Source organism: Trichomycterus rosablanca, chromosome 13 (assembly GCF_030014385.1).
Source record: "Trichomycterus rosablanca isolate fTriRos1 chromosome 13, fTriRos1.hap1, whole genome shotgun sequence".
Lineage (NCBI taxonomy): Eukaryota > Metazoa > Chordata > Actinopteri > Siluriformes > Trichomycteridae > Trichomycterus > Trichomycterus rosablanca.
This window is the reverse complement of record NC_086000.1, coordinates 4,714,401-4,786,489: the sequence shown is the minus strand read 5'-3', so window position 1 is coordinate 4,786,489 and position 72,089 is coordinate 4,714,401. Positions and strand designations below refer to the sequence as shown.

Here is a 72,089-nt window from a genome sequence, read left to right as displayed (position 1 = left end):
ACTAATGTTTATGTTTACATTGATGTGGAACTTGAGTGGCTAGTCAATTACTGTTGGGATTTAGGGTTTGAATCCTCACTGGTGCTGTCAGCCGGTCGGGCATCCACATACAGACATGATTCGGAATGTGTGTGAAGAGTAGTGGGGAATGCCCAAGGCACCGCGATGGATCGGCATTGCGTTACTACATTGCAGCAAAACGAGACCCACCTCAACCCTGACCAGGATACAGTAGTAGTAGTAATAGTAATGAAAAAGTGGGATTGTCTAGGTCTCAGGTCATGACCATTTAAAAACCCTTGATTCAGTATTCACTGGATTCATGAACTCCCCTGCACACACACACACACACACACACGTACCAAAACAGTTCAACTTCTTCTCTCACATGTGACGATGTGTCAAAGTCATTTACCGGTAATGAGCTCGTGACGGCCCAGTTTTTATTTTTGCGTGGGATTTAATTAATGGCCCAGAGCCTTTCCATTGTGCTTTGAGCAAATGACCAATAAATCAAAGCGAGAGATTTGTCAGCGCAGGAACATCTGTTTTCTACAAGCGTTAAAACACGGGCGGTGGCGGCCCCGGCCCCGACCGCGTCCACGCGCCGACCGTAGGAGTCCCGCGCTCCGAAGCTTCTTCATTTGCTGCTCCACTGAAGGCGAACAGGGAGCTTTCTAATGGGCTCGCGATGTTAATAAAAGGACGAGAGCAAGCGCAGCTCACCTCTGATTTCAGGGCTCTCTCTTTTTTTGCTTTCGGGTGCCACCGTCCTTAGTCCATGGTTAGTTAGCCAGGGGCGCTCGTAGCGCAACGTCAGCACTTTTACCGGATGATTAATGCAACCAAATGAATTCGTACGTCGCTCGTATTCACCCGAGTCGCTGTGGATGTGTTGAGCGTTCGGGACGGAGTTGGAGGGGTTCCGTGCGCTAGATGTTGATTGAACTAGAAACTAAAGCATTTAAACTGTATGGCCAAAAATATCTGGACACCCCATTTGTAAAGGGCTTTGCTCAAGGTAACTGCTCAGCTGTTTTGGTGACTCCAGTTGCTAAAAAAAGAGTCTTGTCCAGCTGTAGCCTAGTAATTAAGGTGCTGGTCCAGTAATAAGAAGGTTGCAGGTTCAAGCACCACCGCTACAAGGTTGCCACTGTTGGGCCCTTGAGCAAGGCCCTTAATCCTCAATTGCTTAGATTGTATACTGTCATTCCTATATATACACCTCTGTCTGTGCATATATGTACTGTATATATGTGTGTATATACTTACCATATAGAAGCACTTTGTAGTTCTACAATTACTGACTGTAGTCCATCTGTTTCTCTGCATGCTTTGTTAACCTGCTTTCACTCTGTTCTTCAATGGTCAGGACCCCCACAGAGCAGGTATTATTTAGGTGGTGGATCATTCTCAGAACTGCAGTGACACTGACATGGTGGTGGTGTGTTAGTGTGTGTTGTGCTGGTATGAGTGGATCAGACACAGCAGCGCTGCTGGAGTTTTTAAACACCTCACTGTCACTGCTGGACTGAGAATAGTCCACCAACCAAAAATATCAAGCCAACAGCGCCCCGTGAGCAGTGTCCTGTGACCACTGATTAAGGTCTAGAAGATGACCAACTCAACCAGCAGCAATAGATGAGCGATCGTCTCTGACTTTACATCTACAAGGTGAAGCAACCAGGTAGGAGTGTCTAATAGAGTGGACAGTGAGTGGACACAGTATTTAAAAACTCCAGCAGCGCTGCTGTATCTGATCCACTCATACCAGCACAACACACACTAACACACCACCACCATGTCAGTGTCACTGCAGTGCTGAGAATGATCCACCACCTAAATAATACCTGCTCTGTGGTGGTCCTGTGGGGCTCCTGACCATTGAAGAACAGCATGAAAGGGGGCTAACAAAGCATGCAGAGAAACAGATGGACTACAGTCAGTAGTTGTAGAACTACAAAGTGCTCCTATATGGTCAGTGGAGCTGATAAAATGGACAGTGAGTGTAGAAACAAGGAGGTGGTTTTAATGTTATGGCTGATTGGTGTAGATCACTTTAATAATCCCAAAGGGGAAAGTCAGGTTTAGAACATTGGAGGAGAATTGGAACACAGAATGCGAGCAAGGCCTGAACTTTTAATTGCTTTTTTGATAAATGAATGGGCACAAATTCCCACAGATGCTAGAAAATCCTGTAAGAAGTTGCTTATAGATCCAAAGGTGGCGTGTGTGTAGGGGGGGGCTTATCATTATTATATGCCCAACATGTCATAATCAGGCGTCCACATACTTTTAGACAGAGCATTAATTCATAGATAAAACAGCCTCAAACAGAGGTGCGATGTAAAATGTAATGAGGTGCCATAGACTGTTGGAAATGGTTATTCCGAATGCCCTGGCTGTGCTTTCCATCTCCCTCGGAGGGGGAATAAAACGGGTCACTGAAATAAGACATTAAAATGTGCCCGAGCGCCGTGGGTCTCTCTTGGCTAGCTCCTAAAACGCTGCGATACTCCAGTTAGCGTATTTCAACAGCAAGTGACAAACTCCAGCATTTTAGCATTTCATAACTTCACTAACTGCTCTAACTTTTACTGCAGGGCCGTGTGGGGTAATGCCACCCCCCCCCTTCCCCCCCGCTCAGGGGAAAAAAAGAAACCACTCCTCAGCCATTCATCAGCTTTTCCAGGGAGCAGACATCGGTTCCACTCTCTGGTTTAATTGTTAATGCTAATTGCTATTTATTGGCCGAGATGCAAACGATAGGCCAGCCAAAGTGAAATTTTATGATGAGTGAACTCCCCCTTACGCACAAATTGAAAAAGTGAAACAAGAGGAAGATGAAATGAGGCGAGGAAGGTCTTAATGGCGCTTTTTTTAATAGCGGAGGCAAAATTAAGACTGATTTACGCCGCCCCCGATCCTCCGTTTTCCCTCCCGGACGTCAGCCTTATTTGGCAGGAAAAATGGAAAACTAATTGTCGGGCTCTTTTTGTTTTGACGCGATGCGTCAGACGCTTATTTATCGAGCGAAATTAATTGTCGTTTAAACTTTACTCAAACGGAACACGCTCCATCGGCGTAATCGAGTCCGACGCTCCGCTTTGTCGTTTTCAGTTTGCTCTCGGAAGGAAGGAGGCAGTTCGGACTCTCGAACGGCGTCCTCGTTCCACGAGTTAAGCGACTCGCTTAGGCGTGTAGAAGAACGTTACCCGGGTACACGACCCTTTAGAAGTCAAATGAACGGCAGCACGTAAATCTAGACCTGGTTATACACTCACTCACTCGCTCACTCACTTTCTTACCCGCTTATCCAATCAGGGTGCAGCTTTTCAATGGGCGCAAGGCACACAGTAACACCCTGGACGGGGCGCCAGTCCATCACACATTCACCTATAGGGCAATTCAGTGTCTCCGGAGGAAACCGGAGCTCCAGGAGGAAACCCACGCAGACACGGGGAGAACATGTAAACTCTGCACAGAATAGACCCGGACCCAGGACCTTCTTGCCGTGAGGCGACAGTGCTACCCACTAGTTGTTCATGTCTTAATGGAGCTTGCTCTTGCTGGAACAGGAAAGGGCCTTCCCTAAACTAGCTGAAGAGTCAGAAGCATGTGATTTCCTTTATATAATTGATTTATTGTACTTGGTAGCAACCGTCGTGTCAGCAGCACATGAATTCAATACTTTCTCTATATAGTGTAGCCTGTGTGGCCCAAAAACACTTAGAAATTGGTTGCCAGATCCTCAATAAACAAATATTTTCCACTGCTATGTATATTTCTGATTATACAATGCAAATGTTTATTTTTTAACAACAAATATCTGCTGCTTTGTTTCTTCAAAACATGTATTAATGTCACATCTCTTCACAAAATGAACACGTCCCGCTGTCAGCTCCTAATCACGGTGATTAAAAGATGCAATTTCCAGTTGCCCCAGGCTCCGGCCTCTAGGGGAACCAGTTCGGAGACAGGAGGCCGCTCACCAGGTCCCCGACAAGCGAACGCAGCAGAGCGCCGCGTTCCTACACGCGCGAAACCAAGGCCACTTTCAGACTGTCACCTTTTACCTGCGCACCTATTCCAGCGATTGAAACCCTCGGAACGCCGCTGCCAGGCGTCTGCTCGGCCAATTAAAATTCAATTCGATCGAGCCATGAGCGCGATGTTCGTGTGTCTATGGGAATTTGTGCCAGTTTGGTTCTGTTTGTATTTACTAAATACAGATTTGGCAACCCTTTGGTGGCTGTGACAGCTTTTCACATCCACAAGATTTTCAAGAGTGTGTCTATGGGAATTTGTGCCAGTTTGGTTCTATTTGTATTTACTAAATATGGATTTGGCAACCCTTTTGCGTCTGTGACCGCTTTCCACATCCACAAGATTTTCAAGAGTGTCTCTATGGGAATTTGTGCCAGTTTGTTTCAGATTGTTTTTGCTAAATACAGATTTGGCAACCCTTTGGTGGCTGTGACAGCTTTTTACATCTAGGTGAACGAATTGGACGCAGGAGGCCGCTCACCAGGTCCCCGACACGCGAACGTAGCAGAGCGCCGCGGTCCTACACGCACGAAACCAAGGCCACTTTCAGACTGTCGCCTTTTATCCACGCACCTATTCCAGCGATTGAAACCCTCGGAGCGCCACTGCCAGGCGTCCGCTCGGCCAATTAAAATTCAATCCAAACGTGCCGTGAGCGTCCGGGAGAGAGCACGAGCGGACGGGCGCGGCACCACGTGATCTGCGGAGGTTAATGCAGTTAGAGTTATTTCACAGTCCATTAAGGAGCTTATGTTGACCCACTGACCTCCAAGCCAACAACGCCGAATCCATTATCATCACAATGGAAGAGCTGCCGCTCCGCCTGACGCGACAATAGGTCCGGGAAATCCCAAGTTAGCACTTAGCGACGATGAAAAGGCAGAGGCTCACAATCTCAATCGGGGTGGAAGAATGGGGGGGGGGGGGGAACTCACCCTCACTTTTGTCTCCCTTGCTTCCTTTTTTACGCTTTCCAGGTTTGACTGTTAATATAACCAAACGGTAATTTGCATCGTTATGATTCCAAAGGTACAGAGAAGGACACCGGGAAAAGCGCTGACGCCTGAGTTTTCCGTGCCGTTCGATTCAATTACGCCGAGAGCGAATGCTAGCAAGAGGCGAACGTGACCCAGTGTGCGAACGTTACGGGACGCCGGTTTTAGCAGAGCGATCCGCACGTAAATGAAGTTATCAAATTCAGACATCTGTTTTCCACTTAGATCTTACGTTTATCGTTGGGTTCTGAGGTGTCAAAGGGATTTTTGGTCTCCAACTGTACACAGAAAGCTTCTTTTCATGACTGTGTCTATGGGAATTTGTGCCACAATATGGATATGGCAACCCTTTCCTTATATTTACTAAATACTGATTTGGCAACCCTTTCATCGTATTTACTAAATATGGATTTGGCAACCCTTTGGTAGCTGTGGCAGCTTCCCAAATTTACAAGATTTTCAAGAGTGTCTCTATGGGAATTTGTACCTGTTTGGTTCAGATTGTATTTACTAAATACAGATTTGGCAACCTTTTCATCGTATTTACTAAATATGGATTTGGCAACCTTTTGGTGGCTGTGACAGCTTCCCACAATTACAAGATTTTTAACAGTGTCTCTATGGGAATTTGTGCCAGTTTGGTTCAGATTGAATTTACAAAATATGGATTTGGCAACCCTTTGGCAGTTGTGACAGCTTTCCACATCCTTAAGATTTTCAAGTGTGTGTCTATGGGAATTTGTGCCAGTTTGGTTCAGATTGTATTTACTACATACAGATTTGGCAACCCTTTGGCAGTTGTGACAGCTTTCCACCTCTACAAGATTTTCAAGAGTGTGTCTATGGGAATTTGTGCCAGTTTGGTTCAGATTGTTTTTTACAAAATATGGATTTGGCAACCCTTTTGTAGCTGTAAGAGCTCAGATGACCCCATAGAACCTTTCCAACCCCCCGGAGCATCGTTCGCCACCCCTCTCCCTACCTGCCAACCCCCTGCTGGACTGCTCCACCCTCTCTCCCCTTCACCTCCTCACCGGTCGGTCTAGCATCTCTACCGAAACGTCACGGGACGCGTCCGGGCCGGGGGAGAGGGCGGAACGACACCTGGATTGATATCCCTCTCCGTCCCGTTCCCAGGCAATACGCCGCCTATCTGGGACTTATCAAGGTGATCGATGGGTGGGGTGTGCAGCAGGAGGGACCCCAACCTTAATCAAATGTGTACACCCTCAACAAATTGGACGGCGGTGTACTAACAAGTCGGGTACCCCCCACTACCTAAAAATAAACACAGATCACCCCCTGACGAGACAGAGAGCGGAAATATAGAGCAGAACAGAGGATGACAGTCACAAAATGACACAATGCACACCAATCAGGCATAACATTATGACCACCTTCCTAATATTGTGTTGGTCCCCCGTTTGCTGCCCCATACACAACAAACTGTGATGCACTGTGTATTCCGACACCTTCATCTCTTCTGGGAAGGCTTTCCACAAGGTTTAGGAGTGTGTTTATGGGAATTTTTGACCATTCTTCCAGAAGCGCATTTGTGAGGTCAGACACTGATGTTGGACGAGAAGGCCTGGCTCGCAGTCTCCGCTCTAATTCATCCCAAAGGTGTTCTATGGGGTTGAGGTCAGGACTCTGTGCAGGCCAGTCAAGTTCTTCCACACCAAACTCGCTCATCCACGTCTTTATGGAGCTTGCTTTGTCAAACTGTTCCCACAAAGTTGAGAGCATGAAATTGTCCAAAATCTCTTGGTATGCTGAAGCATTAAGAGTTCCTTTCACTGGAACTAAGGGCCCGAGCCCAACTCCTGAAAAACACCCCACACCATAATCCCCCCTCCACCAAACTTTACACTTGGCACAATGCAGTCAGACAAGTACCGTTCTCCTGGCAACCGCCAAACCCAGACTCGTCCATCGGATTGACAGACGGAGAAGCGTGAGAAGCGCTCGGTGATGTAACACTTAGATGCAGCTTCTTGGCCATGGAAACCCGTTCCATGAAGCTCTCTACTCACTGTTCTTGAGCTAATCTGAAGGCCACATGAAGTTTGAAGGTCTGTAGCGATTGACACTATGCCCCTCAGCATCCGCTGACCCCGATCTGTGAGTTGCTGTCGTTCCCAATCGCTTCCACTTTGTTATAATACCACTGACAGTCGACTGTGGAATATTTAGTAGTGAGGAAATTTCACGACTGGACTTGTTGCACAGGTGGCATCCTATCACGGTACCACGCTGGAATTCACTGAGCTCCTGAGAGCGACCCATTCTTTCACTAATGTTTGTAGAAGCAGTCTGCATGACTAGGTGCTTGGTTTTATACACCTGTGGCCATGGAAGTGATCGGAACACCTGAATTCAATGATTTGGATGGGTGAGTGAATACTTTTGGCAATATAGTGTATGTGTCCAGACTTTAGGGACCCCCTGTAGTGTGTACAATAGAGGCTTTCATTCATTCATTCATTCATTCATTTTGGGCTTTAATGTATATGTGCACATGTAAAGATGTGACTCTCATCCCCCCTCTGTGTTGGCAAGGTTGGCAATATGTAGGCATTAGGGAGCGTTACCGAGCCCTCAGCCTGCAGATGGGTTTAGGCTCAGCTTCCAGAGTCCCGGAGCACCTCACCGCACCGATGGGTATCTGAGGCTAGATTGATGGCTACCTCAAGCCTGGCCATTTCTGCAGAGAATGGCCGAGCTCCTTTACCTAATGATGCTCCATCCATCCTCCGCCCGAGGACGCAGCATAGGGGGCCTGACCCGCCTCTGATCACGCCTTTATTTGGCAGCCGGCACTGTGTTCACGGGGAACCCTCCGCTAAGCACATTAATATTACGTATAGATACCTTGTCAGGGATTTACATCCTGTGATCTCAAATCCAGGAGGGAGGGAATTGGGGTGGGGGGGTGGGGGGTTGGGGCGAAGAGGGTCGGTGCTGATTGATTGTGTAGGTAGTTGGAAACCAAGGGAAGGAAGAAAAAGTAGGAAAACGCAGGCGGGAATTTATCATGATGCCGATGATGTTCTGTCGGTCCAGTTTATTACAGAATAGGCAGAAGAATAGTAGCAGCATCATTTTATATGTGACACTTAACTTTGGGCTTGTAGCTATAACAGCCTCCACTCTTTTTCTAAGCCTTTTAGACTCTAAGTCATTGGTTGGGTCATATACACTGATCAGCCATAACATTAAACCCACCTCCTTGTTTCTACACTCACTGTCCATTTTATCAGCTCCACTTACCATATAGAAGCACTTTGTAGTTCTACAATTACTGACTGTAGTCCTTCTGTTTCTCTACATATCTTTTTAGCCTGCTTTCACCCTGTTCTTTAATGGTCAGGACCCCCACAGGACCACCACAGAGCAGGTGTTATTTAGGTGGTGGATCATTCTCAGCACTGCAGTGACACTGACATGGTGGTGGTGTGTTAGTGTGTGTTGTGCTGGTATGAGTGGATCAGACACAGCAGCGCTGCTGGAGTTTTTAAATACCGTGTCCACTCACTGTCCACTCTATTAGACACTCCTACCTAGTTGGTCCACCTTGTAGATGTAAAGTCAGAGACGATCGCTCATCTATTGCTGCTGTTTGAGTCGGTCATCTTCTAGACCTACATCAGTGGTCACAGGACGCTGCCCACGGGGCGCTGTTGGCTGGATGTTTTTGGTTGGTGGACTATTCTCAGTCCAGCAGCGCTGCTGTGTCTGATCCACTCATACCAGCACACCACACACTAACACACCACCACCATGTCAGTGTCACTGCAGTGCTGAGAATGATCCACCACCTAAATAATACCTGCTCTGTGGGGGTCCTGGGAGAATCCTGAGCTCACTGGACAGAGATGATAGATGGTGGTGTGTGTAAACCACAACGACTTAAAAGTCAAGTCGTGCAGTGTGAACTACCGTTCACTGGATGCGGACAATTCAGGTGCAGGTGTTCCTAATAAAGTGGCCGGTGAGTGTAGCTTATTTACAGTCCCTATAATTCGACTCAATCAGGCCTGGAGCAACACGCCAGAGCCCCCGCCATGGCTAACGGCCGCAGAACGACGTCGGACAGCCATATTTTCTCGCCGACGCGTTATCGCGACAGGAAATCGATACACCATGGACGTAATGAAGTAATAAGTGTTTTTCGCCCCCCGGAGCAATCACGTGCGGCTTTAGTCACAGCCCCGGAGCTTAGCTCTTTTTAGCTAACAACTTCATTTCCCAGAGTTTAGTTACACTCCACTAGGGCTTCACTTCAGAAACCCGGAGCTGGAAATTCCTCAAGCTAAGCGTCAGTCTAATCAGCCTGCCAGTCTTGATTAAAGAAATAGCACGGACTGACCCGTCCACTGAGTAATGGCCACGGTTCAATGTAGCGCGACTGGCTCGTTGTGCTTTTAATGGGAATTTATATTGATTTGCAGGACTTCGGTCCTTAGACTGATAATAATGTGGATTTTTTAATGAACGAAACAATACGTATTGGTCAGAATCCATCACGTGTCTGTAGAGCGCCGTATTACCGCTGTAGGACCCCATCAACCCTACGATCTTACAAATCCCAGAGCCTCAGTTCTATTGGGACATGAATTCCACAAGGTTTTGGTCCGTCTTGGGTTAGAGTTAGGATTGTTTTAGCACATCCCAATGGTGCCCTTCTGGATTCAGATCTGGTGACTGGTATATGAAGGCATATGAAGTAAACCAGATGGCTTTGACACCAGTTGTGTTTGGTTTACTGAGATATTCCAGCATAGTGGGATATTCCAAACTGGTCCCAATTACCCGGTTGTGTCTACAAACCCCTACCCTGTCAGATTAACGTAAGGAAAATCACACACTGCTCTCCATTATTCAGCATCAGGCTGCAATTGCAGTAATGAAGACTCCCTCCGACCATCCCCTCCAACAGACCTAGCCAATCATGCTTCTATAGTGCTGTGCGAAGAATAGGAAGAATCAAAAGGCATGAAAACATACCCCACGCCAGTTTAAACTGTTCACACAAGGCTTGCTGGTGCTGTTTAGGTGGAATTCAGACCCTACCATGGGAATTTGTTGCAGTTAGCAGTACCTTAGAAGAAACCCCTGTGGTCTCCTGCTCTTCAAACCTTGAAGTGAAGCGTTCTCACAGTCCGGTCAGCTCAAGCCGGTCTGGCTAACAAGGTTCTTGTTTTTGGTAGGCATCAAGGGTATTGGTAGGTATCAAATTCCGGAAATATCGGCAGCTTCTGGCAAAATCCATTTGGTAGCAAAACCTTTAGACGGTCAGTCACTTTTTAATGGTTCTGGTGTTTGGTCTGGTGCATATTCACCTTCCGATGCATTTTTCCCAGCGTCGTACCACCTCCTTAATGCCATCAGGAAATGTTTTTGGTTGAGCGTGTAGCCACTGATGCGCCGCTGCTTTCACATCATCATCACATGAAAATTTTCTTCCCCTTAAAGCTTCTTTGAGCGTCCAACAGAAATAGAAATGTGTGGAAACTTTTTGAAGATCCCTCGTAATAAAGTGGCCAGTGAGCATATCGTTCCAACTCTGTGGTCTAAACAGTCCTACGCTTTAGATGTCATTGACCCAACTCGATTGGTTCGCTCTATCGGATTGGGATTCGGGACTCACCTTGAGAAGCGTTCCTTGAGCTAAACCTAATATCAAACCGTGGGTGTGGATAAGGCGGCGGAGGAATCGATAGCTTTCGATGTCGAGAGACTTCTAAATACTCGTTTGTGAGGACAATGTCATTCCTTATTTATGAATTGATTTTCATTTTTGCCTCTCCAGACACAGCCCGCCCGGTTAATGGACGTCTCCAGCCTCTCGAGCGAACGTGATGAAGCTGCTGAATAAATGAAAGCGCTAATTGTCCTCGCTTAGCTCAGACACCTTAGGACTCTTTCGAAAAAGACGTTTCACCTCGGGATGGGCGTGTCTCGATGTCGTTGAGATGCACCGTTTGACCTGTAGCATACAGGAAGCCTACAAATAGCCTCAGCTGGCTGTGTCTAAAGGAAGGAAGGCTGGACGGTGTATTAACTCGTTGTAGTGCTGGTGGAATCTTTGGGTCTGTTCCAAAACCTAGTGAGCTGCCTTGCAGTCTAATGCCCAGCTAGGCAGCTGCCTAAGTAGCGAGGATTCTTTTGTTTTCTATTTATTTATGCATTTTCTCCTGATTTACCGTAGGTTTGAGTATGGGATATTGCTGCTCACTTGCCCTCCGACGCATGCACAGCCCTAGCGGTTCGCTTCTTCACGCCCGTTCTTCTGCACGGACGCCTCTATCCGCCCACTTAGTCCGGTCATTTCCCCACCCAGCAGACACTGTGGTCAATTTGTGACCAGTAGCAGAGCTAAGATTTAAATCGGGGTCTTCAGAATCTAGGCGCTGGTGTGCTAGCAGAAAATCCCGCCATAGACAAGCTATTCAGACCCGCTACTTAGACTGTGATTACATTACCGCAGTCCTTGCTTACTAAGCTAACACAGTTTGCCTCAGGCCATTCAAACCATTGGGTTAAAGTGGGCACAACCTGCCAGCATGCCAGCTAACACCCTCTGTGTACCGAAAATGGTTAAATTGTCACCGACAAACCCCAACTTGCAAATAAATGACACTCTGAATGCTGGGATTGCCTTCACCGCTAATAAAGCATCGGACATGCATTTGGGATGAATCGGAGCCTCTACTGTGAGGCAAGCCTTCTCGTAAAGCACTGACCTCTGGCTGTTTTCAATAAATAGGCACAAATTCCCACAGACAGCCTTCTACGAAGAGCAGCTGCTGGTAAAAATCCATATTAAAGAAGACGGCTTCGATAAATGATGTCCGTCTAGATGACAGTCAGTCGTCTGCATATTTTTGCTCTTGTCGGTCAGAACATCTCCAGCATCTTAGCCACCAGGAAAAAAGACCCCCTGCTTTGAGGTGCCAATTATACGTCGACTAGCGTTCACCTCGTTCGACCGCTGATCACGTCTACCAATGAGAAACCTTCCTGGCCTCACGTGACCCATCACCCTCGCCCGTTAATGAGGTCTCGGGTTCCAATGCGCGGCTGGTTGACGCCCCCAATAACAGGAAAAACAAAAGAAATACGGACAAAAAGACTCTGTTAGGCGACAGTGCTACCCACCGAGCCACGTCCCACCCTGTTCAACACAATGATTATTTTAACAAAGCAGAAAGGTTATGCAACACCTACAGTATATCACTCAGTGTAATTTCCCTTAAATGTAATGATCGTTTGCGCCACCTTTGGCTGTAACAAACACTTCCGATAGTTTACGATCGGACGAAACGACTCCGCATCACAGATTTTGTTTACTAGCGGGTAATTCATTCTCCACATATGTCGGGAACATCTGTCTCGACGACCTGCTATCGAATCAGCGAAACAACCGCTGTGCCGCTCCTCCTCCGGTCATTAGTGTAGTGCAACAATTCAGATTACTCTTTCTTTCCCAGCAATGACCAAAGCGCCTTCTTAGTTTATTTTTAAAGCACCGCCGTCCCTATTGACGTCAGCTTTAAGCGCCGCAGGGTCGCCACAGCTGATCTGGTCTGCATACCAGACTTGGACTAGTTTTTAAAGTAGGATTTTAAAGTGGTCTAGTCAAAATTCTGACCTTATATGAGCGGTTTAAGCCTTGATGTGAAGAAAATGATTGAGAACAATGTGAAAATCTGATCGTAACCTATCGGAAGCATTTGTTACAGCCAAAAGTGCCACAACCGGTCATTGTGTTTAAAGGAAATTACTTTGAGTGATATAGGTGTTGCATAACCTTTCTGCTTTGTTAAAGTAATCATTGAGTTTCTTCTTAGAAAGTGCATATCAGCCATAACATTAAAACCACCTCCTTGTTTCTACACTCACTGTCCATTTTATCAGCTCCACTTACCATATAGGAGCACTTTATAGTTCTACAATTACTGACTGTAGTCCATCTGTTTATCTACATCCTTTTTTAGCCTGCTTTTACCCTGTTCTTCAATGGTCAGGACCCCCACAGGACCACCACAGAGACACTGCTGGTATGAGTGGATCAGACACAGCATCACTGCTGGAGTTTTTAAACACTTCACCGTCCCTGCTGGACTGAGAATAGTCCACCAACCAAAAGTATCCAGCCAACAGCACCCCGTGGGCATGAAAGGGGGCTAACAAAGCATGCAGAGAAACAGATGGACTACAGTAAGTAATTGTAGAACTACAAAGTGCTTCTATATGGTAAGTGGAGCTGATAAAATGGACAGTGAGTGTAGAAACAAGGAGGTGGTTTTAATGTTATGGCTGATCGGTGTATATTAACTTGATGTGCCACCCAAACCTACAAAAAAAAAAAAACTAAAAATGACAAAAGCAGAACCCTCGTCTGAATATCTTGATGAGTTTGAAGCAGACAACCTTTGAAGACCAGGACCGTGGGATCATGACATCTTGACTTCTGTTCAGGCCGATAAATCTATTTATTAAAGGAAATGAACAGTCAGCATAAACATGATCGAATAAGCGTATGGAAAATTGTGTAAGAGAGTCCAAGAAGCACCGATAAAAGCTCCACTTCCAGCAGTCAACGCTCTCCTGACAGTGAGGCACCAGCCAATCACACCGACCACACAGTGACAGGGGTGCGACCTTTGCTACAGCGGGGCACGCTCACCCGTGGCATAAAGACTCATGAATTTCAGCTTATAGAGCTGAATTTTGAAAAGCTGATGTGAATATAGTCATGACTTTTCGGTGAATTGATGGGGATTGATGCTGACCTGGTCTCGTCTCCCGGTGTAGTCGTATCCAATCGCTTGATTTGTATTTTCACCTTTACTTCTGATCGAGGAGGGCTGTAAATACCCCCCAAACCCCCTTTCTGACACGTGTGCAGTAGTTGACCACTTCTTTTTACCTGCGTGCTTCAGGTTTGTATGGGGATCACACGCGTACTTATATGTTGTAGGCTGATGCTACAGCAGTTCCAATGGCCTGGATGGGCGGTCAACAGACACAACGGATGGTCTCCTACAAATAGTGGGACTGATAGGGAGTGTGAAGGAGTACAGAGGGCAAAAAGGGCAACATAATCTACCCATGAGTGGTGAAAAAATATGACCAAATACGATTTGTCTAGATCAGCAAGATAGACGAAAACGGTGCATTTGTTGTGCAAATTGGACATCAGATTACTACTAATACACTGATCAGCCATAACATTAAAACCACCTCCTTGTTTCTACACTCACTGTCCATTTTATCAGCTCCACTTACCATATAGAAGCACTTTGTAGTTATACAACTACTGACTGTAGTCCATCTGTTTCTCTACATGCTTTGTTAGCCCCCTTTCATGCTGTTCTTCAATGGTCAGGACCCCCACAGGACCACCACAGAGCAGGTATTATTTAGGTGGTGGATCATTCTCAGCACTGCAGTGACACTGACATGGTGGTGGTGTGTTAGTGTGTGTTGTGCTGGTATGAGTGGATCAGACACAGCAGCGCTGCTGGAGTTTTTAAATACCGTGTCCACTCACTGTCCACTCTATTAGACACTCCTACCTAGTTGGTCCACCTTGTAGATACAAAGTCAGAGACGATCGCTCATCTGTTGCTGCTGTTTGAGTTGGTCATCTTCTAGACCTTCATCAGTGGTCACAGGACGCTGCCCATGGGGCGCTGTTGGCTAAATATTTTTGGTCGGTGGACTATTCTCAGTCCAGCAGTGACGGTGAGGTGTTTAAAAACTCCATCAGCACTGCTGTGTCTGATCCACTCATACCAGCACAACACACACTAACACACCACCACCATGTCAGTGTCACTGCAGTGCTGAGAATGATCCACCACCTAAATAATACCTGCTCTGTGGTGGTCCTTTGGGGGTCCTGACCATTGAAGAACAGCATGAAAGAGGGCTAACAAAGCATGCAGAGAAACAGATGGACTATAGTCAGTAATTGTAGAACTACAGTGCCTAAGTGCCTTTATGTAGTAAGTGGAGCTGATAAAATGGACAGTGAGTGTAGAAACAAGGAGGTGGTTTTAATGTTATGGCTGATCAGTGTATGTTATAGTCTGATTCTAGCCCAACACCGTGGAGCCCCGGTTTATAGTCCCAGCAGTGCTGTTGGCCCTGATGGGCCATCAACAGACACAACGGGCCGTGTCCTACGAAGGGGGGGGGGGACTGATGGGGAGTGTGAAGGAGTACAAAGGGCAAAGAGGGCAAAGAATCCACTCGTGAGTGGTGAAAATATACGACCAAAGGCTTCACATGTTGTTCTTCACCGGTCTTGGTTTAGTTCATGTGGCGAAGATATTAAGTTGGGAAACGCCTCACTGTCTAATAATTGGATATATATGGACTTACCCCATCATGTATTTTGGACCTTTAATAGAAATAGAGTGCGTATTATAGTGCGTATTATACATATTACTATTATTATTTTTTAAAGGGGATTTTTGATACTTTTTGGCATTAAAACTGTATCAAACAGAAGTAATAAAACTGAGAACACACAGAAGTGACACCACCGTGAGTCATAACTGAATGACGGACAGGATCCTGAACTTGCCGGGACACGGCGTGTCGCCGGGTTAGCAGCCCGGGGCTTCCGAGGTCCTGTCGCTCCGAGGACCACTCCGGAAGAGGTCACGATAAGTTCTGTGACCGTCGAACCCGTGGCGCACTGCTTCCACGCCAGGCTTGAAAAGCACAACGAGGCGACAGCGTTCAAGGTGAAACGTCACAGGCTATATCGTCACCAGTTCCTGATCCTGATGGACTCCTGACAGACACAAGAGTGTCCATGTGATCAGCGACACACTTCAGCCCAGCTTTAAAGTGCTCGATCTGTCTACATAGACACATTTTATGTCATTCGCTCCCGATATAAAAGGAGCATTAAGAAAAGGTTTAGCTGTGTGTTAATTAGGTTGTGTTAAATAAGGTTTTGCATGTGTTAGAGCTGGGTGACTTTCTAGTAAGAGAGTGCAGGAGCTAGACCGGCTTGTCTGCAGTACAGATTGTTTGATATTGAAAACATGTCGTTGGTAAAACAAAACAAAGACATATTTTGAATGTGTTGTGGATTAAACTCTGGTATCGGACGAGTGTTTATTTATTTGTATTTTTTTGAAAGGCTGTGGGTATGGTCTCATGATTTCAGTGCTGTTTATTGCCGATTTTTTGTGACTTTACATTAAATGCACAATTTATTTACATATTTGAAAAATAATGAATAAAAAACAATCCCTTCCCATTAAGGACCTGTACAAAATCTGAGCTAATTATAAAACAATACCCCAAAAAATACAAAAATAAAATAAAATTAAAAAAATTCAATAAACATGTAAAAAAATAAATAAAAATAAAATATACAAAAATAAAATAAACATGTAAAAAATAATAAAAAAGAAAGAAAAATTAAATAAACATGCAAAAATAAAAAATAAATAAGAATTAAATAAATTAAATTAAACAAATATGTAAAAAAGAAAAAAAGAAAAAAGAAAATAACCATGTAAAAATAAAAAATAAAAGTAAAATTAAATAAATAAAGTTAAACAAACGTAAAAAAGAAAAATAAATACATAAAAACAAAATAAAAAATAAAATAAAATATGTAAAAAAGAAAAATAAATAAATATAAATAAAATAAATAAAAATAAAATAAACATGTAAAAAAGAAAAAATTTAAAATAAATAAATGTATGTAATGCACAACATGCAGCTCAATGCAAACTTTATAGTCAAGAGTAATGACATGGGATGGTAAAAGGAACTTTTTGTCTGTCCGCACTGTTTCTAATGAGATTGACCACGATGAGGTCGGTGCCGTGGGTATCTAGCGAGAGGTGCCGTAATGAGAATCAAGCTGCACAGCCAAGTAACGTCCCACAGAACGAACCACACAACAGGGGTCACACTCATTAATCCCTCAGACAATGACAAACACTTTCCCCTTTGTCCTCCCGTCCGCAGCGGTCATCTCCCCAAAAATAAAGCCCTCTCAGGCGGGCTACTATACACCGATGCCCGGTTTCCCAAATCTGTCTCACGTTGAATCAATTAAAGGGTTTCAAGGAGGGGGCGAACAGTTCCCTCTCTGTGATCTCATCTGTTGCCTAATGCGATCGTCCACTCTTGAGTCGCACCACACGGCGCATAATGAAGTAATAAGACTAATCTGGTTTCGCCGCTACCCCTCCGGAGTGACTCGGCAGTTATTGTATTAGATCCGTAATGAGATTCTGCACTACATCAACACGAAGGCGTGCTAAGGGGACGGAGGCCTTTGTCAGATCTAAAAAAATGTGTCCGTTTACGCCCAATCATTAGCTTTATATAAATTTGCCCTTCAGGAAAATGTCTCACTTGCCTTTGTCCTCTCAGCCAGGAAGAGACCTTGAGAGGAACCAGACTAAGCAAGGATCTCAGATCTCTGTGGGTGGCCTGGGAATGTATGTACACAACCCTCCTAATGATTCAAATTTAGGGGTTTCAGCCACACCCATTGCTAAGTGGTGGATCAAAATGTTGTTAAAATCCAGGGCGTCTAACTTTAAAGCGAGAGCACCCCAACTAGGCACCATTTAGATGAATCGGAACTGTATTTGTCCAGTACGTCCACTTTAATTCCAGTGGTTTTGGAATGGGACGTCCAAGCTCATGGTCATGCGTCCACATACGCAGTAGTGCGTGTTTCATGTTCGAATCTCTGCTTTGCTATCGACCTGGCCGGGCAGACCTAAGTAAGGGCTGGGATCATCAAGGAGCCTGCACAGGGCTTTCAGAGGTCAGTGTGGTCAGCAGCAACAGGGGAAGTTTCAGTCAGGGAATTGGTTCTAAAACTGCTCCTGGTGACTGTCCACAGTCAAGCAAGCTTCTCAGCTTTATAGGCTCCATAGGCTTAGGCTTACAAATGCTAAGATTGGCATAGTTACTTGGCAGGGGAGATAGATGATCAAGAGGGTCATCAGTCAGTGTGGTGGTTAGCACTGATCGTAAAACTCTGGACACCAAACGAGGGGTTTTGCACCCAGCCCAGTGTTCCAGAGTCGGTTTGAAAGGTACGGCGGATTGTACCGTGTCCCCTGGTAATTAGGACGGCTGCATCTGGAACCTGGGAGTTAATGTGTTCATTAGTCATGAGACGTTGAAGTTTGGAACAATTGTGGCCTAGTTGGGTAGAGGTTTGGGCTATCAATGGGAAGGTTGCGGGTTTGAATCCTGGCCCTCAAGCCCTTTAAACCTCTTAGCTGCAGGGGCATCATACAATCATACAATCGACCCGGCTGCTCCCATATTAGCATATATGACAAATAAAGCATGGGTGCCCACTAGAACATCAGCACTGAGATTCTGAACTTCTCGAGTTCCAATCTCAGCTCTGCTACCGGATGGCTGGGCGCCCCCTAGCAGGTCCAATTGCAGTGCCAGCAGCAGACAAAATTGACCCCTATTCTTTTGTGTGGGAAAAGACTGGACTAAAAAGGGGGCCGTGGCTTTGCTGCTGCATAAGGACCCTGGTTAGTTGCACGAGGTGCCTGTACAGTGGGGGAATGCGGAGATCAGTGAGTGACTCTCCATGTGCAAGACTGGCCTCACACACGAATCCCTCAAAGTACGTGTGAATCAGAAGGGGTCGGTGGACTGTGAACATGTTGGACATGGTCTTCGGACCAGATCGGGGTCCCCAGCAGGGGAAGGATAATTGGTGACACTAAATTGGAAGAAAAGGGAGAAAATGGATAAATAAGGGTCTCCAGACCCTTGAGCAGTGCCGCAACTACACTAGAATACTGCCTCACCATACTGCCATTATGACCGGATCTGACTACATTGCGGTATAAGACATGTCCATCAAACGCTGCTCTAAATACCACGCCAACGTACCACAATCTGAAAAGAACAATTGACTTTGTAGACTAATAAGGCGCCGTCTCTTTAAGAAGCCCTCTAGTTTATGAAGGCAATAGATCAAATCCTAAATAGAGCGTTCGCTCACGATGCTGCTTCCGCCATCACCGCTAACTACTCGCAGAAGATCCTCTAAAGCTAAATCGTTTTGCCATGCATCATTGAGCGTTCACTTGCCTCGCCAGCAGATGGGTCCTTGCGGTCCATCTGTCGGGAGGAAATATCTTCGACAAGCCCCCCCCCATCCTCATCCTTAGCCAGAGAGATGGCAGAGCGTTTGAATATTCAGCTTATCATAAGGATCTCTTATTCGGACAGGGGTCAGCTGATCGGTCGGCGTGCTGGTCAGCGCTGATGGTAAAACTCTGGACACCAAACGAGGGGTCTTGCACCCAGCCCAGTGTTCCAGAGTCGATTTTAAAGGTCCACTGGTAATTGGAAGGTCCACATCTGGAACCTGGGAGTCTAATGCACTCGTTAATTAGGTGGCATCATGAAAGGTTCACTGGATGTCTCGCAGTAGTGCAACATCCAGTGCAAGGTCCAGTTTAGTCCATTTATCCCATTGTGCTTTTGAAATCCTGACTGGGAGAGTTCAACCACGGGGATTAATGTGGAGTCCTTGGAACCCCTTGGAACTATACCAGCCACCACTCTACTAGGAAGGATTTCCTGCTTGCTAGGGGTTTGTCCGTAGGAATTTGTGCCCATTCAACCAAAAAGCATTTGTGACATTAGAGGCTCGTGATGAACAGTAAGGCCTGGCTCACAGTTAATGCTCCCATTCATCTCAAAGGTGTTCAGGTCTATGAAGTCTAGGTCAGGGAAGTATACCAATGACCACCTGAGTGGCGAAAAATGGTAAATGAGGTTCATCATAATGTTTTATCTGCCGTCAGTAATGCTGAGACCCGCTAAACAACCTTTTATGTCTTTGAGGCCTATGGTCAAAAGTATTTGGACACCTAACCATGAGCTTGTTGGAATGGAATGGAATTAAAACAGAGTGACCTTCTCAGCGATGACAGCCACTCTTCTGAGAAGGCTTCTTACCAAACTGTGACATCTGTCTGTAGGAATTTGTGCCCATTTAGTCCAAAGAAGGGACCCCTGTTGCTGCTGTTCAAGAAAGCCTCAATTGATTCCAAAGCTGTTCAGTAGGGTCGAAGTCAGTGCTCTGTGCAGTGCCTTTGAAGTTGAAGCTGCTCTAATGATCTCTTGAAACCATTGGAACTATACCAGCCACCACTCTTCTAGGAAGGATTTTCTGCTAGAAGTTTGTCCGTAGGAATTTGTGCCCATTCAACCAAAAAGCATTTGTGACATTAGAGGCTCGTGATGAACAGTAAGGCCTGGCTCACAGTTAATGCTCCCATTCATCCCAAAGGTGTTCAAGTCTATAAAGTCTAGGTCAAGGCAGTATAACAAGGACCACCTGAGTGTCCCAACAGTTTTGCTCATAGAGTGTATTTTAGTATGTGTATGTGTATTCGTTCCCTAGAACATTCGGTACGTGCAGACACTTGGCGTTCACACTTAAGTGATTAGGACTGGAGCATGGACCCTTTTGATGTGCCTTTGAAGTTGAAGCTGCTCTAATGATCTCTTGAGTGGGCGACTGGAAAGAGTGCATTTGAGAGCGGAGTAGATGGAGTTCAAAGCTCAACAAGGTACAAAATCAAGGCTAGGTCAGACGTCCCTGTTCCCGGCTCCTCGACGGAGTTCTTTGCCCGTAGTCGACCCACCACGATGAGCCAGCTTCCCGAACCAGCGGGTATGGAAATGCGTCCTCGTATGATTATAGACCACTGATGGCGGGCTGACCCCTTGACCCCAATTTAAGCTAGCGTTGCGTTATTTTAAGAAAAGGTCTCCTCAAGACCACGTCGAACTGATTTGCTATCGTGCTTTCTTGTAAGGGTGTCAAGCTCCCTCTTCTGGAAACATGTACCGTTTAACATAAGCCATTAGCGCCGGACGTCGGTTGTGTTTATCGCGAGCGCGTGTCCGCGTTCAATCGAGATTCTGACACGTACTTAGCCGAGGGAAGAGAGGGGTGCTCGAAGGGTTCAGATCGCAGACCATCCCGATTGGACGCTCCAATCTAATGAAGTTGCTTGAGCGGGAGACTGACAGCTTAATTATCTTTTATGAAAGTCGGACAAATTGAACTGTGTCTTTCCGTCAGTTCTTGATGTATCAGTAGGTGGTCGGGGGTCCTGTGCCAGTCCTCTAGTGAAGCTCTGGGTTAATCTACTCAGGTACTCGGGCTCCCTCTCTCTCCTTCTCTGCTTTCCTTTTTTGTTCCCGTCTCTGTGCCTGCCGTCGACCCCTACACCTCCTCTCCCTCTCTTTGTTCCCTGCTCCTCACCCTTCCTCTGTCCTGACTCGCTCTCTGGCAGCCAACGCGTACGCACCTGACATCCATATGCCAGCTGACAGGCCCGGCTCGGTAAATGATGACTGTATCTAAATGTTGATGAGCCGGAGATGCGGACAGGGGACCGCGTTTGTAAACGGAGACTCGTTCGCAGGGGGGAGGCCCCCGTGCTCTCGGCTAGCCGGCGGACGTCAAACAGCGAAGGGAAAAGAATAGGAGGCTCTCGCATTTGAGCGGACTTGACAACTCTTTCAGGGGCAGGCTGGTGGACGGGCGCCACGGGAATGACCTTTTACCCAGGTGACCTGCCTTCATTGTGGTCCTGACGTGCACACCAGTTCTCATCTAGGAATTTTGAGATGTAGAAATATGTTAATTGCTTTTTGGTCTGACCCTCAGGGTTCTTGATGTGTGGTGATTCAAAGACATTGGTGATATATTTTCTAGACAGGGGCATCTAGATGTTCTAAATTCTCCAGAGTCATGGACAATTTGGTAGATTGTCTTTCCCGCACAATGTCAAAAACTAAACTTTTTTGATAAACAGACGTCCAGAAGGCAGCAGCCGTGGTTTAAACTCAAGAAACATATACATGCGAGCAAGACCACAAGTAAAAAAAAGTCCTCTCCTCACACGTGGCACCAATAAGTCCGCAGAGCGGTTCAAACTCTTCGAACACCCGCGGGCCACGAAGGCATTAGCGACATTGCCCAGGTGACCGATAGCGTCACGCTAACCGAATGAGCCACGCTTTTTTACCTCTCGAACCATCTGGTCCCGCTGTCAGAGCGGGCCTCCGCACCTTCTCCCCGGCGGGCTCCTGTCTGAACGGAGGAGGCAAGACGAGGGGCTGATGAGTGGCGCCTTCAGGCCCTCCATCACTCCTCGCCACCAGGAAGGCACCAGCTGTCTGCGCTCATTTGCATTCTCTCTTTCAATAGCCACAAGTTTCCCGAGGTGACGCCGGCGATGGAGTTGGGCAGGACGCAGAGAAGGTTATATTATACGTAGATCTTAGCTGGAAATTGTTGATTGAATTCGAACGTTAAGACAGTGTTGGAATACTAAAAAATAAATGGTCATTTTGGACCATTTGGCCACCGCTGTAATGGCAGATTGTGGGTAATTTTTGCAGCCATTTCCTCCTGGCTTTATGCAGGACAGCGCAATATTTAGAGTCATTAGTCTTTCCCGCTAGTGTTTTTGGCAGCCGGAGCTCGGTATCTGATGGGTAGTTGGTTTTTCAGAGCTTGGCAAGCGACAACCTGACAACTGTATTGAAGATGTCATATTGTTTTACGTGGGCAAAAGTATGTGGACGCCTGGCCATAACCTTGATTGGCATCCTGTTCCAAAACTATAACAGCGAGAACAGCTTGCTCTACTTTGGCAAAGTCTTGACTGCGGTTGAGGTGAGGGATCTCTTCAGGCAACCGAGGTTCCTCCACACAAGCTGCCTCATGGAGCAAAGGCAGCTGAAGCTTAGTGATTAAGGTACTGTACTAGTAATCAGGAGGTTGCCGGTTCAAGTCACACCACTGCCTGGTTGCCACTGTTGGGCCCTTGTGCAAGACCCTTAACCCTCAGTTGCTTAGACTGGATACTGTCACAACTGGAAGTCGCACCATCATGTAGACACAGTTGTCCTGGTGTCTGAGAGTGGCCGAAAAACTTAGTCACTCATAAGAAAGTGTGTCTATATACTTTGGGTCACTGATTTAAGAACTGAACATTCAAAACAAAGACTTTAATTCAAGTCACCAATGGGAAGAGCAACGATATGATGAAGTGCGGACACCCCATCCTACTAGACCCTACTAGAGAGACACGGCCTCAAAGAACTTGTACATCTTCGTTCTGTGCCAGTGTGGGTCCAGTATAGATGGGAACACTGGGCGCAAGGAGGGAATACACTGGACATGGGTATGCGGTTGAAGTGAGGGATCTGTACAGGCAACTGAGGTTCCTGTACAGGAACGATATGATGAAGTGGGGACACCCTATCCAGTCATCCTCGGACCCTACTAGACCCTACTAGAGAGGTACAGCCTAAAAGAACTTGCACAGCTTCATTCTGTGCCAACGTGGATCCAGTTCAGAGGGAAACACTGGGCGCAAGGAGAGAATACCCCCCACAGGGGTATGCTGGGTATGCGTTTGAAATGAGGGATCTGTACAGGCAACTGAAGTTCCTCCACACAAACCGAATAAAGCATGACTGTATAGACATCACATGGAGCAAAGGTGCACCGTCATAGCAGAAGGAAGTGTGTCCATATACTTTTGGTCAGTGATTTAAAAATGGACAATCAAAAGTAAGACTTCAATTTAAGTCACCAATGAGAACAGAAACAATGTAATAATAATATAAAAAAATTGTTTCTGTTGGCATTAAAATGTATTTAGCTGTCACTTGACTCGCGGCTCAGCATCGCGTTTCTGCATAGCACAGCATACTCGCTAATGCTTTGCCGCCAACGACAGTAACTCTCTTTACCTGTAACTGCCCCCCGTGTTGGCGCGAGTTAGCCTTTGACAGCTCGGCTGATTCGTTCCCCGAGAGAAGTCAGGCAGGGGCATGAGCCCCCCACACTGAGCTCTACCTGTCCACCCTGCCAGTACCTGGTGCACCCATCAGGGCAAAGGGTCGCTCTGGATGGACAGCAGCTGACACCTTTCAACACCCGTTACCGTCATCCCGATTTTCCCTCCTGTCAGCTCGGCCGTGCCGGCCAGTCGACACATCCTGACCACCAGAAACACCGACCTGTCATAGAGGGATGTGCCACGTTTCTGATTCTCCCTGATTAGAGCTGTTATTTGGGACGTGTCCGAGGTTCTGTATACGGCCGCTCCGGACGTTATGCTTAATGAGTGTTGAAAATAATTATAGATTCTTCACTCCTTCTGTCTTCCGGGACGTGTCAGGACATCCCGTCTATCAATAACGGCTCGTCACTGGGCTCAAACCTGCCGATACACCTTTTCCAGACAGACACCTGTCTGCGAGGCGCAGGTCTGGGAACGAACGCCTGTCGTTACCTACTTTGGTGGTTCATTCATCATTGTTTTGTTGTCTGTGGATCTGCATTTTCTTCAAGATCATATAAGATGTCCAAAAGTATGTGGACACCTGATTATGAGCTTGCAGGACGTTCCATTGCAAGACCTTGGGCATTGATATGGAGGTTCCAGAACTTCCCTGGTCATTTTGGCTGTCGGCTTTCTTCCATCTAGTGTCTAGCATGTGTCAGGTCAGACATATGTTGAATGAGATGGTCTGGGTGTTCCAGTGCATCCCAGATGTGTTTAACAGGTGTACAACTTGTGAGCAATGCTTGTGGCTCAAACACCTTATACGATCGCTCAGAACATGTGCCCACACTGCTATAGTAACCTATGTGTCCCTATTAATTAACGAGGGACCTTCAAAAAGTTTCTGCACTTTTTTAACTCTATTTATTAAGAATTTCAAAAACAAATGACATCACTTTTCTACATGTTCACCTTCCGATTAATTTTTCACTAATGCGCCGCTGCTCTCACATCATCACATGAAATCTTCGTCCCCTTAAAGCTTCTCTAAGCGTCCAAAAAGGTGGAAATCAGATGGCGCTAAATCCGGACTATAAGCGTCTCTCAGTCTCTCAGACACGACCGTTTACTCCTCCTCCTCCCTCGTGCAGTAAACCTCAAACAAGGCGTGTTCAATCTCAGCTCTACATTCGCACACACTAGCACCTAGGAGCAGCTCCCAGCAGCCAGTTCACTCGCTGGCATCTTAAAGTCCCTCATCCAGGACCGCCCCACGATCACCGACCAGCCAGCCTGCTCGGCTCGACACGTGAAACCTAATTACCGAATCACCCGAGTGAGCTGGGCTACACATCTGGCACGGCATCTGGAAGCGCCCTTATTGCGGCTCTCTCGCAGCGTTCCAGACAATTCAGACAGCGTTCGTACAAGCGCATTAAGCTCGCCGTGTGCTCCGTTCATGTTCCGCTGGGTGATTTTTGATTTGTTCAGTTCGTACAAATGTTTTTTTTATGTAGTGGGTAGAGAACTATATATATACAGTATATATACAGTATATATATACAGTACAGGCCAAAAGTTTGGACACACCAGCCAAAAGTTTGGACACACCTTCTCTTCAATGTTTTTTCTTGATTATTTTTATTTTCTACATTGTAGATTAATACTGAAGACATCCAAACTATGAAGAATTATGTAGTGAACCAAAAAGTGTTAAACAAACCAGAATATGTTTTATATTTTACCAACTCTACCTCTGCACAACCCAACTGATGGTCTCAAACACATTAAAAAAGCAACAAATTCCAAAAATTCACTCTAGACAAGGCACAAACATTCATTGAAAACCATTCCAGGTGGAAACCTAATAAAGCTGGTTGAGAAAATTTCAAAGAGTGTGCAAATCTGTCATTAAAGCAAAAGATGGCTACTTTGAAGAATCTAAAATATAAAACATATTCTGGTTTGTTTAACACTTTTCTGTTTACTACATAATTCCATATGTGTTCCTTCATAGTTTGGATGTCTTTAGTATTAATCTACAATGTAGAAAATGTAAAAAAATTCAGAAAAACCACAGGAATGAGAAGGTGTGTCCAAACTTTTGGCCTGTACTGTATATATATATATATATATATATATATATATATATATATATATATATACAGTGTATCACGAAAGTGAGTACACCCCTCACATTTCTGCAAATATTTCATTATATCTTTTCATGGGACAACACTATAGACATGAAACTTGGATATAACTAAGAGTAGTCAGTGTACAACTTGTATAGCAGTGTAGATTTACTGTCTTCTGAAAATAACTCAACACACAGCCATTAATGTCTAAATAGCTGGCAACATAAGTGAGTACACCCCACAGTGAACATGTCCAAATTGTGCCTAAAGTGTCAATATTTTGTGTGACCACCATTATTATCACTGCCTTAACCCTCCTGGGCATGGAATTCACCAGAGCTGCACAGGTTGCTACTGGAATCCTCTTCCACTCCTCCGTGATGACATCACGGAGCTGGTGGATGTTAGACACCTTAAACTCCTCCACCTTCCACTTGAGGATGCGCCACAGGTGCTCAATTGGGTTTAGTCCATCACCTTTACCTTCAGCTTCCTCAGCAAGGCAGTTGTCATCTTGGAGGTTGTGTTTGGGGTCGTTATCCTGTTGGAAAACTGCCATGAGGCCCAGTTTTCGAAGGGAGGGGATCATGCTCTGTTTCAGAATGTCACAGTACATGTTGGAATTCATGTTTCCCTCAATGAACTGCAGCTCCCCAGTGCCAGCAACACTCATGCAGCCCAAGACCATGATGCTACCACCACCATGCTTGACTGTAGGCAAGATACAGTTGTCTTGGTACTTCTCACCAGGGCGCCGCCACACATGCTGGACACCATCTGAGCCAAACAAGTTTATCTTGGTCTCGTCAGACCACAGGGCATTCCAGTAATCCATGTTCTTGGACTGCTTGTCTTCAGCAAACTGTTTGCTGGCTTTCTTGTGCGTCAGCTTCCTTCTGGGATGACGACCATGCAGACCGAGTTGATGCAGTGTGCGGCGTATGGTCTGAGCACTGACAGGCTGACCTCCCACGTCTTCAACCTCTGCAGCAATGCTGGCAGCACTCATGTGTCTATTTTTTAAAGCCAACCTCTGGATATGACGCCGAACACGTGGACTCAACTTCTTTGGTCGACCCTGGCGAAGCCTGTTCCGAGTGGAACCTGTCCTGGAAAACCGCTGTATGACCTTGGCCACCATGCTGTAGCTCAGTTTCAGGGTGTTAGCAATCTTCTTATAGCCCAGGCCATCTTTGTGGAGAGCAACAATTATATTTCTCACATCCTCAGAGAGTTCTTTGCCATGAGGTGCCATGTTGAATATCCAGTGGCCAGTATGAGAGAATTGTACCCAAAACACCAAATTTAACAGCCCTGCTCCCCATTTACACCTGGGACCTTGACACATGACACCAGGGAGGGACAACGACACATTTGGGCACAATTTGGACATGTTCACTGTGGGGTGTACTCACTTATGTTGCCAGCTATTTAGACATTAATGGCTGTGTGTTGAGTTATTTTCAGAAGACAGTAAATCTACACTGCTATACAAGCTGTACACTGACTACTCTAAGTTATATCCAAGTTTCATGTCTATAGTGTTGTCCCATGAAAAGATATAATGAAATATTTGCAGAAATGTGAGGGGTGTACTCACTTTCGTGATACACTGTATATATGTTTGGGATGCATTGAAACATCCAGGTCATCTCGTTCCACATATGTCTGACCTGACACATCCTAGACACTAGATGAGAGGAGCCACATATGACCGTGGACATTCTGGCACCTCGATATCAATGCCCAAGGTCTTGGAATGGAACGTCCAGCAAGCACGTAATCAGGTGTCCACATACTTTTGGACGTCTTATATGATCGTGCGGAAAATGTTACAAAATGAATATTGGGTGCTGCTATTGACCTGCCAGGCATCTAAACAGACATGATCGGCTATGACTATAATGAAGAGGATTGTTGAAGCCCTGCGATAAATTGTGGCAATGTCTGAGGGGGAGCAGCCGACAAAATGCGTTAAGTCAAAATTTTACAACCCCTAACAACACTGTACTTACTGCGAAGCCTTGGCGTTCCAAGTCAGTTACATTAGTTGGCGGTTGGCAACGTTCCATGTCAAAGTTCAAGGTCTGTAGCATTTAATGTGAAACACACTGTGGTTCCCGCAGAGCCATACAAAGACGGACAGAGCAGACGGACAGGTAGCAGGACACGTCCTGCTGCGGGCCAACGGCCATCTCAGACAGCCCATCACTTCACTGTCAGCCCTCCGACCCATCTCCCCTCCCAACGGCACGCTGAGGAAGGAAAGAGACCCCCCTCCCTTCCTCACCGACTGACAGACTGACTGATCACTCCGACCACCGACGCTGACCCAGATGATCAGCACTTCTCACAAGGAACTGGTCAAACTTTTGGTACGTTTTTCCTTCGACTACTAAGTCGTTGGGTGATTTCAGCTGTGGCCGTGGGGATTTGTGCCTATTTAGTCAGAAGAGCATTTGTGAGGTGAGGCAGTAATGCTGAACAATGTTGACCCTTGGCTGTTTTGATATAGTGGAAGGCTCTTTCAAGTGTACTGCAAACACACCACACACACACACACACACACACACACACGTACTTATAGATACACACACTTACACTCATATGTGCACACACATATCCACACAGTCACATACATAACACACACTCACACATACACACACTCACACTCACAAGCACACTTACACATACATAAACTCACACACCCTCACACATGCTCATACATACATACACTAACACACATTCACTCACACACACACACAAACTTACACTCACAAGCACACTTACACATACATAAACTCACACACCCTCACACATGCTCATACATACATACACTAACACACATTCACTCACTCACACACTCACACACACACACACAAACTTACACTCACAAGCACACTTACACATACATGAACTCACACACCCTCACACATGCTCATACATACATACACTAACACACATTCACTCACACACTCACTCTCACACACACACACACACACACACACACACACACACACACACACACACCCAATCACCCACACATCCACACACTCACATACACATATTCATGCATACATACACACACATCCATGCACACACACATACCCACACACTCACATACACATATTCATACATACATACACACACATCCATGCACACACACATACCCACACACTCACATACACATATGCATACACACACATACCCACACACAAACATTCATACACATATTTATTCATACACAAACTCACTAATTTGCTTACACACACACACACACACCCCACACATACATACACACAAACTCACTCATTTACTCTCTCACACCCACACTCTCATACATACACACATATACACACATACACACACATTCATACATACACACTCATTCATACACACATATACACACATACACACACATTCAAACATACACACAACAGACATACCCACACACTCACATACAGTGTATCACAAAAGTGAGTACACCCCTCACATTTCTGCAGATATTTAAGTATATCTTTTCATGGGACAACACTGACAAAATGACACTTTGACACAATGAAAAGTAGTCTGTGTGCAGCTTATATAACAGTGTAAATTTATTCTTCCCTCAAAATAACTCAATATACAGCCATTAATGTCTAAACCACCGGCAACAAAATTGAGTACACCCCTAAGAGACTACACCCCTAAATGTCCAAATTGAGCACTGCTTGTAATTTTCCCTCCAAAATGTCATGTGATTTGTTAGTGTTACTAGGTCTCAGGTGTGCATAGGGAGCAGGTGTGTTCAATTTAGTAGTACAGCTCTCACACTCTCTCATACTGGTCACTGAAAGTTCCAACATGGCACCTCATGGCAAAGAACTCTCTGAGGATCTTAAAAGACGAATTGTTGCGCTACATGAAGATGGCCAAGGCTACAAGAAGATTGCCAACACCCTGAAACTGAGCTGCAGCACAGTGGACAAGATCATCCAGCGTTTTAAAAGAGCAGGGTCCACTCAGAACAGACCTCGCGTTGGTCGTCCAAAGAAGCAGAGTGCACGTGCTCAGCGTCACATCCAACTGCTGTTTTTGAAAGATAGGCGCAGGAGTGCTGTCAGCATTGCTGCAGAGATTGAAAAGGTGGGGGGTCAGCCTGTCAGTGCTCAGACCATACGCCGCACACTACATCAAATTGGTCTGCATGGCTGTCACCCCAGAAGGAAGCCTCTTCTGAAGTCTCTACACAAGAAAGCCCGCAAACAGTTTGCTGAAGACATGTCAACAAAGGACATGGATTACTGGAACCATGTCCTATGGTCTGATGAGACCAAGATTCATTTGTTTGGTTCAGATGGTCTCAAGCATGTGTGGCGGCAATCAGGTGAGGAGTACAAAGATAAGTGTGTCATGCCTACAGTCAAGCATGGTGGTGGGAATGCCATGGTCTGGGGCTGCATGAGTGCAGCAGGTGTTGGGGAGTTACATTTCATTGAGGGACACATGAACTCCAATATGTACTGTGAAATACTAAGCAGAGCATGATCCCCTCCCTCCGGAAACTGGGTCGCAGGGCAGTGTTCCAGCATGATAATGACCCCAAACACACCTCTAAGACGAGCACTGCTTTATTGAAGAGGCTGAGGGTAAAGGTGATGGACTGGCCAAGCATGTCTCCAGACCTAAACCCAATAGAACATCTTTGGGGCATCCTCAAGCGGAAGGTGGAGGAGCACAAAGTCTCGAATATCCGCCAGCTCCGTAATGTCGTCATGGAGGAGTGGAAAAGCATTCCAGTGGCAACCTGTGAAGCTCTGGTAAACTCCATGCCCAGGAGAGTTAAGGCAGTTCTGGGAAATAATGGTGGCCACACAAAATATTGACACTTCAGGAACTTTCACTAAGGGGTGTACTCACTTTTGTTGCCGGTGGTTTAGACAGTAATGGCTGTATATTGAGTTATTTTGAGGGAAGAATAAATTTACACTGTTATATAAGCTGCACACAGACTACTTTTCATTGTGTCAAAGTGTCATTTTGTCAGTGTTGTCCCATGAAAAGATATACTTAAATATCTGCAGAAATGTGAGGGGTGTACTCACTTTTGTGATACACTGTACATACACACACATTCATACATACACACTCATTCATACACATTCATACATACACACAACAGACATACCCACACACTCACATACATACACACTCATTCATACACACGTATACACACACATTCATACATACACACACATTCATACATACACACAACAGACATACCCACACACTCACATACATACACACTCATTCATACACACGTATACACACACATTCATACATACACACACATTCATACATACACACAACAGACATACCCACACACTCACATACATACACACTCATTCATACACACGTATACACACACATTCATACATACACACACATTCATACATACACACAACAGACATACCCACACACTCACATACATACACATATTTATACATACACACAAACTCACTAATTCGCTCATACACACATACACCCCACACATACACACCACACATACATACACACAAACTCACTCATTTACTCTCTCACACCCACACATACATACACCACCATACATACACACAGTCACTAATTCACAATGTCTCTCATATTAATTGCACTGTTTTTTATCTGCACTGTGTGTATTGTGTTGTGTAGTGTTCTGTGCTGCACCCTGGTCCTGGAGGAACGTTGTTTCATTTCAATACGTTCTAGTATAGAGCTGAAATGACAAAGCCTCTCCTGAACTTGAACCATTGCTGGGAAGTTTTACCATCATCGATTATTATTTTGTGTAGCAGCAGTACATTGTGGACAATATTTACAGCACAGGTCTATTTTTTTCGACTGACTACTTTTAGAGCTCATTTTTTAACTTTGAAACACTCCTCTAATGACTCCGGCATCCATATGTCGAGGACGGGGATCTGATTGTGAGCCTAAGCTAATCTTCAACGTTTTCTACACCTGTCTTCACTCATTATAGCATTTTAACACTTACCCTGTCCTCTCCGCCACTCGGAGCCTGTCTCCCGCATATGGCCGTCAGACTGCGAGGCGACCTCCCGCTGTCGCCGCAGCACCTTCTCGCCCCACGCGTTGGCTTCAATCCACGTTCGAGCTGCAGCCAAAGCTTGGCTGCCTGTTTCGGAGGCTCTTCTGTGATGGCTCTGGTGTTCGTTTGTATATTATACAGTATGTGGACTAAAGGATGTGGATGCTTGACTGTAATCTTGTTGGCCTTGCCGTTCTGTTCCAAAGACACAGGCGGTAATATGGAGTCTTTTAACTGCTCAAACTGTTCAGTGGGGTTGAGATCAAGGTTCTGTGCAGGTCACTAGAGTTCCTTTAAACCCCTTTATCAATCCATGCCTTTCAAACCTGGCTTTGTGCTGAAGCGACCCTCCCTAAACTGTTTAGTTTGGGCATTTAGCAGACGCTTTTTTTTCTCACAGTACTGTGACGGTACATATTGTCTAAGCAATTGAGGGTTAAGGGCCTTGTTTAAGGGCCCAACAGTGGCAACCTAGTAGTGGTGTGGCTTGAATCAGCGACCTTTCGATTACTAGTCCAGTACCTCAACCACTAGGCAACGACTGGCCTTTGTTTATTTTATGTTGACCACCACTTTACCCCAGTCAGGGTTGCAATGTGTCAGGTTGCCCCAGAATTGCCGGGCGCCATGCGGCAACACACCCCACACAGGACGCCAATCAATAGCTGGGCCTTCGCACTAGAGTACGAACAAGCAACAAGTGTATAACTGAGGTTCTTGGTTGACTCGGAAAGCGACTTCTACTTTCTTGTCAAGGTGACACTAGTGGGTAAGCAATACAAGACACTCCTTAGTAGGTTTGACACTTGTAGGTTTCTGATGCTGTATAACCAGCAGAGGTCACCACAGTGCACAAAGGATTTACATTTTCAGTAATTTAAATGACTTACTGTACTGTGACGGTATACAGTCTGAGCAATCAAGGGCCTAACATCAGCAACCTGGCAGTGGTAAGGCTGGAACTAGAAAACTTCTGATTACTAGGCCAGTATCTTAACCAATAGGCTACAATTGGATTTAGTATGTCCAAATAGGGAAAATTTGTCAATGGGTTTAGAAGACTGATCTCAATTCTTAGCATCTGCCTGCTTCTAGTAATACCTGCAATCACAGTGCAATAGGGGCATTAGATTAGTAGCTGTCCTTTAGTCGTACTCATTTACACACTGACTACCAGATTCAGTCAATTGCCAAGGCTAGATCACTACATTTCATTGCAAAATTAATTTATTTTGACTTTTGCTGAATAATTATCAATCTGGCATCCACATAATCTGAAAAAATCTAGTCCCTTTGGATTTCCTAACTTGTAAAAACAAAGAGCAACGAGTGATCAGATCAAGAGATCAAAGCTTTTTTTCCCCCTAGGATCTTATCGGCCTGATGGAAAGTCGGCGTCTCACCCTGACGGGACGAGGCGTTTTCTTTTTTCGGTGGCCGTCGGAAGCCGGTTGAGTTATTGCGAAATGATGGACTACCTTCGACCGAAAGCAATCAATGAGATAGCTCATGCATCTCCGAAGTACCGCCGCTCTCGCCGCCGATTCATCAGCGGGGGCCGTGACGATCGGCCGCACGCGGGACACACACGCGCACTTCTTTCCTCCGGCAAAAAGAAGCACTCAGAATTATTCGGGCAAATGAAATGTACGTAGGAGAAGACTTGGTTGGCTGACTTTGTGTTGTTAGCACTCAGTGGAATTAGGAAGGTGTTAAGTTCGATACGTTGAGTATTTTTCTGCTTGTGTTGGATAGTAATGTTACAATTATCAAAACCCTCACTTCATAGAAGCAGCATCATTTTTACATTTTCAGCATTTAGCGGACGCTTTTATCCAATGCGACTTACATTATACAGTCTAAGCAATTGAGGGTTAAGGGTGTTGCTCAAGGGCCCAACAGTGGCAACCTGTCAGTGGTGGGGTTTGAACCAGCAACCTTCTGCTTACTAGTCTAGTACTTTAACCACTATGCTACAACTGCATCATCAGTGATTATATTGTCTTTTTATTAAATGCTCTTTAATTAAAGTGTGCTTAGGCCCCTCCCCCAACATACTAAAATACTAAAATAAATTGATAAATAAATAAATAAATAAATATACAGTTTAGTTCTCATACCTCATACCAAGCATAACAACTAATTTATTTTTATTTTCAGCAGATTAAATACAGTAAAATGTGTGTAAAGTACATGCAGGCAGAAATCCTCTGACCCGGACGTACACGAACAAACACGATTCCTGTTTTATTAGGTTTATTTCCCTCTCTAGACGATTTTCCCGGCATCGGAATACAGTCGTCCAAACTTGTCGAACAAGTGGCAGGTTGTGAAGACCCTCTTGAACGGCTGGGGGGAGAAAAACAAAAACGTTAAAGCAAATTCAGCATCATTAATGTGGCACGTTTACGATTCTCATTCAAAAAATCTTGCTGTTGTATAATATAGGCTGACAGTCAGAAATACACCGATCATTACATAACATTAAAACCACCTTCTTGTTTCTACACTCACTGTCCATTTTATCAGCTCCACTTACCATATACAAGCACTTTGTGGTTCTACAATTACTGACTGTAGTCCAACTGTTTCTCTGCATGCTTTGTTAGCTCCCTTTCACCCTGTTCTTCAATGGTCAGGACCCCCACAGGACCACCACAGAGTAGGTATTATTTAGGTGGTGGATGATTCTCAGCACTGCAGTGACACTGACATGGTGGTGGTGTGTTAGTGTGTGTTGTGCTGGTATGAGTGGATCAGACACAGCAGCGCTGCTGGAGTTTTTCAACACCGTGTCCACTCACTGTCCACTCTAGTAGACACTCCTACCTAGTTGGTCCATCTTGTAGATGTAAAGTCAGAGACGATCGCTCATCTATTGCTGCTGTTTGAGTCGGTCATCTTATATCTTTCATCAGTGGTCACACAACGCTTCCCATGGGGTGCTCTTGGCTGGATGTTTTTGGTTGGTGGACGATTCTCAGTCCAGCAGTGACAGTGAGGTGTTTAAAAACTCCAGCAGCGCTGCTGTCTGATCCACTCATACCAGCACAACACACACTAACACTTTATCTATTTATTACCAGTTATGACTTTTAGATCATTTAATTCTGTGTTTGTATGATTTGTGTAAATCGTGTATTTATTTAAAGTATCCTCCAGGCCACCCATGAAGGATGGGCCCTGCTGAGTCTGGTTCCTCTCAAGGTTTCTTCCTGTAATTTTCAGGGAGTTTTTCCTTGCCACAGTCGCCCTCGGCTTGCTCAACAGGGGTTTTTGTATCTGTTGGTCCTGGATTTTGTAAAGTTGCTTTGAGACAATGTCTATTGTAAAAAGCGCTATATAAATAAAGTTGACTTGACTTGACTTGACTAACACACCACCACCATGCTGAGAATGATCCACCACCTAAATAATACCTGCTCTGTGGTGGTCCTGTGGGGGTCCTGACCATTGAAGAACAGCATGAAAGGGGGCTAACAAAGCATGTAGAGAAACAGATGGACTACAGTCAGTAATTGTAGAACTACAAAATGCTTCTATATGGTAAGTGGAGCTGATAAAATGGACAGTGAGTGTAGAAACAAGGCTGATCAGTGTATGTACACCATGGATTTAGGAAGAAGTATTCAGACCCTGCCGTAATCATCAGAACGCTCTACTGTGATGCCAGTTTCGGAGGAGCCGCTACAGTAGGTACCGCATCCTCTTCATCATAATCCTACCAGTTCATCCCGAGCCCGGTCAGCCCGCTAATGATGAATGCCGGGGCCGCCACGCCGAACCCGACCTCTATTTTTTTGCAGCATTGCAAAAAAAGTCTTTGGTATTTTTAGTCTTACTGTCCTAGTTGCCGTTTTTCTTTGGACTCACTAACCCCCCCTAGAGGCAGGACCGTTCTAAAACACCCAGATCTGTGTTCATTCAAAGAGCCTGGACTGACCAAAATAAAGATATATATATATATTTTGTTTTTTTGAGTGGAGCGGGAGAGAAGCGAGAGAACACTGATGGAGGGAGGTTGTGAAGGGATGCGGATGGATTAATTATATATTTTGTTTCGACTTGAAAAAGAGGGGAAAAAAACGAAGGACGAACTAATGTCATGGACCGGGGGGGTGGATGGGGGGCGCCGATTTCCCCTTCTCGCAGGCACGCTGGCGATTCGTCTGTCAGTCAGCATCGGCCGGCGCGACAATCATCTCCGCGCGCTAGCCTCGGGAAACGCGCGGCACTACTGTCCTTGTAAACACCGCTCCGCACTGATGCTAACGAATGCCCGGGAAACGCGAGCGGACACCGTCTGGATTGCGCCCGCGCCGAATAATCACTGGAGGAAAAGTTTTCTTTTTATCAAAAGTATGTGGACACCTCATCATGAGCTTGTTAGACGTATCTGAATATGGACTCGACTTTCCACAAGATTTTGGAGTGTCTGTGGGAACTTGTGCTCATTTGGTTAAAAGAGCATTTGTCAGGTTGGACACTGGCGTCACACAAGGCCGTGCTCACAGTCGATGTTCCAGTTCATCCCAAAAGCGTTCAATAGGGTTGAGATCTTGTAGAACTTGCTTCATTCCAAAGTGACATTCATGCTGGGACAGGAAAGGACCTTCCCCATACTGTGGTATAGCCAAAAGTATGTGGACACCTGACCATGAGCTTGTTAGACATCCCATAATAAAACCATTTTAGTCAATATGGACTCGGCTTTTCACAAGATTTTGGAGTGTCTGTGGGAACTTGTGCTCATTTGGTTAGAAGACCATTTGTCAGGTTGGACACTGGCGTCACACAAGGTTGTGCTCACAGTTGACGTTCCAGTTCATCCAAAAATCGTTCAGTAGGGTTGAGATCTTGTAGAACTTGCTTCATTCTGGGACAGGAGAGGACCTTCCCCATACTGTTGCCCCAGTTTTACAGCTCTGGCATGTGGCTGAAACAGGGCTGGTTGAATACTGTCTGTGGGAACTTGTGCCTTTTTGATTAAAAGAGCATTTGTGAGGTTGGCGGTCACACAAGGCCGTGCTCACAGTCTACATTCCAATTCATTCAGTAGGGTTGAGGTCTTGTAGAACTTGCTTCATGCTGGGACATGAAGGGACCTTCCCCATACTGTTGCCTCAGTTTTATAGCTCTAGAATGTGGCTGAAACGGGGGTGATTGAATATGGTTGACATGTAGCCAAAAGTATGTGGACACCTGACCATGAGCTTGTTAGACATCCCACAATAAAACCATGTTCGTCAATATGAACTCGGCTTTTAACAAGATGTTGGAGTGTCTGTGGGAACTTGTGCCCACTTGTGAGGTTGGGCACTGGTGTCACACAAGGCCTTGCTCACAGTCAGTGTTCCAATTCATCCAAAAAGCATTAATTAGGGTTGAGGTCTTGTAGAACTTGCTTCATGCTGGGACAGGACCTTCCCTATATTGTTGTCTCAGTTTTATAGCTCTGGAATGTGGCAGAAACAGGGGTGGTTGAATACTGCTCACATGTAGCCAAAAGTATGTGGACACCTGACCATGAGCTTGTTAGACGTTCCATTTTAAAACCATCTGAGTCAATATGAACTCGACTTTCTACAAGATTTTGGAGTGTCTGTTGGAACTGTTGTGCCCATTTTATTAAACCCCATTTGAGAGGTTGAGACAAGGCCTTTCTCACAGTCGATGTTCCAATTCATTCAAAAATCATTAATTAGGGTTGAGGGTCCCCATACTGTGGAATAGCCAAAAGTATGTGAACACCTTGACATAAGCTTCTTGGACATCACGTTCCAAAACCACAGTTTGCAGCTCTAACAGTTCCACTCTTTTGGAAAGGCTTTCCACAAGGTTCTAATACAAGTTAGGCATTCGAGTAGGCCTGGCTCACAGTGGAAGTCCCGATTCATCCCAGTGTAGTTAAGTAGGATTGAGTTCAAGGCGGCGAACCACACAACTCGTCCTTTTGGAACAGAATAAGAGGCTCCCCCACATTTTTCTACACCTGGTATTGACGTGAGCAACTGAAACACCTCATAGGACAAAGGGGATAAATAAATAAGCTGTGATTTCGACAGCCTGACTGGAATATCGAGGAACATCTGCATTAGCGTGCATTTAACATCTGCTTCTGTGCTTAGCTTCAGCTGGAACCATTACTTAATGACTTAATCCAGGATTGACTAATGGTTCAAGTTAGATTAAGTCTTTTGTTTCAGAATTCTTCAGCACGCAGCCGTTCAGCGTCTCCTTTATTGTATTTATTTATTTATTTATTTTCTCTTTCTTCCCCAAACCAATTAGCAGCCGAGCGTCCACGGCGCAGAACGTAGGTCGCAATCGAGTAATAAAAAACGTATCGACTTTTCCTGCGAGCGCGAGCGGTGCGAGAGGGGTGCCGCGGCCTTGTCGCGCACCGAAAGGGCTCCATTAATTTCACTTATTTTGAGAAGGGACGCTGTCAAGCCCTAACGCGTCCGACGCGCCTGCACCCAGCCCCGACGTGTTTGCATTATGTCCGCTAGCCAGACGTTGATGCCCATGTAATTCCCAGCCGCTGCAGCGGAGGACTCTTTCATACGCCGCCGACTCTTGTTCTCGCACAGAATGGGCGAAAGTTTGTGGACGCTGGACCAGGTGATCGTGGCCTTTCTACGATAATTTGGGGTGCTTGGAGTCGACTTGCGTGCGACTCAGACTCGGGTCACAGACCCGAGTCCCCATCTCTGTTTCAGACAGACCCCAGGTCAGGGGAATTCTAGCCTTGCGTCACTAGTTTCCTGGTGAAACTGGACCTGCCTGGACTCTCTCTGACCAGGATGAAGTGGTTGATGGAAATCAATTGAAATAAACTAAATGAAATGAGAAACCAGACTGCCTGGATGAAAAACATGCCAGATGTTGTCGTGTTTTTTCAAATTGAATAAAAATATTAGAGCAAAGTGCAATGGCCACATCTTTTCTTTTTCTAAGGAACGTGTTTTTTCAGATAGACTTTGAAATGGCCAAGTGTATCTACAGGCAGAAAAACAATCAGGGTCGGACTGATAAAAAAAAGAAGCCCTTTATGGTATATGGTAATCAGTCCAAACCCGAGATGCAATGCATAATAATCCGGCTTTATTCGAACGCCTGATGAAATACGCGTCCGCCATACCAAAGTCCTATTTTATCTATCTGTCTTATTTTATTCGTACATCACCTGTGTGAAGAAACGACTTCCGTCAAGTGTGAGGAGGCCAAAAACACTCCAGTTATACACTAATCAGCCATAAAATTAAAACCACCTCCTTGTTTCTACACTTACTGTCTATTTTATCAGCTCCACTTACCATATAGAAGCACTTTGTAGTTCTACAATTACTGACTGTAGTCTATCTGTTTCTCTACATGCTGTTTTAGCCTGCTTTTACCCTGTTCTTTAATGGTCAGGACCCCCACAGGACCACCACAGAGCAGGTATTATTTAGGTGGTGGATCATTCTCAGCACTGCAGTGACACTGACATGGTGGTGGTGTGTTAGTGTGTGTTGTGCTGGTATGAGTGGATCAGACACAGCAGCGCTGCTGGAGTTTTTAAATACCGTCTCCACTCACTGTCCACTCTATTAGACACTCCTACCTAGTCGGTCCACCTTGTAGATGTAAAGTCAGAGACGATCGCTCATCTATTGCTGCTGTTTGAGTCGGTCATCTTCTAGACCTTCATCAGTGCTCACAGGACGCTGCTCACGGGGCTGGACGCTGTTGGCTGGATATTTTTGGTTGGTGGACTATTCTCAGTCCAGCAGGGACAGTGGGGTGCTGCTGTGTTTGATCCACTCATACCAGCACAACACACACTAACACACCACCACCATGTCAGTGTCACTGCAGTGCTGAGAATGATCCACCACCTAAATAATACCTGCTTTGTGGTGGTCCTGTGGGGGTCCTGACCATTAAAGAACAGGGTAAAAGTAGGCTAAAACAGCATGTAGAGAAACAGATGGACTACAGTCAGTAATTGTGGAACTACAAAGTGCTTCTATATGGTAAGTGGAGCTGATAAAATGGACAGTGAGTGTAGAAACAAGGAGGTGGTTTTAATGTTATGGATGATTGGTGTAAATCTGTGGCTATTGAAATATGAATGAGGCCGCTTTTTAAGAGGTTGTCGGTCGTGTCTGTGGGAATTTGTGCCTGTTTAGTAAAAATAACGATAGGTAGGGAGGTAGGGAACTGATAAAGTATGTGAAGTCCTGACTCGCCCTTGACCAGGCTGATCATACGATAGGATGGATTTAAATGTAAACACTGGGTACAAGCGTACTGCATAAAATCTAATTTGACTTTCTCTTGGTGTGTCACGTGACCCGCAAACCAAACCGTCGTCTTCAATTCGTTGAATCAAACCTGTTCCAGCCTGTTTATAGTTTTCAGAAGTGGTCCAGTTTCGGCTAAGTCTTTTGAGGCATTCGCGATACCCTCTTCCCCAAATCCAAAGTGCTAATCGAGCGCTCATTTGCATTCTCTTCTTTGTTTAGGCTCAGCGCTCGCAGTGCAGAATGAGGTCTGTCATGTCTGGCTGTTTGAAGGCCGAGATTCGAGACAGTAGACGCTAGAATATCGGCGGAGCGTAGCTAATAAAGCCAACGCTGCTTCCAAGGTGAGTCTCCAACGCTCGCTAAATGCAATGATGTCTTTGAAGGTGCTAGCTTTGATTTCTACTCTCCTACTGGTAAAGCACTGGGTAAAGCACTGGTTATATATAGCACACACCGGCGTTATTATTCTGACCAGTTCATGATATCGTTGCTTATATAGTTGTTGACATTGTTTGCTGCTGCGTCTTTAATCTAATGGCATATGGGCGACGTATTTTCCCGGGAAGCCAAAGCCAGGCGTTGTTCTACACACTTGTCACGATTGAACATTTCTCTACGCAAGAGCGCAAATAATTTCCGTCTTTCACCATCTACCGTACATAATATTGTGAAAAGATGCAAATCAACATGTGATTTGAGTACATATATATATATATATATAAATACAGATTTTAAATGTAGAATTTGATACCTGGAACTCAATTCAAAAGTTGGGACAGGGCCAGAATACGCATGTTTACGTTTAGTTTAGGTCTTTTACCATCTACCGTACATAACATTGTAAAAAGAAGCAAATCAACCTGCCAAGTTGTATAGCGTATATGTATTATTACTTTTTAATACAGTTTAGATAAATCACACCGTGCCACTTTCAGGTTAAAGCACGCTAACGTTAGCAAATCACACATCTCAGGTTGCCACCTTAACAAGCAGTAAAGGAGAATATTGCAAAACCAAGCGGGGGGTGGGGGGGGGGGGGGGGTGGGTACGGGTACAATTTAATCACAAATGCGGCCGAAAATCACCATATCCATCATTATCTTCCCGTGAGTCGATGCGAAAGGAACAAAAAAAAAGAGAACGAGGGGACGCGGAGATTCATTATTAGGACAGGTTCGCGAGCGCGGCATTTCTCAGCGCTAAGCACCAGAGGTAGGCAAACACGCCGCATATATCATAGCGCAGACAAATGACACCGGCTTGCTAGTTAGACAGTGTAATAAGTGCCGTTTAATTTCCTCTTTAGAATTAATTCCCGGTTCGAGGCGAGGCAAAGGATTGCCTTTGTACCCGGCGGGAATTAGTATTTCCTCATATCAACAAGCTCGGCGGCTTCCGATAGAACGGAAACGGAGCGGCTAGATTTGAAGGTTGCGCCTGTCAAGGTGAACCGATTTTCTCCGTTTGTTTGTTTTCGTCCCAACACTTTTGAAAGGGAGTAAAAAAACAAAAACAAGTGAATCAACTCTGGCGTGATGGTGGCGGCCAGGGTTTGGCAGGCTATTAGGGTGCTAATAGGGTGTGTGCCATTCGCACTCGTTGCTAATACGCTCAATGAGCACTTTATTAGGTACACCTAGTCATTGGCCACAATTACTGTAAAGATGGGTATTTCATTGGGTATAAAGTTACTGACTGTAGCCCGTCTGTTGTCCTGTACCCCAACCATCGATCCTCCCCAGCGCTCCAACCCAAAAAAAGAGAGGATGTTCACTGTACACCTAGAATAAACATGCATGTTTTGTTTAGGTCTTTTACCATCTACCGTACATAATATTGTAAAAAGATGCAAATCAACCTGTGCTTTATGATGCTATATATGCTTAAATTTAGAATTTGATACCTGGAACACGCTCAAAAAAGTTGGGACAGGGTCAGAATAAGCGTGTTTAAGTTTAGTTTTACCATCTACTGTACTTAATATTGTAAAAAGATGCAAATCAACCCAAGAATTTGTGAGTTATGAGGTATAAAAAAACATACAACTTGATTGTATCTTGAAATATAAAATATAAACAAATTTAGAATTTTATACCTGGAACACACTCAAAAAAGTTGGGACAGGGTCAGAATAAGCGTGTCTTTCACCATCTACCGTACATAATATTGTAAAAAGATGCAAATCAACCCAAAAAAAAAGAGGATGATCGCTGTACACCTACAGAGGGTCAGGGTGAGGCCTGGAACTTAAACAGTGTTCATAAATCCTAACAACACTGCTGCACCTGCTACACTCATAACAGAACACATACTGGCATGGCATTATCATGCTAATTTACATATACGTTTACATTTTCAGCATTTAGCGGACGCTTTTATCCAAAGCGACTGACAGTATACTGTACAGTCTAAGCAATTAAGGGTTAAAGGCTTTGCTCAAGGGCCCAACAGAAGGAACCAAACGTATTGATTGTATCTTGTAAATAAAAAATATAAACACATGTACAATTTTATATCTGGAACACGCTTGAAAAAGTTGGGACAGGGTCAGAGTAAGCGTGTTTATGTTTTGTTTAGGTCTTTTACCATCTACCATACATAATATTGTAAAAAGATGCAAATCAACCTGTGATTTATGAGGATGTACATGTATGTTTACACTTTCGGCAGTTAGCGGACGCTTTTATCCAAAGCGACTGACAGTATACAGTCTAAGCAATTGAGGGTTAAAGGCTTTGCTCAAGGGCCCAACAGTAGGAACCTGGCAGTGGTGGGGCTTGAACCAATGTCCTTTCGATTACTAGTCCAGCACCTTAACCGCTAGGCTTGTAGTGTTTCCCTTTATAAGGACACTGATAAAGTTCCAGTTCATCCCAAAGGTGTTGAATTGATTGAGGTCAGCAATCCATCCAGACTGGAGTTCCTTTACAGATGTATAGGCATCCTGGGACAGGAAAGGGCCTTCCCTAAACAAACCGCAAGTCTTTAATATAAGAAATTTTACAGACCGGGCATACGCAAGCGGCATCAACAGCAGGCGGAGTCAGAGGAGGCTTTTCCAGGCAATCGCACCGGACACGGAGGGCAGCGGCTGCTGGTAAGAGCCAATAAAGAACTTCCATCCACCAACGGCCTTCAGCAAAGACACACTCAATTACCTAATGCGGGGACTTCAGGGTGCCGAGGGGGCGAGCTGTGTCTCCTCATTTGCTTGTGGGTATTTATTAAATTGCTGTCAGATTTGACAAATGCCTGGCACAAGCATAGGTTAGGGTGTCTTTTTCTGTCCCCCTGCTTAATCATGCTGTACTGGGCGTAGGTGTGAGTACTGGTGGGTGTGTTTGTGCTATGACTATGTGACTGTGACTCTACCTTTCTCCCTTGGAGCTGATCCTTGTGCTCCTCTCGGAAGTGCTTGGTCCCGTACTCTGGGTGGACGTACGGGGAGCGGCTGTGGAGCAGGCCTTCGTACTTTTTGTCTCGGCTGGCATTCGAAAAGGGAAGGAATCTGCGAAAGAGGAAAAATACAGAAATCGTAAAGGTTTGATTGGTTGGTTGATTTGTTGGTTGGTAGCGTTTTGTCTGCTTTCTTTCGTCTGGTCCCGAGTTAGGGGTCGCCACAGTAGATCATTCTGGTCTGCATACCTCAACTGGTGCATTATTTTACCCGTCTTAGAACCAGCACTGAGAACGCGCTGACAGGCTAGTTTGTTTGACCATCCTACCTCCAGACATAGCCAATCATGTCTGCCTAGACAGCATGACAGCATCTTGTTGCCGTGACTTAGACTGTAGTGTAAAGACTCATGACTTGACGCGGACTCTAGTCTAAAGACTCGTGACTTGACTCTGACTCTAGTCTAAAGACTCGTGACTTGACTTGGACTAGTCTAAAGACTCGTGACCTGACTTTGACGCTAGTCTAAAGACTCGTGACCTGACTTTGACTCTAGCCTAAAGACTCGTGACTTGACTTGGACTAGTCTAAAGACTCGTGACCTGACTTGGACTCTAGCCTAAAGACTCGTGACTTGACTCTGACTCTAGTCTAAAGACTCGTGACTTGACTTGAACTAGTCTAAAGAATCGTGACCTGACTTGGACTCTAGTCTAAAGACTCGTGACTTGACTTGGACTCTAGTCTAAAGACTCGTGACCTGACTTTGACGCTAGTCTAAAGACTTGTGACTTGACTCGGACTCTAGCCTAAAGACTCGTGACTTGACTCGGACTCGTATTTTGTCACTTGTGAACATCTCTGGCCTAAACGCCCGACCGGCCAGTAGTGCAGCTGAGATTTGACCTTGGATTTAAGCAGTACCTTGCTAGTGTTCTTCCACAACTTTAAGTGCACAGCCAAGTTGCCACTATTGGGCACCTGAGTAAGTCCCTTGATCCTCAGTCGCTCAAATTGTGTTTGGTTGCAATTTTAAGAGCTTGAGAGGATCTACCATGAAAAATGGGGTAAAGTCCTAAATCCAAAAGTACTGAATAAAGGGTCTGAATAAATTTGGCGATGTGTGTGTGTGTGTATATATATGTGTGTGCTCAAATGATAGACCTTTTTAGGTGGGTCACCTACCAATGGCTAGACTGTTCAATCATCCTACCCCTAGACATAGCCAAACACTTCTGTCTAGATGCCCGACCGGCTGATAGCGCATCTGAGATTTGACCTAGGATAAAAGGTCTTTTTATTCTCCACCCTTGCCACCCTTGTCTATAATAGCCAACCAATAAAGAACCTCTGCATCTTAAGTAAAGGTTCATCACCAGGTTCCTCCAAGAACCAACTTCAGAAGGGTCTTTAAGTACTCCTGGTGCACTATAAGGTCACAAGTATTAAACATCCCATTCCAAAACCATAAGTTTTTGGACACTGCTTTATGTTTCCAGCTCATTCAAACTCTAAAATCCTGATACATCGCCATGCCGGCTCATTCCTCCCTTGAAACCACAACGTGATCCTGGTCCAAATTCGGAATGGCTTCTTAATCGCCCGATTTCGCGTGGCTTGTTCGAGCCGTCCATGTGTTTGTCGGGAGCTTGTTCAATGCAAATGGCTGTTGCTCAGGAAAAATGCCAGATGTTAATTACAGTGCGGTTGATTTTTGTAAATTGCTCCCAAGACACGTTGCCTGGAGGAAGATTTATCCGGCACGGTACGAGAGGTGTCTGCCCGAGCGCCGCCAAGCGTCCTCTGGGCATCGGCTTGGCTGGTCACAGAACAAACAAACACAAACGACAGTCCTGGCATCTCCTGTAAGCTGGTTCTGCCATAAAAGGCCTTTTTATTTTCCACCCTCATCTATAATCTTTAGTCTGATAAGGAACCTTCATAGAACCAACAGAGATGAGAACCTGTGCATCTTAGGTAGAGGTTCATCACCTGGTACTCTATACACTATATAGCCAAAAGTATTCGCTTGTCTGCCTTCACACACATATGAACTTGAGTGACGTCCCATTCTTAATCCATAGAGTTTAATATGATGTGGGCTCACTTTTTGCAGCTATAACGGCTTCAAATCTTCTGGGAAGGCTTTCCACAAGGTTTAGGAGTGTGTTTATGGGAATTTTTGACCATTCTTCCAGAAGTGCATTTGTGAGGTCAGACAATAATGTTGGACGAAAAGGCCTGGCTCACAGTCTCCGCTCTAATTCATCCCAAAGGTGTTCTGTCGGGTTGAGGTCAGGACTCTGTGCAGGCCAGCCAAGTTCTTCCACACCAAACTTGCTCATCCACGTCTTTATGGAGCTTGCTTTGTGCACTGGTGCGCAGTCATGTTAGAACAGGAAGGGGCCATCCCCAAACTGTTCCCACAAAGTTGAGAGCATGAAATTGTCCAAAATCTCTTGGTATGCTGAAGCATTAAGAGTTCCTTTCACTGGAACTAAGGGGCCGAGCCCAACTCCTGAAAAACACCCCCACACCATAATCCCCCCTCCACCAAACTTTACACTTGGCACAATGCAGTGAGACAGGTACCGTTCTCCTGGCAACCACCAAACCCAGACTCGTCCATTGGCCATTGCCAGACGGAGAAGCGTGATCCGTCACTCCAGAGAACACGTCTCCACTGCTCTAGAGTCCAGTGGCGACGTGCTTTACACCACTGCATCCGACGCTTTGCATTGCGCTCGGTGATGTAAGGTTTGGATGCAGCTGCTCGGCCATGGAAACCCGTTCCATGAAGCTCTCTACACACTGTTCTTGAGCTCATCTGAAGGCCACATGAAGTTTGGAGGTCTGTAGCGATCGACACTATGCGCCTCAGGAGCCGCTGACCCGCTCGGTCATTTTACGTAGCTACCACTTGGTGGCTGAGTTGCTGTCGTTCCCAATCGCTTCCACTTTGTTATAATACCACTGATGGTTGACTGTGGAATGTAAGTAGTGAGGAAATTTCACGACTGGACTTGTTGCACAGGTGGCATCCTATAACGGTACCACGCTGGAATTCACTGAGCTCCTGAGAGCGACCCATTCTTTCACTAATGTGTGTAGAAGCAGTCTGCATGCCGAGGTGCTTGGTTTTATACACCTGTGGCCATGGAAGTGATTGGAACACCTGAATTCAATGATTTGGATGGGTGAGTGAATACTTTTGGCAATATAGTGTATCATATTTTTGCCCAATTATGACGTGCGGCAGCCCGGCACCAGGCTACCACTACTCTGAATGGTCGTAAAACAATTAATAGTACTGTTTATCTTACAAACTGGTGGTTCAGGAACTAAGTATTTAAATGGAACTGTCTCATCTGAAGGCACTTTGAAGGTAAACTGTCTATAAATCATCCTCGACATACGAATTCTTCATAATTGCCTTTTCTCCTGAGGGTAATCATGCATGGGGGGTGGAGAAAAATAATTTACTTGATCTGACAAGAGCCGCCAACCCAAACCCCTCCCCCCCGTACGCGTCAAGGATACAACTATACGCCGCCGTAACAAAACAACTAAAAAATAGCCTCGCACCGACATCCTTCCCCGGCGGAGACACGAGTCCTCCTGCAAGACTAATTACACCGCGACCCGTGCTAATGCGCACGAGGGACGCCCATCGCCGAGTAAAAATTTATGCGGCCCCGGCGTGCGTCCTCGGCGAGCCGGCCGGTTCGCTCACAGCTTACAGCTTTCATCACCTCCCGAATTGCATTTTAATAGGCTGGTTTTTATTCATCGGCGCCCATTAAGGGAAGTTCGGCTTCTCGCGGGGGGGGGGTCCGTTGGCAGCTCGGACCTGGGAAATGTGAGAGTGATGGAGATCGTAGAGACGGTGAGTGTCTGAGTGTTTGACTTTGCAGACCTTTTATTAGAAGCAGGAAACAGTGCGAGCACACTGGTGACCGATTCCAAAAAAGTTGGGACAGTAAGGAGACAATAAGCAGATTTAGGTAGGTAGTTAGTCTCTGTTCCTGGGGATCACACATATATATCGTCTGATGCGTGACCGGTCCACTGATCCCTCCTTATTCGCACATACTTTGCACCAGTCTTGCGTATGGAGAGTCATGCACCAACCTCCACGTTCCTTCACTTCTGTACAGTCGCCTTGCACTACTAGCCAGGGTCATAACACAACTTCTTTTTCCCACCCAGCAGGCCAATTTTGTCTGTATATATATGATATACTGTATATCTGATATAATTACACTGATCAGGCATAACATTATGACCACCTTCCTAATATTGTCTTGGTCCACCTTTTGCTGCCAAAACAGCCCTGACATGTCGAGGCATGGACTCCACTAGACCCCTAAAGGTGTGCTGTGGTATCTGGCACCAATATGTTTCAGTAGCTCGTCTGTTGGATGAGCCGCCCATGACCCTGTCGCCGGTTTACCACTCTTACTTGCTTGGACCACTTTTGATAGATACTGACCACTGCAGACCAGGACTGGGTTTGATCCCCAGGTGGAACGGTCTGGGTCCTTTCTGTGTGGTTTGTATGTTCTCCCTGTGTCTGTGTGGGTTTCCTACCTTTCTTTATTGGCTCTGTACTTGTACTCTGTACACAAGTTGAATCTAATCTAATCCTATTCTCAATAACTAGAACTAGGTGTCCACGTACTTTCGGCACTATAGTATTCATCTGCAGTCTGAATATAGAACTCCTCACTGTACCTACATACCGCCACACCTAAACGCATACATGTGTTCTGGACTCACGGCTGATCGATGAGGCGAATCCTCCACTCCTGGTTCCTCAACTGCTCTCGGGCCTCCTCCAGAGCCGTGATGGACGTGTTCACACGTAGGGTCGGCTCCAGGGGCCGATAGCGCTGCCATTGCACCTCCGCAGCCGGCCTGAAGGGCCCCTGACACAAAAGAGGAGAGGTTACGTAAATGTTTTATTGTTTACATGCTCGCTTTGGTATTGATGGTGCCTGCTTGGTGCCAACCGGCCCAATATGCTTACAGAGAAAAGTTCCTCCACTAGTGGGAGCTGTTGGAACTGTTGAAAGTTTCAACTGGAAACCTGTTTTTACCCAAACTGACCAAATAATTTCATTATGTGGGTCTTTTCCTTTTTAGTTTCATTCTGTTCCATCGTTTATTATTTTTTTTTTACCATTAAGACGTTCAAACTTACATGTGAGGTAAATAATGGATACGACAGAGTCAATTAATTTATACTGCCGATTTACACCCCCTACCTTTTTAAACTTAGGATATTGAATCTAAGTCGGTACCCAAGCTAATTCTCTGCAATCAAGTTTAGGATAACATTTTTTGTTCCAGAAAATATTTTAGCATTAATTATAAATAAATAATATAATAATAATAATATTAATGAAGAAAATATATAAAGAAATATAATTATAAATAATTGTAAAAAATAAATAATAATAATAATAATTATGAATAAATATTAGTATAAATTATAATAACAAATAAATGTAATAATAATGATAATAATAATAATAATAATAATAATAAGCTACTTTTTAATGGTAAGTAGTTTGGGCTAGGCTAAATGTTCATCAACAAAAGTTTAGGATTTAATAATTTTCCAGAAAATTTTTGTGTTAATTATAAATAAATAATATAATAATAATAAATACTTAACATATAATATTAACAATAATAATTATGAACACATATTGTTATAAATAGTAGTAACAAACAAATAAATAATACAATATAATAACAATAATAATAATGAAAACTGATAAGAAATTTAATCATAATTTATTAATAAATATTTTAAATAACACATAATGAATAAAATATAATAATAATAATAATAAGCTACTTACTTATTTATTGTCAACAAAAGGTTCCAATAAAGTTTTTTTTTCCAGAAAATATTTCAGTGTTAATTATAAATAAATAAAAAATAGATAATAATAACAAAATAATAATAATAATTGTAATAATAATGCCTTATGAATGAATGCACTTTGCTTCTATAGTGTCGAGCATCACAAGTAAGCTGCAACAGTCATTTCTACAAATGATGACATATGATTAATACACTACCAGACTGTACAATCTCACATACTGTTTTAAAAGCTGTACCAGAAACGGGGAGCAAAAATCCCACAAATGTACATGTAAGGCAAAGTGTAAAGTAGTCGTAAGTGGTCTAGGGAGTCCAGAGCCTTCCTGCAAACACTGGGAGCAGAGCAGGAGGGCATCGGTTCATCAATCACTCACTCATATACTAACTCACAGTGAAGGGCAGTGGACTTATTTTGCCAAGTCCAGGTCTCAAATACCCTGGTGCTCTGTGGACATTTTGCACTTTTATTAACTCAAACATGCCGTGACATGTACAATCGTTATGAAACTGGCACTGCTATGCATGTTTTTGAGGGTGGTTCTAATGTTCTGGCTGATCTGTGTACACATCGCTCTTTGTTTTTTACCCCGACCTTCAGACTTTTTAATTCATGCAGCCGCGAACGCCCTTGGTGCTATCGAGACCGGATCAGCACCCGGCACTGACCAATCCCTTCTCTGCTTCAAACGGCACCCGTAATCAATCTGTCATTGGCTGATGCTTATCACAACGAACAAAGGGTGGAGGGTTTAGTTTCCATGTTTACAGTTTTCAGACAAACAAGCCATCAAGCCGTCTGCTTGTCTGTCTTTCTGTCTAAATTCACTGGCCCACCGTCGGGCTCCCGGACCCGCAGTCTGTCCCGGCCTGACCTGGCCAGCTTGGTCAACTCAGGGCTGCGATAAAACGAAATGGCTCACGCCTCATTACTGCTCACTTATGTTTTACACGCATAGAAACCGATAATCGGAACCGGGAGCATAAAAGTAATGCTGCGTAAATAACACAAATGGCGAGATTTCCTCTCACAGCTGGACCGGATGAGATGCTAGACTGGGAGGTCGGTGTAGATGTAGTTAATCGGGTGGGATTTACAGTTCACTCGCTGATGGGATCTACAGAGGTGATTATCTGACTGTCTTAATGCTTCGTTGCTGTGCTGCGGAGTTGAGGAATGTTAATAATCAACTGGTTAACCAGTAACAGACTAATGCTGTTGGTTTAAAGCAGTGGTGGGCAAACTACGGCCCGTTAGGCGGTTTAATCCAGCCCAAAATTGAGAGCAGAGCTCGTTTGAGAGGTCAGACTGCTGATTTGAGATTCGCCTTCACCCACTCTCAGTGTGCATGCGTCAACTAGGTGGACGATCTCCACCTAGGTGATTCCACTAGATGGCACACTCCCAACACTACCTCCCTTTGCTAAAGCCAAGTCAATGCACTTTATGAGTCGATAAGGGTGATCAACAATGCTGTTCCCACTGCAATTAAACTTCTCAGGTAATGAGTCCCCCCCCCCCCCATCTGCTACTGGCCCAGGCTGTTTGTCAAATTTTAAAACCCAGTGTGGCCCTTGAGCCAAAACAGTTTGCCCACCCCTGGTTGAGAGCATTTGTTTGTCTCACTGTCAGGTATCGAGTGTTAGTCACTTCGGCTGAACGTACCCAGTGTTTCCGCTACATGTACTTTGCGGTGGTGGCCCGCCGCTGCTTAATTATTGCCACCGCTCCATCAGAATTTATATAATTACATGAAACCGCAATTACAAAAGCAGAGGGCTATTATTTTGGAGTGAGGAATATATAATATATTATAATTATAATAAAGAAAAAAGATTCCTCTATCCAGTTTGTCATGTATACTACACTACACATATATGTGTTATATTTCTCCCCATACAAAGAATTACTAGTATTTTAACTTGTAATTCATCACAGAATATTGTTGCAATTAATAAAAGTATTGAATATAAATATCATTTGTGTTGTGTTGATTGTGTTGTTCTTACATTGATTCTATTATTTTAAATTTAAAGATCCATTTATTCAAAGCTTCAGTCTTAAGAAAGAAAAGTGTGATTAATAAGTTATGCAATTGAGTTATTTTTTTATCCATCCACAGCCACACTTTAAGCTTTTTTCTTTAGGGGAATATAGATATTTATTCGTATAGATATAATTAAGTGCTCTAAGCCAGGCTGCAGTCTATGCAACTGAATTTATGAAAATAAATAGTGTGTAAAGTTTATTGTGTAGTGTATGTATTCTTCTTTGCTTTTTAATTAATTTTGCGCTGCACCGGACGGGGGCCGTGGGTGTGTGTGGGGGGGGTTGAGGGTGCCTGCCACCGCTGCTAAAAAAAATTCTAGAGGAAACACTGCGTACCTGTGGTGTTCTGTGTATAGGCGGTAGCCTCTCTGCGCTAGATGAGAAGCCAGAAGGTCGTCGATTCGTGGTCGTCGTTTCCTTCGGTGCAGATCTCGTCCGCGACGGCTTAACCGCTCGCAGCCTCAGCTCCATCTCATCGGGTTCGGGTCGGAAAGGAGAGTTGAACACACCGGGACACTGCGAATAGTAGACGCCAACAGAAATAGGGAGAGTTTGTCTGATGGATGTTTTAAGCCTTGTGTGTTTCATATTGTGTATTTTTAACAATTAGCACGTTACTGGAACATTAGGAATGCTAATGGGGTTTATAGACAAAAGTCTGTCTGTGCGTCATGTGTCATGTCATTGTTGGTATTTCAACAAGTCAGCGGCAAACTTGGCCACGTTCAATCGTTTTACAGTGGCAAGCTGTAAAAACTGTGCAGCAAAGCGGTGAATCAGGGTGGCAAAGCAGCCCTCCACTGGAAAACACAAATGCAGCTTCAAAGCCGGTATGATAAATCTTACTTTCTATACCTGTTATACCCAAATAGTTAGGAGAAGTGTCCACAAACTTTTGGACAGCCTCCGAGCCTGCAGAATTCGCCGGGCTCTCCATTCATACGTATATCAGTGCATCCAAAACGCAGCCAACGCCCATGACATCACGACATAACAAAGTCTCGAACTGCATCGTCTTCCCGCTCATCGCCCCCGTCCTCCTCGTAGTCACCCGTTCGAATCCCTTTCTAACAATGCACACGCTCTTACCGAAAATCAACCTGCTTTTAATCGCTCAACCTCGGCGAAACAATTACACTCGTCACCTCCCGTCGGCGGACACGTATCTATCACTTCACACCTGTCAGGACTTCCAGCTAGCAGGAACGCCTCACCAGCGCTTTGTATAAAATGTAAAGAAAAAGAAAAAAACTCGTCGAAGACTCAGCGTTTATTAAATTTGCTTTATCTGGTGGGGGGTACGTCGTAAATTCCCAACTTGGCTCAGACTTCCAGAAAAAAGAGCAATGATGTTGACCCTCATACCGAACAACTACATCTATGTCAGCACGGCCACTTTTGTCGGCCAGAGTTTTCTGTGGTTAACGATGAACCGTAGAAGACCCATCTATTTCCTCCCGACAAGGTCAGACTGTGGGAACAGAAGTTGGCTAGCACACACACACACACACACACACACACACAGTCAGGGTGGAAGTAAAAGGAAGAGTCCAACCTCCTTCCAACCTTACCCGTTACATCACATTTCCACTTTTTAATAACCGTGATGTACCTGATTTCTTCTATCTTGCACTTGTTCACGTCAAGAAATTTTGAACTCTTCGAGTCAGCAGGACACCCCCCAGACGGCACAGTGTCTGCAGCAGACAAAGTTGGCCACTAGTGTAACGAGAGGGGGTGGTGGTCTGGTACCACTAAGACAAATCCGTCGAGGAAACCAGGACCACAAAAAAAGGAACCAAAAAATCCTATGACTAAGAGAAGGGAAAAGCCCTAAATGGGACCCACGACTGTGGTCAGACAACCAGCTACTCAGTCCACCAATCAACAGACACGCGAGTCGAGATCCCGAATGCTTGTTCACAAAATCGAAACTAAAAAAAAAGGATAGTTTAAGAGAGGAATCGATTGGCGCCGAGCGAGATTCAGCTGAAGAATCTATTCGCAAGAGGATTCACTTTACTACAAGCGTTGAAAGCAATGGAACTCTGAGAAGCGCTCCTTTACGTTTAGTAAATAAATGCGAAGAGTACTCTTCTATAACAAAGTAAGAAGCGAGCGAACGCACACCGGCTAACTACTCTGGATGATCCTTAGATCTTTGTAGGGTTTTTTTAATAAGCTCCTGTGTGAGGTGTTGATGCGTTTTCTTGGTGTATTTTTTTGCGTCCACTCAGGTTGAATTTGGTAAAAGATCTAAAACAAAGTACCTTTCCTGGTATAAACCTTCTGGTATGAGTATTAGCACTACAGAATGCCCACTTATTACCCCACCCACCACCATCACCACCCATCCCCTTCAATCAACTATCACGCTGCTTCCTCACATCTGTTCTCCATTAGCCATTAGCCGCTACATATTACCGCCTGATTTCCGTCCATCGAAGGCAGACAGCTGGCAACGGTGTCCTCTCGCCCCGGCAGCGGGCGCAGAAAATGGCCGAGGGCCTCGGGAAGGTGGAACGACCACAAAACAAAATGAAATACCCGCTCCCCGAGCAATGCCGCCGAATCAAAAGCGACCCAAGCAGTTCATCATAATTATCCAGCCGTTGCCGGCAGGGATTTAAAAATATTATATATGGCGCGCGTCCTGTTCTCGGCAAACGGCTGCGCTCGTTAGGGGAAGAACTCCAGATATTTCTCAGCTGGTGAGTGTCGCCCCCCAGCTGGACATCGGAACGTGACGCGCGACAACAGCGGTTGATTTCGGTCCAAAACTCTCCAGCTGTGGTGCCATGTACTGGCAGTGCTTGAATAGCTCAATCACAAAAGCACTGACTCGGGTTCTCAGGTTACAGTATGTACAGAGTGCAGTATGTAGTATACAGTATATACTGAGTGAAGTATGCAGTATACAGTATACAGTATATGAGTGCAGTATGTAGTATACAGTATATACTGAGTGAAGAATGTAGTATACAGCATGTACTGAGTGCAGTATGTAGTATACAGTATGTACTGAGTGCAGTATGTAGTATACAGTATGTACTGAGTGCAGTACGTAGTATACAGTATGTACTGAGTGCAGTATGTAGTATACAGTATATACTGAGTGCAGTACGTAGTATACAGTATGTACTGAGTGCAGTACGTAGTATACAGTATGTACTGAGTGCAGTATGTAGTATACAGTATGTACTGAGTGCAGTATGTAGTATACAGTATGTACTGAGTGCAGTATGTAGTATACAGTATGTACTGAGTGCAGTATGTAGTATACAGTATGTACTGAGTGCAGTATGTAGTATACAGTATGTACTGAGTGCAGTATGTAGTATACAGTATATACCGAGTGCAGTACGTAGTATACAGTATGTACTGAGTGCAGTATGTAGTATACAGTATGTACTGAGTGCAGTATGTAGTATACAGTATGTACTGAGTGCAGTATGTAGTATACAGTATATACTGAGTGCAGTACGTAGTATACAGTATGTACTGAGTGCAGTACGTAGTATACAGTATGTACTGAGTGCAGTACGTAGTATACAGTATGTACTGAGTGCAGTATGTAGTATACAGTATGTACTGAGTGCAGTATGTAGTATACAGTATGTACTGAGTGCAGTATGTAGTATACAGTATGTACTGAGTGCAGTATGTAGTATACAGTATGTACTGAGTGCAGTATGTAGTATACAGTATGTACTGAGTGCAGTATGTAGTATACAGTATATACCGAGTGCAGTACGTAGTATACAGTATGTACTGAGTGCAGTATGTAGTATACAGTATGTACTGAGTGCAGTATGTAGTATACAGTATGTACTGAGTGCAGTATGTAGTATACAGTATATACTGAGTGCAGTACGTAGTATACAGTATGTACTGAGTGCAGTACGTAGTATACAGTATGTACTGAGTGCAGTACGTAGTATACAGTATGTACTGAGTGCAGTATGTAGTATACAGTATGTACTGAGTGCAGTATGTAGTATACAGTATGTACTGAGTGCAGTATGTAGTATACAGTATATACCGAGTGCAGTACGTAGTATACAGTATATACCGAGTGCAGTACGTAGTATACAGTATGTACTGAGTGCAGTACGTAGTATACAGTATGTACTGAGTGCAGTATGTAGTATACAGTATATACTGAGTGCAGTACGTAGTATACAGTATGTACTGAGTGCAGTATGTAGTATACAGTATGTACTGAGTGCAGTATGTAGTATACAGTATGTACTGAGTGCAGTATGTAGTATACAGTATGTACTGAGTGCAGTATGTAGTATACAGTATGTACTGAGTGCAGTATGTAGTATACAGTATGTACTGAGTGCAGTATGTAGTATACAGTATGTACTGAGTGCAGTACGTAGTATACAGTATGTACTGAGTGCAGTATGTAGTATACAGTATGTACTGAGTGCAGTATGTAGTATACAGTATGTACTGAGTGCAGTACGTAGTATACAGTATGTACTGAGTGCAGTACGTAGTATACAGTATGTACTGAGTGCAGTACGTAGTATACAGTATGTACTGAGTGCAGTATGTAGTATACAGTATGTACTGAGTGCAGTATGTAGTATACAGTATGTACTGAGTGCAGTATGTAGTATACAGTATGTACTGAGTGCAGTATGTAGTATACAGTATGTACTGAGTGCAGTATGTAGTATACAGTATATACCGAGTGCAGTACGTAGTATACAGTATATACCGAGTGCAGTATGTAGTATACAGTATGTACTGAGTGCAGTATGTAGTATACAGTATGTACTGAGTGCAGTATGTAGTATACAGTATATACTGAGTGCAGTACGTAGTATACAGTATGTACTGAGTGCAGTATGTAGTATACAGTATGTACTGAGTGCAGTATGTAGTATACAGTATATACCGAGTGCAGTACGTAGTATACAGTATGTACTGAGTGCAGTATGTAGTATACAGTATATGAGTGCAGTATGTAGTATACAGTATATACTGAGTGCAGTATGTAGTATACAGTATATACTGAGTGCAGTATGTAGTATACAGTATATACTGAGTGCAGTATGTAGTATACAGTATATACTGAGTGCAGTATGTAGTATACAGTATATACTGAGTGCAGTATGTAGTATACAGTATATACTGAGTGCAGTATGTAGTATACAGTATATACTGAGTGTAGTATGTAGTATACAGTATGTACTGAGTGCAGTATGTAGTATACAGTATATACCGAGTGCAGTACGTAGTATACAGTATGTACTGAGTGCAGTATGTAGTATACAGTATATACCGAGTGCAGTACGTAGTATACAGTATGTACTGAGTGCAGTATGTAGTATACAGTATGTACTGAGTGCAGTATGTAGTATACAGTATATACTGAGTGCAGTACGTAGTATACAGTATGTACTGAGTGCAGTACGTAGTATACAGTATGTACTGAGTGCAGTATGTAGTATACAGTATATACCGAGTGCAGTACGTAGTATACAGTATGTACTGAGTGCAGTATGTAGTATACAGTATATACTGAGTGCAGTATGTAGTATACAGTATGTACTGAGTGCAGTATGTAGTATACAGTATGTACTGAGTGCAGTACGTAGTATACAGTATGTACTGAGTGCAGTACGTAGTATACAGTATGTACTGAGTGCAGTATGTAGTATACAGTATATACCGAGTGCAGTATGTAGTATACAGTATATGAGTGCAGTATGTAGTATACAGTATATACTGAGTGCAGTACGTAGTATACAGTATGTACTGAGTGCAGTACGTAGTATACAGTATGTACTGAGTGCAGTATGTAGTATACAGTATGTACTGAGTGCAGTATGTAGTATACAGTAGTCGACTGGCGCAGAGCGTTTGTGTACGTGTAGAAGCTGCTGACCTGTTTAGTGCTGAGGAGGAAGTGAAGTCGTTGAGCTCGCACATATTTCTCCTTCTCCTCTCTCTTAATAGCGATGCGCTCTCGCTCCTTTTTCTGATGCTCTGCTAATTCCCGTAGCTCCCTCCTAAAAATGCAGAAAAAAAACTTTTATTTTACATTTCCGCCCATATTTCCGCCTAACGTAGTCATGGTCAGTTCCCCTATTGTACCACCTCACACTGGTCACAGAGAGCTGAGACTATCATGCTCCTCCTCAGACGTAAACAGTCATAGACTGCATCTTTTTACCAATGTCATATAAAGAAACTCTTCTGGGAAGGCTTTCCACAAGGTTTAGGAGTGTGTTTATGGGAATTTTTGACCATTCTTTCAGAAGCGCATTTGTGAGGTCAGACACTGATGTTGGACGAGAAGGCCTGGCTCTCAGTCTCTGCTCTAATTCATCCCAAAGGTGTTCTATCGGGTTGAGGTCAGGACTCTGTGCAGACCAGTCAAGTTTTTCCACACCAAACTCGCTCATCCACGTCTTTATGGAGCTTGCTTTGTGCCCTGGTGCGCAATCATGTTGAAACAGGAAGGGGCCATCCCCAAACTGTTCCCACAAAGATGGGAGCATGAAATTGTCCAAAATCTCTAGGTATGCTGAAGCATTAAGAGTTCCTTTCACTGGAACTAAGGGCCCGAGCCCAACTCCTGAAAAACGACCCCACACCATAATCCCCCCTCCACCAAACTTTACACTTGGCACAATGCAGTCAGACAGGTACCGTTCTCCTGGCAACCACCAAACCCAGACTCGTCCATCGGATTGCCAGACGGAGAAGCGTGATCCGTCACTCCAGAGAACACGTCTCCACTGCTCTACAGTCCAGTGGCGGCGTGCTTTACACCATGGATGCAGCTGCTCAGCCATGGAAACCCATTCTATGAAGCTCTCTACACACTGTTCTTGAGCTAATCTGAAGGCCACATGAAGTTTGGAGGTCTGTAGCGATTGACACTATGCGCCTCAGCATCTGCTGACCCGCTCTGTTATTTTACGTGGCTACTACTTGGTGGCCGAGTTGCTGTCGTTCCCGATCGCTTCCACTTTGTTATAATACCACTGACAGTCGACTGGAATATACAGATGTACAGATGTTCACCCCCTCCCTGTAAGCCTATATTACATATAACATTGGGAATTGAGAAACTTCCATCATTTCCTCTTTGAAGTTTCAGCATCTGCTCATTCTGGGTCCAGCTCCAGACGTGTTTTTCTGCGGTCAGCCGCTTCAGTCGGTGCGACCTCGCTGACCCGTATCTCCGTCGCATTATTAATCGCGGTGTAGTGGACAAGAGCCAAACAGATTTGTTACCGGTGAGGGGATCTCAATCTGTGTCCGAGAGAGGCGATGGGGGAACACATGAAGCTCATTAGTGCTGATGGACCAGTGGGGAGACACGAGAGAGGCTCATAGTGATGACCTTTGGGTGTCCTTACACCACCCAACACACACACACACACACACACACACACACTACCTTGTGAGTCCATGAGGAGTTAACACAGGTTAATATGGGATAGCATTATAGCTATTGCATGATGTTGAATGGAGGTGAGCATTGTTTAAGCGTAGCCAATTCCCTACTGCACTCATGACAGTTATGCTAGGATGAACCTTGAGCCTCTGTTTTTACTGGACAGTGGTGGCTTCCTAATAACATGTATGGAATAACACGCTGTGCTCTCAGTATTCCTCCACCTTGAGTTTGCGTCTGTAGCGCACCTATGCCCCCCTAAATGATTCAAATCCAGGTCTCTGCACTGGTTGGATCGCATCGATTGTTATTTTTTTTGCCCTGCTCATGCTACAGTTCTTCACTGCTGTAATAACGCGCTTGCCGCCATGTCCTTGATAGCTACGCAAGTGCCAAAACTAGCCCCACCACCCAGGAGTCCATCAATTTCTCCTCTCCGGGCTCCCAAATTAAACATTTGCCTTGCCGGAACATTACAGAGACATTCGTCTGACTCCGGACACAACAGTTAGCCAGCTGTTTATTACAGGTAGAGAAATAATTCACGCTGGAATCTGCACGGCGGCGGCGTTGGGTAAATCTGCACGCCGCTTGCTCGCAATTACTCAAGCCCGGACCTGTGCAGATTTAAGTGGCTTTTTGACAAATAATGGATCGTCCTACTACACAGGGTCTCGCTGTGGAATCGCAGGGCTGGACCTGGGACCCGGACCTCATCGGGATACGCACGTGAAGACGGGTACCGGAACGCCGAGGCTCGCGGCGGCTCCTGTCATCTTACACGATCTAATAAAGCATAACAGCCAACGTTTGAGTCGAAATCAAATCCTACAGCGCTTTCAGAGAGGGCAACGACGACGGGTGCTCTAATCAGGGTCGCTGACAGATTGCTCCAGTTGGCTGGCGCTACATGGCAACCATTAGTACAATTTTGAATAATTAATGCGTTCGCAGCAGCTACATGGATTAAAGTCCTGTTACAGGGACCTTTAGGGGTCAGTGATCAGTCATCATGTGATTTCCAGCCCAAGCCAGACTCTCAGAATTAAGATACATGTTCACTGGTGATCATGTGTATATTGCATACTGTATACTACATACTGCACTTAGTATATACTGCATACTACACTCAGTATATACTGTATACTACATACTGCACTCAGTATATACTGTATACTACTTAATACACTCAGTATATACTGTATACTACATACTGCACTCAGTACATACTGCATACTACATACTACACTCCGTATATACTGTATACTACATACTGCACTTAGTATATACTGCATACTACACTCAGAATATACTGTATACTACATACTGCACTCAGTATATACTGTATACTACTTAATACACTCAGTATATACTGTATACTACATACTGCACTTAGTATATACTGCATACTACACTCAGTATATACTGTATACTACATACTGCACTCAGTATATACTGTATACTACTTAATACACTCAGTATATACTGTATACTACATACTGCACTCAGTATATACTGTATACTACACTCAGTATATACTGTATACTACTTAATACACTCAGTATATACTGTATACTACATACTGCACTTAGTATATACTGCATACTACACTCAGTATATACTGTATACTACATACTGCACTCAGTATATACTGTATACTACATACTGCACTCGGTATGTACTGTATACTACATACTGCACATTGATTTGGGCCCCATCAGTACACAAGTAGTACGCAGTAGGCTATTTTGAACACAGCCATCCACCCCCTAAACGACCATAACAGCCTCTACTCATATGGAAAGGCTTTTGATGGTTCTATACTTTGGCCAGTTGAGGGAATACCTCTGGTTTATCTTTCCAGTACAGTTCCAGAGTTCTGTAATATCTATGCCCTGATGCATTGCACCTCGGAGGGTTCGTAGCGTCCCAAAACATATGCTAGTGTAAAAAGCTTGTAATAATAAATGTTACTAAGTAAATGTACATTAGAGAAAGTGACTCATAGGTGAGAAACCCCATTAAAAGCAAGCAGCATCACTTAAGTGACTCGAAGTCTCGGGTGGATTGGGGTGTCGTCAGTGGGAGTCGGAGTTACTGATCCAAGCAGCACTTACCAAATTCCCATTTAATTTTAGCCCAACCCTTAAGATGTTTTCCTACTAAATATATTGGCTACATTAATATGTGACTCCAAACGGCTACGCTTACCAAAATGTAGTTTTTTCCCCAACCCTACAGCATGCTTGTTTTACACTGTAGCTGTTTTATTTTAAAGAGTAGAGCTTATAGGGCTTGGACCAGGAGAGCAGGAGGTCCAGGAGTTTCACCACACCAAACTCGTCAATCCATGTCTGCATAGACGTAGTACTACAGCTTGTGCTCATATGGACAAGCCCTCCACAATTCAAACACTCCTAATTTGGTAACTTTATAGTTAATTCTCTTACCTGATTTGGTCGTTCTTCTTGGCCAGGGCTGTCAAGTACTTTTTCCGTGCATAGTAGTTATGAACATACTTCCTTACGTAATAGCCTCTCCAGCGCTTCTGTATCTGTCGAGAAAAATATCCCATCTTTAATTATTCACACTTCATGACTGATCAGCGATAGGGGGTCACAGAGTACATGATCTACACCAGCGATTCTCAACTGGTGGGTCGCGACCCAAAAGTGGGTCGCGGACACATTCTGGGCGGGTCGCGGACAGCTTGTAAAAAATAAATACATTAAAATAAAATTAAAAATAATTAATGCTCATCTGATTTTGTACTCGTCTTTTATCTGGAAAAAAAAGAGACAGAGAGACGCACGCATCAGACGCGCACAGCATTCTCGTTGCCATGGTAACCACCATTCGTTTGCCGGTTACCCTTCTCTTTAAATTTGTGATGATGTTCGGAGGCAAGATGGCGAAACGCAAATACAACCCGGAGTATTTGAAATGTGGATTTTCGTTCATTGAGGACAGCACATGCTGGCACATGAGAGCATGAAACCATCCAAACTAATGCGACATTTACAAACGAAACATCCCGCATGTAAAGACAAGCCGGTGGAGTTTTTTCAAAGACGACTTCATGAGCTGAAGGCATCACAGAAGTGTCTGACAGCATCTTGCTCCAAACAAGAACATGCACTCCGGGCGTCTTACTTATCTTTGTGAAAGTGGCTTTTCTACCTTGGTCCAGCTCAAGTCAAAGCAGAGAAACAGGTTGAACACTGAGCATGATCTAAGAGTAACTCTGTCTACTGTCACCCCAGACTTTGAAACTCTGATCAGAAGTAAAGTACATGCCCAACTGTCTCACTGACTTCCACAAAAGACAGGTTAGGTGAAAGCATCTTGTTTTGTAGCCTTATTTATTTTATGCAGTTTTGATATTTAAATTTATTGTAGTAACTTTTATACATGCAGTTGGCATGGTCCTCCTCAGTTTCTTTAAAAACTTGCTCTTAAATTCACTTTGCATGCATATGTATGTTTAAATGTGTTTTTGAAGGCTATTTTTCAAAAATAAATTTGTTTGGTTTGTATTCTATAAAAGTGGGTCACGACTTAATGACCATGAGAAAATGTGGGTCCCGGGCTGAGACCAGTTGAGAACCCCTGATCTACACTATATTGCCAAAAGTATTCACTCGTCTGCCTTCACACACTTGAACTTGAGTGACGTCCCATTCTTAATCCATAGAGTTTAATATGATGTCGGCCCACCCTTTGCAGCTATAACAGATTCAACTCTTCTGGGAAGGCTTTCCACAAGGTTTTGGAGTGTGTTTATGGGAATTTTTGACCATTCTTCCAGAAGCGCATTTGTGAGGTCAGACACTGATGTTGGACGAGAAGGCCTGGCTCTCAGTCTCCGCTCTAATTCATCCCAAAGGTGTTCTATCGGGTTGAGGTCAGGACTCTGTGCAGGCCAGTCAAGTTCTTCCACACCAAACTCGCTCATCCACGTCTTTATGGAGCTTGCTTTGTGCACTGGTGCGCAGTCATGTTAGAACAGGAAGGGGCCATCCCCAAACTGTTCCCACAAGGTTGGGAGCATGAAATTGTCCAAAATCTCTTGGTATGCTGAAGCATTAAGAGTTCCTTTCACTGGAACTAAGGGGCCGAGCCCAACTCCTGAAAAACAACCCCCACACCATAATCCCCCCTCCACCAAACTTTACACTTGGCACAATGCAGTCAGACAAGTACCGTTCTCCTGGCAACCACCAAACCCAGACTCGTCCATCGGATTGCCAGACAGAGAAGCGTGATCCGTCACTCCAGAGAACACGTCTCCACTGCTCTAGAGTCCAGTGGCGGCGTGCTTTACACCACTGCATCCGACGCTTTGCATTGTGCTTGGTGATGTAAGGTTTGGATGCAGCTGCTCGGCCATGGAAACCCGTTCCATGAAGCTCTCTACTCACTGTTCTTGAGCTCATCTGAAGGCCACATGAAGTTTGGAGGTCTGTAGCGATCGACACTATGTGCCTCAGGATCCGCTGACCCCGCTCTGTTATTTTACGTGGCTACCACTTTGTGGCTGAGTTGCTGTTGTTTCCAATCGCTTCCACTTTGTTATAATACCACTGACAGTCGACTGTGGAATATAAGTAGCGAGGAAATTTCACGACTGGACTTGTTGCACAGGTGGCATCCTATAACGGTACCACGCTGGAATTCACTGAGCTCCTGAGAGCGACCCATTCTTTCACTAATGTTTGTAGAAGCAGTCTGCATGCCTAGGTGCTTGGTTTTATACACCTGTGGCCATGGAAGTGATTGGAACACCTGAATTCAATGATTTGGATGGGTGAGTGAATACTTTTGGCAATATAGTGTAGATCAATTTGCGCTAGCCACAATTTTATATTCATCAAGAAAAACTCAAAACGAATGATCCAGATGATAATGCTATTTGGATCATTTGGTAGTTAAAGTACATCAGGACATGACACTGTGCTTTGTCTCTCATCAGATCAGACACGTGTCCTTCAGGCTAATTCCCTCAGCAGAAAAAAATAATAAACCAAAAACAAACCAAAACAAGAATTGCTATTGATCAGTGGTCAATAAATAATTCTAAATAAAGTAATAGCGTGTCGCGGATCCGAGTTCTCGCTGACCTTTCGGATGGGTAAGATCAATGGTGCTCAATTTGTATTGCTCAATTAGATCCAATACAAATCTGCGCTGGCTTGTAAACACTGGTTTGTATTAATAGGCGAACGTATCGGGTGTTGCTAACAAGGGTGAGGGAATAGAATTGGATTTTGAAGTGGTGGCGGGAAAAGGTGCACAGCTCTCAATGATCTGACACACGCCCCCTCCGACATGTGCGCAATATCCAACTGCATCTTTTCACCTGCACGAGGCGAGTTCATATGTGGATCAGCTTTGTGTATGCAGACACACCCTGATCAAAAGATGACACCATCAGTCAGTCAGCAGAGCTCGTAACGGCATCAGTTATGAGGTCCCGTCCGGCTCCCACCCTGTATGAACAACAGCCAATCGTTGTTCGTGAACGCGCCCAGCTAAAGCACTGCGAATCTGAAAAGTTTTAATTCATAAGTAGCCAGTTTGCGCCATTTTTGCATTTTTCCTTTCATAACCTATGGTGCCATGGTATTCGTTTCATCCTCACGTTAGCCTCTGTTTCCCTGGATCTCTAACAGTACCACGTCCCTTAGCCTGTTTTCTTGTCTGTCTGTTAATGACTGAAGTGCCCAAGGTTTCTGTGCTTTGTTACACTGAGCCATTAGGAAATACTAGTTTTCTAATGGAAACCAGTAACAGTCTGTTAGAATATTAATGGGACTGCATTTCCTTATAAGTACTTAAATTCCTTCTTGAAATGCATTGATTTAAAGTGTTTTAAACATTGGGGCCGCTCGGGTGGCGCAGCCGGGGTTCATATCTTAATGGCACTATCTGCCCAATGGGCATCTGGACAAGGTGACAAGGTGCACTCGTCAGTGTATTCTCAGTGTCTGTCCAGAGTGCTGAAATCTATTTAGAATTCGGGGTTAGAATTCGGGGTTAGGGTTCGGGGTTAGGGTTCGGGGTTAGGGTTAATGTGCATGTAAACCACAAATTAGTCAAATATCATACAGGTGCTCAAATGGTGCAGCAGTCTAATCCAATAGACCACTAAATCTATGGGTGCTGCCGACCTGGCCGCCTGAGGGACTAAAGGACGAGGTCAACTGGGTTCCTCAGTGCAGCCACAAATCCGACCTCTGAGATCGGGTGTGTCCTCTGACAAAACGGGGGTGGTAGAAGCAGCAAAGTTGGATTGGAGTTCCAATCATGATTTAGGAACTGAAATAAATAGAGCCAGACTGGGGTTCCAATTCATCCTCCAATTTTTTTGAATTGCCCTATATTTCTCCCTCAGAAATCTTCCTAGCCATATGACTTTGTATTTTAATACAGCTGTAAAACACATCTGCCTCGTCGAGCAGCTTCTGTTGGTGTGGAAGCGCTGACAGGACCGACATCCTCATACGCCGTGGCCTCAGCGAAGAGGTCGAACTCGGCCACTCCGATTACGCTCGTGTCGGAGAAACCGGAGAAATCTTTATTCGTTCTCAATTTCTATTGAACTCGAAGCATTAGCGTTTTTCAATAAAGCGACGTTTTGTATGGCTTGTAAAGTCTCGCTTCGGCGGGAAATGCTACAAGGGCCCGTAAAGCTAGAGTTTCATTGCGAGACGTATCGATACCCCAATAAAAGTGCCAAAGCGTCACTAAAATACAAAGCTTTCTGATTTATCGCCGTCGTAATTACAACATGCGGAACTGATCAAATAAAAATGGAAACTAGAAACAAAAATCTAAATATAACCCTAAAAATAACCCTAAAAAAATAAAAATGCCTATTAGATAAAATGTTACATAAATGGCATCCTAGCAGTTATACACCGATCAGGCATAACAATATCACCACCTTCCTAATATTGTGTTGGCCCCCCTTTTGCTGCTGCAATGCACTGTGTATTCAGACACCTGTCTATCACAACCAGCATTAACTTCTTCACCAATCTGAGCCTTGGCCGCCCATGCCCCTGTCGCCGGTTTACCACTGTTCCTTTCTTCCTCTACTCTTGATAGATACTGACCACTGCAGACCGGGAACACCCCACAAGACCTGCAGTTTTGGAGATGCTCTGACCCAGTCATCTAACCATCACAATCTGGCCTCGTCAAACTCGCTCAAATCCTCACGCTAGTCCAATTTTCCTGCTTCTAACATCAACTTTGAGGATGAAATGTTCACTTGGTGTGTAATATATCCCACCCACTCAAATATGAGGAAAACCTTAATTTTATCATTTATAATGTTCCATAGGGCACCCACATAGACACAGTTGGCTGTGCCTGAGGGAGGACAGTCGGGGATCTACAGGGCTTTATTGTCTCTGTACAGTTGCACCCTGTGCTGTCTGGTTAGGGCGCCTATTTGTAGAGTTCATAGGGTTTATAGAGCTCAGCTCGCCTTGACCAGCGCAGGGTTGATACAAGGGGAAGGGGGGAGCATTGCAATTCGGCGATTAGCAATTAGATTGGTAGACATATGGAAAACCCCTATATATATATATGCCAAAGAACAGTTTTTCAGACCTGGCCTAGTATCTGTTATCTTAAGAGCTACTAAGTGGAAAAACCTGGCAACCTGGGAGACATGAAGCTGATTTTTTTTAGTAGTTTAAAACTCTGTATACAAAGAACCTTCCCCACCTGTACCAAAATGTCATCAATTCTGGATACGTCTCAACACGATTGATCTATAAGGAATTGACTCCTGACTCCCTAAACAGTCAAAGATGCGTTTACCTTGACAGCCATCGCATCATAGTAATGTTTCTTCATGAGGAAATATGCCGTCTGAAAGAAAAGAAGGATACAGAGTTAGAGTTCAATCACTGATCCACACTGAGTGATTCTACCGTATGTGTAGTCAGTAATCCAGTAGTACGTGATCAGTAATACAGACCCGTGTTGAAGCGACACAACAGAACAAATCTATAGGAGTTGGGCTGCTGACTAATGGAGATGTATTACAAATCACTCTGTTCTGGGTTTAATAATCGATCCCGGCCCACTGGGAACAGCTGACTAGTCACAACGTGAGGATATGATTTATTTTACTGTAAAACTATTAAAACTGTACAGTTACGATAAAATTGTAATACAATTTAAAGATTACTGTTGTTTACAGTCAAATATTATTCATTTCATTTCATTTGTTAACAAACATCCATTCCTGCATTTTAGGCCTGCAACACATTTAAAAAAAAAAAAAAGGAACTGGAAGGAATGTCAGTGCGATAAGGCCAAGGGTGCAAGCTTAACCTGAACGCCTGTGACGGCACTGCATCAGAACCGCCACTCAACAATAGCTGATATAACCACATGGGTGAGGGATTACTTTATCAAACCTTTGTCAGGCACTACAATACAGAGTTACATGCACAAATGCCACTTTAATGTTTTACCATTTTTGGCGTGGATATACAGTGTATCACAAAAGTGAGTACACCCCTCACATTTCTGCAGATATTTAAGTATATCTTTTCATGGGACAACACTGACAAAATGACACTTTGACACAATGAAAAGTAGTCTGTGTGCAGCTTATATAACAGTGTCAATTTATTCTTCCCTCAAAAAAACTCAATATACAGCCATTAATGTCTAAACCACCGGCAACAAAAGTGAGTACACCCCTAAGAGACTACACCCCTAAATGTCCAAATTGAGCACTGCTTGTCATTTTCCCTCCAAAATGTCATGTGATTTGTTAGTGTTACTAGGTCTCAGGTGTGCATAGGGAGCAGGTGTGTTCAATTTAGTAGTACAGCTCTCACACTCTCTCATACTGGTCACTGAAAGTTCCAACATGGCACCTCATGGCAAAGAACTCTCTGAGGATCTTAAAAGACGAATTGTTGCGCTACATGAAGATGGCCAAGGCTACAAGAAGATTGCCAACACCCTGAAACTGAGCTGCAGCACAGTGGCCAAGATCATCCAGCGTTTTAAAAGAGCATAGTCCACTCAGAACAGACCTCGCGTTGGTCGTCCAAAGAAGCTGAGTGCACGTGCTCAGCGTCACATCCAACTGCTGTCTTTGAAAGATAGGCGCAGGAGTGCTGTCAGCATTGCTGCAGAGATTGAAAAGGTGGGGGGTCAGCCTGTCAGTGCTCAGACCATACGCCGCACACTACATCAAATTGGTCTGCATGGCTGTCACCCCAGAAGGAAGCCTCTTCTGAAGTCTCTACACAAGAAAGCCCGCAAACAGTTTGCTGAAGACATGTCAACAAAGGACATGGATTACTGGAACCATGTCCTATGGTCTGATGAGACCAAGATTCATTTGTTTGGTTCAGATGGTCTCAAGCATGTGTGGCGGCAATCAGGTGAGGAGTACAAAGATAAGTGTGTCATGCCTACAGTCAAGCATGGTGGTGGGAATGCCATGGTCTGGGGCTGCATGAGTGCAGCAGGTGTTGGGGAGTTACATTTCATTGAGGGACACATGAACTCCAATATGTACTGTGAAATACTGAAGCAGAGCATGATCCCCTCCCTCCGGAAACTGGGTCGCAGGGCAGTGTTCCAGCATGATAATGACCCCAAACACACCTCTAAGACGACCACTGCTTTATTGAAGAGGCTGAGGGTAAAGGTGATGGACTGGCCAAGCATGTCTCCAGACCTAAACCCAATAGAACATCTTTGGGGCATCCTCAAGCGGAAGGTGGAGGAGCGCAAAGTCTCGAATATCCGCCAGCTCCGTGATGTCGTCATGGAGGAGTGGAAAAGCATTCCAGTGGCAACCTGTGAAGCTCTGGTAAACTCCATGCCCAGGAGAGTTAAGGCAGTTCTGGGAAATAATGGTGGCCACACAAAATATTGACACTTCAGGAACTTTCACTAAGGGGTGTACTCACTTTTGTTGCCGGTGGTTTAGACATTAATGGCTGTATATTGAGTTATTTTGAGGGAAGAATAAATTTACACTGTTATATAAGCTGCACACAGACTACTTTTCATTGTGTCAAAGTGTCATTTTGTCAGTGTTGTCCCATGAAAAGATATACTTAAATATCTGCAAAAATGTGAGGGGTGTACTCACTTTTGTGATACACTGTATATATATATAAAAACTAAAAGAAAAAGGAGTGGCGTAGTAAAGAAATCTGCAGTAAATCAATGGGCACTGTTGAATCCTAAACCTGTCTGAGATGGAGATCATGGCTTGCCTGTAATTGGAATGTTAATTAGGGTTTTTAGAGCATAATCAATATTACACGAGTGCGCCGCTTACCTTTAACCTTTGCCTAAAGTGCTGCCGTGCCATGAAAGCCCGCCATGTTTTCTGGATCACGGTGGCGTTCCGGTGCAGATAGCTGCAATAACATCCCAAGTCAATCACATTCCATTATATTAAGCGTTCCTGTTCAGGGTATTAATATCTCCATTTTTTTTTTTTGGGGACAACTGTACATTTGCATTCGTTCCTCACCAGCTCCCCTCTTAATGTACGTCAATAGCAATGCCGAACCCGACGAGGCCATGAGTTTCATAAAGACCATTTATTACCCCGGGAAATCAATACACACATGGAGGAGGTGCTAACCCATGAGCTGCACTTAAGGCACTCAGATTGTGCCTAATTAACCACTTAACGCACAGATCAATTAACTTAAGTAATCTAAATGAACCTACTGTCTGGAAGTTTGTCTGCTGACTGCACAGAAATATATGGAGGTTACGTTACTGGAGCAGCGAGTACGCTCACTAATTTCTCTGCCTAAAGACTAAAAGAGAAATGATTTAGTGTTCTAGAGTCCAGAGAAAACGTAGCCCAGGGCTGGACTTCACATTTACATTTACATTTTCAGCATTTAGGAGACGCTTTTATCCAAAGCGACTTACACAGTGAGCGGAACACGATGAGCAATTGAGGGTTAAGGGCCTTGCTCAGGGACCCAACAGTGGCAACTTGGTGGTGGCGGGGCTTGAACCGGCAACCTTCTGTTTACTAGTCCAGTACCTTAACCACTGAGCTATCACTTTAGTCTCCGGCATGTTGGGTTCCTGGAAACACTAGAAAGCAGCTGCTGCCACTCAGTACAGTGTTCCCTTACTGTGTTTAGTGCTGCACAATTCTTCCCTTCACTGTCCTGTCCTGTCATTTTCTTTTTCCTTCTTTCTGTCTTTCTTGCTGTGTCTGTCTTTTCCGTTTCTTTTTTCTATGTGTTTTTTCCTTCCTTCCTTCCTTCCTTCCTTCCTTCCTTCCTTCCTTCCTTCCTTCCTTCCTTCCTTCCTTCCTTCCTTCCTTCCTTCCTTCCTTCCTTCCTTCCTTCCTTCCTTCCTTCCTTCCTTCCTTCCTTCCTTCCTTCCTTCCTTCCTTCCTTCCTGTCTGTCTGTCTGTCTGTCTGTCTGTCCGTCTTTCTCTCTAGCTGTGTGTCTTTTCTTTCTTTCTTTCTTTCTTTCTTTCTTTCTTTCTTTCTTTCTTTCTTTCTTTCTTCCTTCCTTCCTTCCTTCCTTCCTTCCTTCCTTCCTTCCTTCCTTCCTTCCTTCCTGTCTGTCTGTCTGTCTGTCTGTCTTTCTCTCTAGCTGTGTGTCTTTTCTTTCTTTCTTTCTTTTTTTGTATGTCTATTTGTTTTTCTTGCTGTGTCTTTTTTCTTTCTAGCTGTCTCTATGTCTGTCTTTCTCTCTAGCTGTCTTTCTTTTTAGCTGTCTTTCTTTCTATCTGTCTGTCTGTCTTTCTCTCTAGCTGTCTGTCTTTTCTTTATTTTCTTTCTTTCTTCTGTCTGTTTTTCTTGCTGTGTCTTTCTGTCTGCCTGTCTTTCTCTCTAGCTGTGTATGTCTTCTTATATTCTTTCTTTCTTTCTTTTTTTCTTTTTCTTTCTTTCTTTCTTTCTTTCTTTCTTTCTTTCTTTCTTTCTTTCTTTCTTTCTTTCTTTCTTTCTTTCTTTCTTTCTTTCTTTGTATGTCTGTCTGTCTGTCTGTCTGTTTTTCTTGCTTTTATAAATTATTTTTATTTGTGTACAATATTGATTTGTAAAAAAAAAAAGAAAAAAAAGAATTTTAAACACACTTACTGCAGGTATGCGCGCACTCTGCAGCCCCGAATCCAGCTTTGGATTTTAATAGCGGCTTCATTTTCTGTCTGTCTGTTTTCCTCAGCGATCCTGTAACAGAAATAACCAGTAAAAGATCTGATCAGTGAATCAGAAAATCTTACTGTGTTTGTTATCGTCGTGGTCGCTCCCATTATGGGACTTGTTGCTGTATGTTGTATGTATGATCATCCGGACAATATAAAGAAATAATAATACCAAATAATAGCAGATCGGTCCAAACAGAACACTACAGTTTGATTTACAGTGTTTGATTACCTGTTCCTGATAAAATATTGCTCTTTAATACGATCGATCCGACTGTACAGGTTCACCAGCCGAGCCATGACAGCTAAGTTTACACGTCTCCATAGCAACCAGGACGCATCCAAGCAACACAATGAAGAACAGCGGGTCGTGTTTATAAATGATAATCTAATAATAATGTAATCTAATGTAACTATACATAAAACAAAATAAATCAATTATGTTGTTCAATCGCAGTAGTTAATAGGAACGTGATTTTCCAAAGACGAGGAAAAACTTTGTTCACGTAAATCGTTCGGTTATTAATTTTAGCTCAAGTTTCAGGATTAAGTCTTCGACAGCAAGGAGTTGACTTGTAATGTGAGAGTTTTTTAATATTAAAAAATATAAAGAAAAAAATGTTTGGTTCGTGTCACATGTGTCACATGTGTAAGGAATTGCCGGTTGAGAGTCGACTCTTCGTTTAAGCGGTTGAGAATAGAGTTGACCACTGTAGT

General features: G+C 44.4%; 1 protein-coding gene across 2 annotated transcripts; it reads right to left on the bottom strand.

The window, feature by feature from the left end:
* Nucleotides 1-34,255: 34,255 nt before the first annotated feature.
* Nucleotides 34,256-71,710, bottom strand: spata17 (spermatogenesis associated 17). 2 transcript variants are annotated; one of them, XM_063008071.1, is made up of 10 exons: nt 71,605-71,710; nt 71,308-71,397; nt 69,525-69,606; nt 67,025-67,075; nt 61,642-61,745; nt 57,671-57,794; nt 52,102-52,281; nt 48,602-48,750; nt 43,798-43,933; nt 34,256-34,480 (listed from the first exon to the last, which is right to left on the bottom strand). In XM_063008071.1, the coding sequence occupies exons 1-10, from the start codon at nt 71,670-71,672 to the stop codon at nt 34,400-34,402; spliced, it is 1,065 nt and encodes a 354-aa protein (XP_062864141.1). In that variant the 5' UTR covers nt 71,673-71,710; the 3' UTR covers nt 34,256-34,399. The 2 variants fall into 2 exon arrangements, with proteins under 2 accessions (XP_062864141.1, XP_062864140.1); XM_063008070.1 differs by lacking the exon at nt 71,605-71,710 and having other exon boundaries at nt 71,308-71,504.
* Between the last annotated feature and the right edge of the window lie 379 nt (nt 71,711-72,089).

Bases quoted from the DNA above. Each gene is read 5' to 3' on its own strand.
- spata17 (XM_063008070.1), bottom strand. From the start codon at position 71,480: ATGGGAGCGACCACGACGATAACAAACACAGTAAGATTTTCTGATTCA. The intron at 52,282-57,670 runs GTCAGCAGCTTC...TACTATTCGCAG, and splicing joins TCCTCCTCAGCACTAAACAG to TGTCCCGGTGTGTTCAACTC. The intron at 43,934-48,601 runs GTGAGTCCAGAA...CCTCTTTCGCAG, and splicing joins ATTCGCCTCATCGATCAGCC to ATTCCTTCCCTTTTCGAATG.